Here is a 71,030-nt window from a genome sequence, read left to right as displayed (position 1 = left end):
TGTTACAGCTGAAGTCCGTTCCTTTGAGAAACCACCAGTCTTCTCCCTGCAGGGAAAGTCTCTGTCCCAGGACTTCAGAGACGGGGTGGGGACAATGAGCAGCTTCTTTCTGAGTGGCACTCTTGTTCTGTAAGGAATGAGCTAGGGCTGGAGAGATGGCTCAGTGGTTAAGAGCATTTCCTGCTCTTCCAAAGGTCCTGAGTTCAATTTCCGGCAACCACATGGTGGCTCACAACCATCTGTAATGAGGTCTGGTGCCCTCTTCTGGCCTGCAGGCATACACACAGACAGAATGTTGTATACATAATAAATAAATAAAAATAAATAAATAAATAAATAAATAAATAAATAAATAAATAAATAAATAAAAGAAATGAGCTAGTAGGTGAGCTGGAGAGTTTTCTCAGTGGTTACAGTACTTGATGTGCAATCATGGAGATGAGAATTCAGATCCCAGAGACCAACTAACAAGCTGAGACCCCTCAAATATCTGTAACTCCAGTCCAGAGGAATCTGGTACCCTGTTCTATCCTCTATGCACACACAGACACAAATAAAAATATGTTTTTTTAAAGAGTGACCGTTTATACATTCATGTGCATGCATGCATGCACACACATGTGCACAACACACACAGCACACACAATTAAAAATGAAGTGTAAAATACTTTTAAAAGGCTCTAGTGAACAAAGAAGGGAGCAGCAGCCTAACCCTGGCTTGCTACATCTCAAAGTTAGTCCAGGGAGACCTGGAATTGAAAGCAATCCTACTGCCTCAATCTCCTGAATGCTGAGATTACAGATGTGAGCCACCATGCCCAGCGTTTACTATGTTCCTTAATGGGGCTGGAGAGATGGTTCAGCGATTCAGAGCACTGGCTGCTCTTCCAGGAGACCTGACTTCAGTTCCCAGCATCCATGTCAGGTGGCTCACAACTGCTTGAAACCCCAGCTCCAGGGAATCTGACGGGGCCTTTGTGTGCTTGAAAACGCATAACAGACACACATGCACAAGTACATATAAATAAAAAGTTCTCTGGAGGCAGAGAGGGGCGGATCTCTGTGAGTTTGAAGTCAGTTTAGTCTATGTAGTGAGTTCTAAGGAGAGCCAAGGCCTAGCTCAAAAACATCGAAAAGCCAATAATGTCACAAACAAGCAAAAGTTCAAAGAGGAGAAGAAAGAGAGCTTAAAAAGACAGACAAAATGGTTCAGAGGGTAATCGTTCTTGCTGTGAGAGCCCTGATCACCTGGGTTCCGTTCCCAGAATCTGTGGAGGGCCGCAACCACATTCTCCATTGCTTCAAGGGACAAAGGTAGAGATTGACCTCTGTGACCTCAAGGTGTGGTGGTACACGCCTTTGGTCCCAATGCCTGGGAGGCAGAGACAGGCAGATCTCTGTGAGTTCAAGGTGTTGTAGCACACGCCTTTAATCCCAGCGCGTGCGCTTGGTAACTTTCTACTGCTGCGTCCCTGCCTACTTCCGAGGCATCATCTGGGATAATGGGCAGCGGACCAATCCCAGAGTGACACGTCCGAAGCGAGGACTGTTTCCTTTATAAGGGCTGGGTTCCCCTCATTCTTGGTCTCCGCCATGTAAGTTTATGCTCTCCCTCTCAAGATGCATTAAAGCTTTGCTGCAGAAGGATCCTAAGTGCCCCGCGTCGTTCTTGCGGGCGAGACGGTAGCGCGGGACAAGAATTCACACCTGAAAGTTGTCCTCTGACCTCCACAAACATACCAAGTCACATGTATGCTTATGCCCACATGCACACATCATACACACACACATAAAAAAATCAAGGGGATATCTTAGTCTCCATTTTGCTGATTTCTGCTCTGATTTTTATTGTTTCCTTTATTAACTTAAGGCTATAGAAGATTGTTAGCCAGTTTTTATTTGTCTTTCTCTGAAAGCTGTATTTGCTATGACTGTTTCCTCAATTCTTTCTTTGTTGCCTTCCTTAACCTCTTTTTTCAGAGTAGAGGGTGGTTTTGAGACAGGGTTTCTCTATGTAACAGCTTTGGCCATCCCCAAACTTGTTTTGTGACCAGGCTGGCCATGAACTCACAGAGATCCACCTCCAGGGGGAATATTTTAAAGAATATAAAAGGACTGTCTCCTTGAAAGGATTGCTAACTGCTTCAGAAGTTACTCTCAAATTTTACTGCTTGTTCTAGATACTAGAAAAAAAGAAGGAATGCACTCCAACTTATACTTCAAAGTCAAGGCATAGCACATACTTAAAACTTTAATCTGTAAGAATGGCCAAAATAAAAAACACTGATGACAACTTATGCTGGAGAGGTTGTGAGGAAAAGGGATCACTTCTGCATTGCTGGTGGGAATGTAACCTGGTACAGCCCCTTTGGATGTCAGTGTGGCGATTTCTCAGAAAATTAGGAAATAACCTTCCTCAAGACCCAGTAATACCACTTTTGGATATATATCCAAAGGATGCTCACAAGGACATGTGCTCAACTACATTCATAGCAGCTTTGTTTGTCATAGCCAGAACCTGGAAACAACCTAAATGTCCCTCAATCGAAGAATGGATAAGAAAATTGTGGTACATTTACACAGCAGAAAAAAATAACGACAGCTTGAATTTTGCAGAAAAATGGACAGAGCTAGAAAACATTATTTTGAGTGAGGTAACCCAGACCCAGAAAGACAATTGTCACATGTACTCACTCATAGGTGGTTTTTAAACATAAAACAAAGAAAACCAGCCTACAAATCACAACCCCAGAAAAATTAGACAACAATGAGGACACTAAGAGAGATTTACATAGATCTAATCTACATAGGAAGTAGAAAGTAGAAAAAGACAAGATCTCCTGAGTAAATTGGGAGCATGGGGACCTTGGAGGAGGGTTGAAATGGGGAGGGGAGAAGCAGGGAGGGGAACAGAGAAAAATGTAGAGCTCAATAAATATCAATTAAAAAATAAAAACTTTAATCTGGACATAACAATATCACCTGCAGTAACCCAGCACTTGGGACATGGAAGTTAGATGATCAGGAGTTCAAAGCTATCCTGATCTACATAAAACCTTGTCCCAAAAACCAAAATAAAGTACTGTTAGGGTCCACACCTTTAATCCTAGCACAAGTGGGGCTGTAGCTTTTGGGGCCTGTCCTGGAACTTTCTCTGTAGACCAAGCTGGCCCCAAACTCACAGAGATCCGCCTGCCTCTGCCTCCCGAGTACTGGGATTAAAGGTGTGCGCAACCAATGCCTAGCTGGTAGGTGGACTTCTATGCATTCAAGGTCAGTGTGGAGAGTTCCAGGACAGTAAGAGCTACTTAGTGAGATCCAGACCAGAAGAAGAAGGAGGAGGAGGAAGCGAAGGAGGAGGAGAAAGAGGAGGAGGAGGAGGAGGAGGAGGAAGAAGAGGAGGAAGAAGAAGAAGAAGAAGAAGAGAAAATCCACGAAAAATAGATATCCATATCTATTTCTTCATATCCAGAAAAATAGAAATAGAGTAAAAAGGTTTCATCAAAACAACAAAACAATTTCTGTTGGACAATGGTGCCGCATGTTTTTAATCCCAGTACTAAGGAGGCAGAGGCAGGAGGATCTCTGTGAGTTCAAGGCCAGCCTGGTCTACAGAGTGAGCTCCAGGACAGCTCAGAGTGGAGTGAAATGCAGAGGGATTTAGGAGTCACTGGGAAAGTCTGAGGCTACAGCTCAGTGCACAGCACTTGCTTAGCAGTCTCGAGGCTCAAATCCAATCCCCGGTGCTGAATAATTAAGTTACTGTAAGAGCACCCCAAAGGCAGCAGCTGCGCGGACACCCTGTTACCAAAGCCTGGCTGACCGACTGAAAATCTGGCACTTAACAGTGACTACTAAAGCGGTCACTCAAGTGAGAAAAAAGAACAACAAGGAAAAGCAGATAATATACACAAGGCAGGATAAAGAGACAGGGAAAGTTCCGGGTACATGGAAGGGAAAGGAGCCGCTCACTCCAGGATCTGGTTAACATTTCTTGCTGGCTGAGGGTCAAGAGCTTCAATAGAACTAACAAAGCCAGGGGAGATGGCCCGCTAAGACAACAGTTCTGATCCCTCAGGACTGCACAGCATGTGTCAAACAGGAAATGGCCCATGGCTGCTAAGCACCAGAGACTAAGCAGCCTTTGAGTTTATCAGCAATTTCTCACCTCCAAACCTGAACCAGGCACCTCACAAGCCACCTTAACATTTAGATTTACAGAACAAAGTTTTTTATAAACTATGTTTATTTGTGCGTGAGTGTGGGCGCGTGTGTGCGTGCGCGTGTGTAAGTGTGTGCGTGAATGTGTGGAGTGTGCATGTGGAGATCGGAGAGCAACTCCTGGGAGTCTGTTCTTCCTTCCATCATGTGGGTTCTGGAGACTGAATTCAGTTCATCAGTCATGGTGGTAAGAGCCCTTACTCATGGAGTCACTGCCCAGCTTCTCTGCACTGTTCTCGGAAACAGGGTCTTATGTATCCCACCCAGGCTGGTCTCCAACCTTCTACATAGCTGCCCTTGCACGTGTGACTCTTCTGCCTGTACTTCCCAAGTGCTGGGATTATAAGCATCTGCCACTATGTTCAATTTTATGAAGCTTTTTTTGTGCACGTTAGACACTGCCAACTGAGCTATGTCCCTAGCCCACAAAATAAAATTATTTAGGATACATGAGTGGTGTGGGAGAATTATCTGTATTCTGTCAATCATATTTTAATAAAACACTGATTGGCCAGGCAGGCAGTATAGGCGGGAAAGTCAGACAGGAAGTAGGGGTGGAGCAAAGAGACTGGGAGTATTCTGGGAAAACAGGAAGCTCCCTCCGCCACTCCTGCGCAGACCACCAATGCAGCAACATGTAAGCTGACAGCTGAAAAAGGTACCAAGCCATATGGCTAACATAGATGAGAATAATGGGTTAATATAAACTATAAGAGTTAACAAGAAACCTGAGCTAATGGGCCAATCAGTTTATAATCTTATGGAGTCCTGTGTGTGATTTTCCTGGGACTTGCCGGTTGTGGGGTACTGGGCGGGACAGAAACCATCATACTACACATGAGTAAACCAACACATTAAAAAATTATTTCTAGGGGACTGGAGAGATAACTTAGCAGTTAAGAGCACCGGCTGCTCTTCCAGAGGTCCTGAATTCAATTCCCAACAACCACAGGGTGGCTTACAACCATATGTAATGAGATCTGGTGACTTCTTCTGGTGTGCAGTCATACATGCAGGCAGAACACTGTATACATAATAAATAAATCTTTTAAAATATATTTCTAAACTGGACATATGCCTTTAATCTTAGAACTCAGGAGAGAGAGGCAGGTGGATCTCTCAGTTCAAGGCCAGCCCTGTCTATAGAGTGAGTTTCAGGACAGTCAGGGTTACAATGAGAAACACTGTCTCAAAAACCTAACTAATAGACAAACAAACAAACAAACCTGGATGTTCCCAAATTTAAGAAAAAAAAATTGAGTCAGGTGGTGGTGGTGGTACATGATTTAATCCCAACGCTCAGAAGGTAGGGGCAGGTGGATCTGTGTGAGTTTGAGGCCAGCCCTGTTTTACAAAGTGACTTCCAGAACAGCCAGAGCTGTTAAACAGAGAAACTCTGTCTCGAAAAACAAAAGAAGAAAGAAAAAACTTTTACTGAGAAAAGTAAATTTTACTTAAGAAAAAAGATTACTGGAAAGGAGAAAAAAAAGTGGGGACTTTTTGTCTTTTTTTTTTTCGGCTTTGTATTTTAATTCTGCTGGATGTCTCCACAATTTTATTCGTAGGACTGCAGAACCTGGCAAAGATGCTGCTGTTATTGATGCAGAGTGTGCTGCAATTATTGGTCTTTTTATACAAATAGAAACGTACACATACAGACACAGACTCACAAATATGATAGCAATCGTGGGAAAAGAATCCCCTTTTACTACATTGGGTTGGCACCGTACGGAAATGAAAGCCACAATGGTTTAGAAATGTTGGACATTTTTTTCTCCCTTTGTACAGAAGTATAGCACTGCACTGAATATGCGAGATCTTATCTGCGTTGGTTTCATTACAGAGACTAAGAACAGAAAACATACTGCCAACTCTTTCGAAGCCCTCTGTGCTCCTGTCCCAACCCCACCCCTCAAAATAGGAAATCTACCAGTATTTCTTCGTCCTTTTCAGTTCCTCGATGCCTAAATCATCGGAAAAATCCTTTATTTAAGAGAAACCAAATTCCAGTGTAGGGAGGTAAAAACTCCGTCACTAGGTAAGCAGGAGGCGTAAACCTTCGCCCCGCCCTCTGTAGGAGGCGGGAACCGAGCCAGGCTTTAGGCGATTGCTCGGTTTCATTTGCATACCCATAACGCACTGCAACTAATACAGATAATTTCGTGGAAATATACTTCTTATTCCTAGAAGTTTTAAAACTAAAAATATATATATTATTTAAGACAATCATAAAGAAATTTTCATAGGTTATGATGCTTTAACTATACCGTCACCATCAGTGAACTAGGAGGTCTTATTACTACAGAAATGTATCGCGCCTCTTAGTTCCTCATACTCTGGTTTCTCTTCAGATCGTATAAATCTTTCGCCTTTTACTAAAGATTTCCGTGGAGAGGAACAACTCTGAGTCTTAAACTAATTTTTTGAGGCCTTGTTTTTACAAGGCTCTACATTGCAGTCTGAAAAGTAGACTTCCTAGCTCACTTGCTTGTGCTGTGCCTGTTGCCTAGCTGTGTGCTAATGACGGCCGGGATGATATCTTGTTTTGTTGCTTTTCCATGTAACAACTCAAGCTGTGTTGGATAGAACTTCCACACTGCACACCACCCACAGGGTGGCTCACAACCTTCTCTTCACTGGGATCCGATGCCCAGATGTTAGGAAAAGTTGTGAATTGCGAGGCTGTCTTCATTCCCCAGAACCCCCATGATGGAAGACTATAAGTACCCCATCCAGCCCAACTCCAGAAAATGATCATATTGGGCGAATGTTTGGTTTCACAGACCAGCTTTTTTTTTTTCCTATTAAAATTTAGATACAATTGTTGGGTATTCTTTTTGCACAGCCTTTATATGAAGAAAGTTATATTTTAACATGTATACCAGGACCTGCAAGATGACTCAGCAAGTGAAGACGATTGCTACCAAGTCTGATGTCCCGTGTTTCATCCCCTGGGGATCCAACGTAGAAGAAAAAAAAACAAATTCCCCCAAAGTTGTCCTCTGACCTTCACAGTGTGCAGGACACACACACACACACACAAAGGACACATGGTCCAAGTACTGCATATTCAGAGCTCAGAGGAAGGATCTGGAGCTATGACCACCCCACTTTCTGCCCCAAGCGTTCCTGGCATCACTTTGAGATTTTGTTCTCAGTTGTCTTCAGATCGTGTGGGTCCACTCTGTCAGAGCCTGAAGAAGTTCGGAGGTGATAAGTGGATAGGAGGAGAAACGAGAGCTACTTTGACTTTAAGAGCAAACTTTTTTTTTTTTTTTTTTTTTTTTTTTTTTTCTGTCCTGCGCTCGGCCTCGCCTGCAAGAACCACGCGGGACACAGGATCCTTCTGCAGAAATAGCTTTAATCCTCTTGGGAGCTAGAGCATAAGCCACATGGCGGAGACCCAGATATGAAGGAAGCCATCCCTTATATATGAAACAGACCCTGCTTCGGACGTGTCACTCTTGGATTGGTCCGCTGCTCCCAGTCCTAGGTGATGCCTCGGGAGTAGTGGAAAGTTACCAACACGTGTGCGCTTTCTAGCTCACCTGGCAGTGCAGCGCCATCTATGGTGGAGAGTGTGGTTGCGGCCCTCTACATTTTGCGGTTTTTGTTCTTTGTTTTTGTTTTTAGACAGGATTTCACTGTGTAGCCCTTGTTCTTAGAACTCTCTTTGTAGTCAAGGCTAGTCTTGAACTCACAGAGATCCACCTGCCTCTACCTCCTGAGTGCTGGGACTAAAGGCGTGCACCACCACTGCCTGGCATTCCAGAGCAAACTATTACTACTCTTGTAGAATCTCTCAGCTAGCTGGCACAGTGGCACATACCTTTAACCCCAGGGCTGGGAGGGTCCAGGCCGATCTCTGTGCGTTCGAGGCCAGCATGATCTACATAATAAGTTCCAGGACAGTCACAGCTGTCTCAAAAAAGAAAAAGAGAGAGAGAGAGAGAAACAACAACAACAACAACCAACGAATCAGTAAATAAAACCTCTCAACCTAAGAATTAAATTGGCAGCCAGGAGTGAGGGTGAATTTCTCTGACTTCGAGGTCATCCTGGTCTACAGAGAGAGTTTCAGGGCTACACAGAGAAACCCTGTCTCAAAAAAAATATCAAAACCAAATTAATCAAACAAAAAAGAATTAAATTGGCATAGAAAAGAATAACTGAGCCAGAATTTGGTGGTATACACCTTTAATCCCAGCACTCAGGAGGCAGAGACAGGCGTTCTCATGAGTTCGAGGCCAGCCTAATCTACACCGTGAGTTCCAGGAGAGATGGCTTAGTAGTTAAGAGCACAGGCTACTCTCCCAGAGAATCTGGGTTTACCCGTGGTAACTCACAACCATCCGTAACTTCAGTTCCAAAGAATCCAACACCTTCTTCTGACATCCAAAGCTCCAGGTACACAATGCTGCACACACATACTTGCAGGCAAATCTTTTCTATAAAAAGATTAATAAGTGAAAAGTATACACATTTTACATACAAAAACACCCCACAGAAAAGTGGCTACTGAAATAGATGATCACGTGTTTGTGCACTGCTGAATACAGAGCAGGGACGGCGGGCTGGAGCCACTGGCTGGCTGTAGGGCTCTAAAGAATGGAGTCCACATTGCATAGAGCTCTGCCCTCGTTTCCTCCTTCCAGGTTTAATCCAGCGAGGCAGGTCAGCCATCTGGCTAAGGGACCACCTCTAGGGAGAAGAGTTCACTTTACAATTAGATTTGTTTGTTTTTTGTTTTGTTTTTCAAGAAAGAGTTTCTGTGTAGCTTGGAGCTTGTCCTAGCACTGACTGTAGACCAGGCTGGCCTCGAACTCACAGAGATCCGCCTGCCTCTGTCTCCTGAGTGTTGAGATTAAAGGTGTGCCCCCATCACTGTGCAGCCAGTTCCCCCACACACAAAGGTCTTAGGCTCAAAATAAATCTTTTTTCTAAAAAATATTTATTTATTTTGTGTACACGGTGTTCAGCTTCCTTGTATGCCTGCAGGCCAGAAGAGGGCATCAGATCTCATTACAGATGATTGTGAGCCACCACGTGGTTGCTGGGAATTGAACTCAGGACCTCCAGAAGATCAGCCAGTGCTCTTAACCTCTGAGCTATCTCTCCAGCCCTCAAAATAAATCTTGTGCCTCAATGTCATATTCTACTGCTCCTCAGACCTAACTGCAGAAGAGAGGAACTTGACCCCGTCTCCTCTTTCCTGTGAGAGAAAAACCCAACATTCCAAGTCCCTTTCTCAAGTAGAAAACTAAGCCAAAAACATGGCCGAGTAAACCCTGATCAACATAGTAACCATCTATTTAGATGTAATTAATTAAAACAATAAAATAAGAAGTCCAGGAGCTGAGGCTGGCAAGATAGGTCAGTGCATCTACTAAGAACATTTACAGAGGACCTGGATTCTGTTCCTGGCACCCACGTGGTGGCTCACAATAGTCTCTACCTGCAGTTCCAGAAGATCTGACACACACTTCTGGACTCTGCACACACGTGGTATACATGCACATAAACCCCGGGCAGTGGTGGTGTACAGCTTTAATCGGAGCACACAGGAAGCAGAGACAGGCAGATCTCTGTAAATTCAACACTAGCTTGGTTCGCAGAGTGAGTTCCAGGACAGCAAAGGCTACATAGAGAAACCCTGTCTCAAAAACAAACAAACAAAGCAACAAAAAACAAACAAAAACAAAAGAAAAAGTAAAACAACAAAAACAGATTTTTAAAAAATAATGCAGGACCTGAGTGTGCACGAAGTAGAGGAAGACCCATCTCACAACATTCCTTTCCCAGATGCACTAATGTTTCAAGGGCCCAACTGTCACATGGGAACAGTGGCTGTCAGTTTGTGCGTCTCTTTTCCGGCACAGCTATTCCAAACCAAGAGCTCCAACACCTGCCACCGGGAGGCGAGAACTGCTGACTCAGCTCATTGCCAGCAAGGCTTTCACCGTAAAGGAGAGGTGGCCAGCGCAGGGTGAGGGGGTGCATGCCTGTGATCACAGCATTTGAGAGAGTGAGACGAAAGGATGGAGTCTGAGGCCACCCTGAATCACATAGCAAGACTGTCTCCAAATACACGAAAAGAGCTGGTTTCCATTCAGAACAGAGTCAGGGTGAGCCAATCCCGGGAGCCACCGCAGTGAAGTTCAGGGTCAGAGGCCCACAAGATCTTATTATCCACAGTGGTGGCAAGGCCTGCAGAAAACCGGAACTAGCGTGTAAGCTGCAATTATATTACTTATTTATATATTTTGCTTTTTTTTTTTTTTTTAAATCAAGACGGCGGCTCACTATGTAGCTCTGGCTGTGCTGGAGTCCTCTACGTCTATCAGGCTGACCTTGAACTCACAGGGACCCGCCTGCCTCTGCCTCCCCGCACACCACTACACCTGGCTGCAAACTTCAATTTTAAAGCAAGCTTCGTCAGAGATTCTCAAACAACAGATAAGAAAGCAGAATATTCGCAAGTGAAGGGCTGAATTGGCTAACATCCACTACAACCATAAACAACTTGGATACTCACTGTGACCGTAAGAAGCAGAAAACCGGTACCTTGTTTATACCCCACCCCTCACTCTCAGTAAAGCGAGGAACCCGCATCCTGAATTTAGCGCCCCCACAGTTGATAGCTGTTTTCTTGTTGGAGTCTATTGCAATCATTAGGGCTGGGAATGTAGCTCGTTGGCAGAGCGCTTGCTTGGCATGTGTGAGGTTTTAAGTCCAATCCACAGAACTAAAAAAAAACTAAACAGAAAATAAAGAACAGTCTTAAAGTTAATAAAATGTAGACGCACAGAAACACAGACCGTAAAACCTGAGTCCTGGACTGAGTGTAGATCCGCTCGTAGCCAGTTCTCGCCGTCGCCCTCTGGCGGCCCGGCCCGGCACTGCGTGAAATGCCGCATCCGCCCTCGTCCACAGGGCGGGGTCCGCCACAAATTTGCATACCCATGGAACACTGCGCACAAGACAAAAAAACAAAACGCAAAATTAACGTATCGTTCTAAGAATGTCTTCGTGAAAGTCAGCTTTGATTTATAAAACAAAAATAATGGTCCTTTTTAGCGGCAATAGTTTTGCGTCAAGAAGACACCATCACTCTACTAGGAGTTGCTGTTGCCCGAGCTGTGAGTGACACGGAGTTGAAGCATACTCTGGTTTCTCTTCAGATCGTATAAATCTTTCGCCTTTTACTAAAGATTTCCGTGGAGAGGAACAACTCTGAGTCTTAAACTAATTTTTTGAGGCCTTGTTTTGGCAAGGCTACACAATGCGGTCTAAGAAAAGAGTGTTTACCTTTACCCCAGCAGCCTCTAAGCTTATATAGTGAGTGTGGTCACAAGGTGTCTACGATGTTTCAATATAGTGAGTGCGTAAGAACCTCTAGGAACCTTCTCGTGGTAGTAAGCCTTTAACAATGCTTGGCGCATTCCTTGTATGCAGCTTTTGTAACTATTTGTATAAACCTGTGCCAGAAACTTCACTACTAACTCCTTTCTAGAGCTGGGTGGGTGAGTTTAGGGTATTACAAAGCCAACAGTTACTTTCTGGTTTTGTTGGGGGCTAGCTTAGAACTCACTGAGCAGCAGTCCTCCTGCCTCAGCTTCCCAAGTGCTGGTATTACAGATGTGAGTCAACACACCCGGTAACAAGGTCCCAGAGTGGCCAACTTTGCACTTTGTGGTTGACGAACGGGTCAAGGTTGTTGTGGCAACCGAAAAATAGAGACTGTGGAGATGCCGCCGTTCTCAGCCAGCTTCGGGGCTAAATGTTATGTGACCTCTAGTCCTGCTTCAGGGACATGTCTAGGGCCTGATCGCCCCTTTGTTGGGTGAGTCAGATAATCTCTTAACCCCTGTTCCCCCAGGCTCTGACATTTCATGTTAAGGCCCTGGGCTCCAGGGAGTAGAGATAAGAGAGACAGAACCAAAGTGCACACAGTCTATAAAAACCGCCCCCGCCTTTAGTCACTACAAGGCTGTCCATCCCATGGGACCTGACTCAGACAGGCTTCCTGTGGGGATGAAGGAAGCAGCGGGGACAAAGCCATACTGCAAAGCCAAGCCAAGATCGACGGCTACATATGCTGTCACATGCTCATGCACATTCATAGAAACAGGCACACAATAATGTGTACTCAAGCATACTTACATACAGTCATACACCCATGTCACACACCACATGTACACTTGCATACATATGTTCCCATAAATAACATACAGTTACTTAGACACACATGCACTTGCCTGCATACCCTCACATACATATCTGGGAACTGCCGGGCATGTGTGGCTTGCTTGGCTACAGCCTCAGGAACGACAGCAGGCAAGCACTCTACCACTGAGTTATATTCGCTGCCATGGAGAACTTGCTATGTTGGGCATTAGCCTGGGCCCTGGAACACTATACGGCAATGGACCTGGGGGAAGCCAGGCAAGTGAAGGGTAGTGGAAGCAGACTCTGCCCAAGAGGCATAAGGGTCTTGTGGAAACAGAGGTGTGGGGGTCAGATCTTGAGGCAAACCCAGAATGTCCCAGCAAGGACTAGCAGGTGCATCTCAATTCGGAATGGGTAGACTCCCGCTCAAGCTTTGTGTCAGAGTCCCTGTGGCTCACACTGACTCCCACTGAAAGGAGCTAATTCCTGCTGCTCCATCTCTTCTCCCCTTCAGACTGGTAGTTTTTCCAGTGGGGAGAACCAGCCTTTGTCTGGCGATCCTGGGTCTCTAACTTAAGACAAGCTGCCGCCAGGGTATCAAGGAGGACGTAGCACAAGTAGCACAACTTCAGGGCTGTTGATGCCCCAAACATCTGACCGTGGTCAGTTGGGATCACTCTGCAAGATGGCAGACCTAGTACCATTTGAACACCTATGTCCTGGAAAACAAGCAAAGCAGGGCTATTGTGGAGTGAAGGGGAGTGCAGGTGTGACCAGCTGGAAAGGGAGGGAGAGCTTTCATTTGCCTTGGGGTTATGGCGAGTTAATAGTAAAGAATCACCAGGTTCTGCTCTTCAGAGATAGTCCGCAGAGACATACCCCATCTGAAAACTTCCACACATCCATTGCTAGAGTAAGCAAAGACGGAACCCACTGGACAGAAGTTGAGAACCTGTTATCTAGTGCCACTAGCAATGGTAGTCACATAGCCTTGAGAGGCCTCGAGGTCCTCACCGGTAGAGATGGTAAGGTGATAAGAACGTTCTTTCCTTTTCTTTTTTCTTTCATTTTTTTTGGGGGGGGGGAATGGGGTGGTTTGGTTTTTTTGAGACAGGGTTTCTCTGTATAACAGTTCTGGCTATCCTGGAACTTGCTCTGTAGACTATGCTGGCCTCAAACTCACAGCGATCCACCTGCCTCTGCCACCCAAGCATTAGGATTAAAGGTGTGTGCTATTGAGCCAAGCAAAACACATCTTGAAAAAAAAAATGGGTAAAATTATTATATCAAAGCCAAGTGTTATTAACTCTTCAGCAATTTTTTTTTTTAGATTTTTATGTATCTGAGTGTTTTGCCTGTCTGTGTACCACATGGATACACAGTGCCCTAAGCAATAGGCAGGGAGTTTATGAGCACATAAAGCAACTTGTTGATGAATGGCTTTAGACTTTCTTTTGAGATACAGTTTTACTATGCATTAAGTCTGACTTGATTCATCCTCGTGCCTCAGCCTCTGGAGTTTTCATGTGACGGTCTTTAGTTCTTCTAAGAAAGTTTTTTTTTTTTTCCCATTAAAACCGTTCTTTACTTCGCTGTGCCCTCTGCCGGGATGCCAAGTTTTCTTCCCCTGTCCAGAGAAGGGTCTCCTTATTCATCCTCAAAGGCACCATTGGTAGCCTCCATGTGTCTGGACTTCTTGTGCCTGGCCCACAGTTACCTAAGGGTGTCAGGGAGGCCATAACAGCACAGTATGTCTGTGGCAGGACAGCCTGGCTGACTCGAGGTGGGGTCATCTTCAGAGTCTGTATCTCTTCCCTGGGCCTGGGCCTGTCACCTTGGCCACAGTAAGACCTTCCTCAGTCATGCAGGCCACTGAAAATTTAGTGGTTCTCAGAGATACCATTTCCACTTAAATCCAGTGCTATGCAATGGGAAATCTCCCCAGATTTGGGGCTTCGGGAGGGAGGGTGGTCCCCAAGTGGACCCAATCAGTCACATTCCATCCCCACGTCCTTGCTCAGTTAGAGGGGAGAACTTGGGGTTCTTCTCTGGGCTGGGCAGCTGGGAGAGAAGCATGTTCACCTTTCCATCCAGCTAGCTGCAGCTGTCTGTCCTTAGTCTCTCTCTCCCTCATGGCTGCTTCTCTGGGTCCGTGTTGCCAGCCCTTCCAGGCTGGCCAGCTTATGAATCTTTTGCTTTTAAATGACAGGAAGGAAAGGAACCTTATTGGTAGTCAACAGTGGGAGGGTTGCTTCTGGCTCAGGGCTCCAAGGCCACTGGGTCCCTGCATGAACTCGGACTCGAGGAGGGCAAGAATAGTAGACAGGCACTGCACAGTCCCCCTAAGGATGAGGACCGACAGAAACCGGAAGTCTTCTCGGGATCTGTCTCTGAGATACAACTTCCTTCCTCTAGGTTCCGCCTCCTAAAGCCTCTTACTTCCCAGTTGCCCTCCACCTGTCCTTCAACACGTGGGCATTTGGAAAACAACACAGGTGCGAAATATAACAGTTTAACCAAGTTCTCTCGCTTGAGGGTGGGAGTGTATGGGTGGAAAAAGGGACAAATTGTGTAGTGAAGGTGTGCACACACCTGTGTGCATGTGTGTAGGGGTCAGGGGTCAGTCTCAGGTATTGTTCCTCAAGCCCTATCTGTTGCTGGGTCCTAACATCTTCCTGGGGGAAGGGGTAAGAAGGCACAGTGTCAACGTCTCTGACACTGGGAGTTAGGTAGAAGACTTACAGCAGACTCGTTTATTAAACAACGGGGTGGGGGGGGGAATCTTATAAACCCCCCAGCATCCAGACATTCTGATTCATTGACAGTTGATGTCTCTTACTCTTCCCTCATTGGGACGCTGACAGCGCTGATTCTAAGTGCTCAGAAAACACCGCTTGGTTGCTCCTTATTGGCTAGGCACGGTCAGGACCTCTGACAGCGCCAAGCAGACTAGGTTGGCTCCTTTAGGCCTGGCAGGCCTTTAACTTCCGACAGGTATTATTCCTCAAGCGCTATCTACTTTGGGGAAAAATTAATTTAGTTCATTATCATCACCATTATCTCTTGTGTGCATGAGAGTACGCCCATTCCTAGGGGCACACGCTGGAGAAGAAAGAACGGCCTTCCAATGTAGTTCTCTCCTTCCCTATGGGTTCTATGGGATAAATTCAGATAGAAAGTGCCTCTACACTCTGAGCCACCTCAACAGCCTTTTAGATTTTTCTTAATTTTATTATTTACTTTAAACTTGTTCTTGGGCTGGTGTGGAAGCCAGAGAATGCAGGACATTTCCCTCATTTGTCTGACGGTCGGAGTCGCTGTCAGACTCACTGGTGCATCCGGCACCTTCCAACATAGGAGGTGCTCACCTCGTTCCTTGGATAGTAGAGCAAATCCGGTGCTATCTTGAAAGTGGCCAGGATATGCTAATGTTGTTCTGCTCCTTGTATTGTAACTATGAGGTCACCTGGGGAAAAAGTGTTTTCAGTCTACATGACAAAATGGATGTGACTTAAGTCATTTCCCGTTACCTAGGAAACAGGATGCTAATGAAGTTTTTGTTACCTTCCCCTTCAGGTTACATTGATACAAAAACTGTTTGAAAAATAAACACAGGTGATTTCACCATTTGAAAGATCACTGAAACTCCTTCCCAGTACTGTCATGTGGATTGTGTTTTTAATATGCCCTCACCTCCACACTGGTATAAAAAATGATTTATGTCGGGGCTGGTCCACAACAGACTGGAGAGATGGCTCAGAGGTTAAGAGTACTGACTGCTCTTCCAGAGGTCCTGAGTTCAATTCCCAGCAGCCACATGGTGGCTCACAGTCATCTGTAATGAGATCTGGTGCCCTCTTCTGGCCTGCAGGCATACATGCAAACAGAATACTATAGATGTAATAAATAAATTTTTAAGAAAGGAAGTGTTGCTGGGAGGTGGTGGTGCACACTTTGACCCCAGCACTCGGGAGGCAGGCGAATCTCTGTGAGTTCGAGGTCAGCCTGTCTACAGAGCAAGTTCCAGGACAGGCTCCAAAGCTACACAGAGAAACCCTATATCAAAAAAATAAAAAAGTACTATCAAAGATTTTATTTATTGGGGGGGAGAGGGAGTGGGGGAATGGGAGGTTTTGGGGAGGAGAGGAGGAAGTTGAAATTTTTATAAACAAACAAATAAAAATAATAATAATAATAAAGATTTTATTTATTTATTATGTATATAGAGTTCTGCCTGCCCTGCATGTAACCTGCAGGCCAGAAGAGGGCACCAGATTTCATTACAGACAGTTGTGAGCCACCATGTGGTTTTGTGGCTGGGAAAAAAACTCAGGACCTCTGGAAGAGCAATCAGTGCTCTTAACTTCTGTGCTATCTCTCCAGCCCTAGGCTCGTGTATTTTTTTATGTATGTAATTATTTGTTTATGAGGTGGTCTCATTATTGGGTGGCCTGGAATTTGCTATGTGGATCATCTGCCCTTGAACTCACAGAGATCTGCCTGCATCTGCTTCCAAAATGCTGGGATTAAAGGCGTCCACCACCACGCTCAGCATTTATTTCACCATCCGTTTATTCATACACACACACAGAGAGGGGGAGAGAGAGAGAGAGAGAGAGAGAGAGAGAGAGAAAGAGAGAGAGAGAGAGACTCATTTGTTTGAAACTCACCAGACAGACTGGACTTAGTGGCAAGAGAGCTGTAGGGACCATCCATCAGTTTCTATATCTTCAGTATTGGAGTTATAAGCATGTACCAACCATGGGCAGCTTTAATTTTTTTATGTGGGTTCTGTTAAATGAAGTTAGATCTGTCTGCATTTTCATACACTAGTTCCCTAGTCCCAGAAGACGACTTTACAAGCAGGAAAGCAAAGCAAGAATATACAGAAGCAAAGCAAGGCAAAACCTGTGTAGTTCCTGCCTGTGACACTTGCCGCTGGTGCCACTGCTCCCACTGGGAAAGCAGGCATGGCCACGCTGCCCATCTCAGTGGCTACCGAAGACTGAGCATGTGCGTGAGCAGCCCATGACCCGCTAGTTCATCATCATGTCAACCCGAGTACGGCCTTGGCCGCCATAGCAACGCCAGCAGGGCCCTCTGGGGGACAGTGTCCCACTTCACAGGTGGTAAAGACTCCTGACTCAGAGGTCTGTACCTCTTGACTACCCCACCTACCTCTGCCAACTCTAGGCCAGGGGTGCCCAGCGAGATTTTCCAGCTGCAGGGGACAGCGTGAACACATGGCTCACATCCCTTTGTTGGTTTTCAGCAAATTAAAATTTATCTCTCAGGGAGGAAATGAGAGGTCAGATTTTTTTCTTCTTCTTAATGGGCCCTGATGAAGGGAATGAATTGAGGGGGGAAGGAATCAGAAATCCAATCCACCTCTGCTGGCTGAGAAAGGGAGTGGGGGCTCCCTGCACCCTCAGAAGGGCAGCTGGGCACAGTGAGTTTTATTATATAATTAACCTTGACCCTTCTGGGTTCAAAGAAAGAGGTTAGTTGGAAATAAATCAATAGTCTGGTCTGGTCACTTCAAAGGCTACAAAACCTGCGGGAAAATCCCATGTTTGTTCAGTGTGTGAACTGGAATAGGTGTGCAGTTCTTTTTGAAAGGTAGGAGGAGGATTTTAGGTCTAAATTAAAATTAATTGTGTATCCGCTTCCTCTAATCAGGCAATCAGGGCCTTTATTGTGTGTCTTGCAGGAAGAGGGGGAGGCCAGGAGAAAGCATTGTGACCTTTGTGTGACTGCTGGGCCGGATTCAAGAACAACCAAGCTTAGAGAGCTGTCGCAGGGTGCGGTTCTTTGTCATGTCTGAAATAGCTTTTTCTGTTTTACCGCCTGGTGTCGGGGGGTCAAACCCGGGGCCTCTTGCATGCCAGGCAAGCCCTTTCCCCTGAGCTGTATCCCAACTGGAATCCTTAGACTCCTCACCCAACAGCGACCATCACGACACAGAATGTTTATTGAGTGCCTACATTAAACCAGGTGCCAAGAATTTTCTAGTTGGGTCCTCATTTGATCTCTTCACAAAGCAGCCATTGAAGTCTGGTTATGATCGCCACTGGTTAAGGAACTACTCAGAGGGGCAAAGGTCAAGGCTGGAGCTGCACTGAGATTCTCAGAGTCTGTTTTCCTGCCCTGGAGGAATGAACAGGAGCTGAGGAGGGGGCAGGGAAGAGTCTTAAACCGCCAGCATCCCCAGGCTCTTTGTTCATTTCTCTTAAGAAGTTAGATGGTAGCGGGGCTGGGATCCAGGACTTCACACCTGCTGAGTGCCTGTTCTACCTGCTCTGCACTTTTAGGAGCAAGCTTATTTGTTTCTCTTTACTTTTAGATATCTATTTCTGTGTGTCTATGCCTCTGTTCATGTGTACATGCAGGTATGTGGGATGTTGCCCGTGTGCTGGGGTCTGTACCCTGGTCCTCAGGATTGCGTAGTGAGCACTCAGCCACTGAGCCATCTCTCCAGCCCTATTATTATTACTACTACTACTACTAGTACTTTTTTGGGGGGACATGAGGTCTTGCTATGTAGCCTAGGATTGGAATTACAGAGGTGCACTACCATTTCAGCATAGGTTTATCTTTTGTTTTGTTTTGAGAGACAGGATCTCACTGTGTAGTCCTGGATGGCCTTGAAGTCACTAAGCAGACCAGGCTGCCCTTAAACTCACAGAGACCCCTCTACCTATCCTCCCAAATGCTGAGACTAAAGGCATGTACAGCCTCAACCACTCTTGGCTTCATCTCTAGTTTTATTGCTGTCTTTCTTTCTTTTTCTCCCCCCCACCCCGAGACAGGAATTCTCTGTGTAGCTTTGGAGCCTGTCCTGGAACTCTCTCTCTCTGCAGATCAGACTGGCCTCGAACTCACAAGAGATCCGCCTGCCTCTGCCTCCCGAGTGCTGGGATTAAATGCGTGCACCACCACCACCCGGATGGACTGCTTTTGTTCGGCCTCTTCTCTCCCCCACATTTCCTACTTTTCCACAAGTTTTCACTGAGCATTTAGCACTACCTCAGTCAGGTCGTAAAGTCCCTCGGCCCTTGGGAAATTGAACCCTCAGATGGCCAAGCCCATTGTGCTACAGTGTTTCAGGGGCGAGGGGTCGGTATGAGAGAGCTAAGCAAGGTACAGAGAAAGCACAGAGCGCAGCAGTGGCTCTAGCTGGAGTGGATGGGGAAAGCTCTCCCCAGACCGAAGGCACAGTCTGCAGGAAGGTCTAGCGTTCTCACAGTGAAGCAGGCCAGGAGAAGCCAGGCCTTGTTTTTAGATAGCTGGACTCGGTGATGGGAATAGAACATTAGCCTCAGTCCTCATTAATAATAATGACAGTGTGCTCAGCCCTGGGGGCTTCTTGTTCACGCCTCCAGCAACCCATGAAGGAGGAAATTGGGACAGAGATGAGGGTGTGTCTGCCAGGTTGCTCAGCTGGACAGGGACAGAGCCAGGGTTATAAACCTTAGCCCAGACTCTTAACTACCCCTGCCTCTGGTGAGGAGACCTTGAATGACGGTCATAAAGCATCTGTTCTGGTCTGGGGCGGTGAGGTTGTGGGACGCTCCCTGCTCACTTTATGAATATTTAACTCTCCTTTGGACAGGAGGTGTGTCTGACAGCCCAGGATCTCCTCATTCTTAAAACAAACAGCACACAAGTAACATTATGCAGACTGAGCAAGTTATATTTATATGCTCAGAAACACACACACACACAAAGAAAAGGTGGCCACAAATTTGAGAAAGAGCAAAGGGCACATTTGGGAAAGGTTGGGGAGAGGAAAGAAAAGCGGCAAATGATGTAATTATATTGTGAACTCAAAAATTATAATAAACAAAACCAAAACAACTCCATTTCAGTTCATCTCTATTCCACCCCCCAATTTTCCTTCTGGAAATGCAGAAAAAGTCAGCGGCCTGCTAGGACAAGGACTCTGGCGGTCAAGCCCCGAACACTCTTGACTTCTCTGGGTCTTGGGTTTTTCATCTGGTTAAGGCACTTGCTTTCCCCCCTTCCCCCAATTTAGCTTTTTATTGATTCTTTTTTTTTCTGGTATTTTGAGACAGGGTTTCTCTGTAGCTTTGCAGCCTGTCCTGGAACTAGCTCTTGTAGACCAGGCTGGCCTCGAACTCCCAGAGATCCACCTGCCTCTGCCACCCAAGTTTTGGGATTAAAGGTATACACTACCACTGCCCGGCACTTTTTATTGATTCTTTGTGGATTTCACAGTATGCACCTTAATCTCATTCATCTCTCTACCCCTTCACATCTGCCTTCTGCCTTTGCAACCTCCTCCAAGATCAAACAAAACAAAATTTAAAGGAAAAGAAAGAAGGAAGGAAAGAAAAATCTCATTGTAGCAGCTGCAGTGTGACATAGTGAACCACACACTAAACCCTTTAGTCCACATGCCATTACTTACACGTGTTCATTAAAACAAGTCTGGTTCGAGGCCTCTGGTATCTGCTGTACTATCAATACTGGGTCCTCACCGGGGCTCCTCCTGGCTATCCTGTCGTTTGTCCTGTGTCACGGAGATCCTGCACCTTTGGACCTGCAGGACCAGTCCCTTCATGAGCTCCAGCAGATCACAGATGGGGTGGATGTTGGGGTGGGCCAACTCAAAGCCCTATTTCTGGACCTGGGTGGTTGCTGGGTTGATCAGACTGACAGCTCTCCTTCATCCTCACCAGCAGGGTGAGCTCTCCAGCACTGCCCCAGTGAGCTCACCCTGTGCAGTAAGCAGCAAGGGGCAAGGCCAGTTCTGCTCGCATGCCCTCTGCGCCCTCTAGCCCACGCCTGCACCACCAGAATCAGCTCTACCGTGTTGCCCAGGTGAGGAAGCACCTGCTTTTAAATCTGATGACTGAATTCAGTCCTTGAGAGATCAGACTTCCGTGAGTTGTCCTGTGACCTTCACATGTGGACAATGATGTACACATTGTCCTCCGTAATAAATAAACAAACGTAGTAAAATGTTAATGCAAAATAAAAAGAAGAAACTACAGATATCATCATTATCTTTGGGACACGAGTCTTCACTGAGGCCCCTTTCCTCCCTCAGAAGATTCCAGGCCACATCAAACCATGTGAAGAGCATCTGCTGGGGGAATCTGGCAGTCGTTACCTTTGATTATCTGAGCACCACACCCCATGAAGCAAGTGACATCCTCCTGACTGTCCGGTGACCTCCTGGTTCACTTCCACACCTCCAGCCTTTCTTTGCTAATCCCTAGCTTTCTATTTCTCAGCAAAGCCTTCCTCCATCCCGTACTTCAGCAATCCCGTGCCTTCTCTTTCCACGGCGCATTGCTGCTATACACCCAAGCCAGTCTTTTGATACTTGTGAGTTATTTGTATAGTAAGTTCATAGAGGCTGTCCTTGCGCCTCTCTTGCAGGGGGCAAGCGAAGCACATCTTGACTGCTACTGGTGTTTAAAAAGGCACACCTGATTCAATGCAATGCCCATCAGAATCCCAGCAAAATTCTTCAAAGACCTCGAAAGAACGGTACTCAACTTCATTTTGGAAAAGCAAAAAACCCAGGATAGCCAAAACAATCTTGTACAATAAAGGAACTTCTGGAGGCATCACAATCCCTGACTTTAAACTCTACTACAGAGCTACAGTACTGAAAACAGCCTGGTATTGGCATAAGAACAGACAGGAGAACCAATGGAACAGAATAGAAGACCCGGATATCAATCCACACATCTTCAAACACCATATCTTTGATAAAGAAGCAAAAAATATCAAGTGGTAAAAAGAAAGCATATTTAACAAGCGGTGCTGGCATAACTGGATATCAACATGTAGAAAAATAAAAATAGACCCATATCTATCACCATGCACAAAACTCAAGTCCAAATGAATCAAAGACCTCAACATAAAGCCAGCCACACTGAACCTTATAGAAGAAAAAGTGGGCAGTACACTTGAACACATTGGTACAGGGAACCACTTTCTAAATATAACCCCAGCAGCACAAACACTGAGAGAAACAATTAATAAATGGGACCTCCTGAAACTGAAAAGCTTCTGTAAAGCAAAGGACACAGTCAACAAGACAAAACAACAGCCTACAGAATGGGAAAAGATCTTCACTAACCCCACATAAGACAGAGGTCTGATCTCCAGAATATATAAAGAACTCAAGAAATTGGACACCAAAAGATCACATAATCCAATTTAAAAAATGGAGTACAGACCTAAACAGAGAACTCTCAACAGAGGAATCTAAAATGGCTGAAAGACACTTAAGGAAATGTTCAGCATCCTTAGTCATCAGAGAAATGCAAATCAAAACAACTCTGAGATTTCATCTTACACCTGTAAGAATGGCCAACATCAAAACCACTAATGACAACTTATGCTGGAGAGATTGTGAGGTAAAGGGAACACTCCTGCATTGCTGGTGAGAGTGCAAACTGGTACAACCCCTTTGGATGTCAGTGTGGTGATTTCTCAGAAAATTAGGAAACAGCCTTCCTCAAGACCCAGTAATACACTTTTGGGTATATATCCAAAGGATGCTCAATCGTGCCACAAGGACATGTGCTCAACTATGTTCATAGCAGCATTGTTTGTCATAGACAGAACCTGGGAACAACCTAAACGCCCCTCAACCGAAGAATGGATAAGGAAAATGTGGTACATTTACACAGTGGAGCAGAAAAAAAAAATAACTACAGCTTGAATTTTGTGGGAAAATGGATGGAGCTAGAAAACATTATTTTGAGTGAGGTAACCCAGACAAAGAAAGACAATTATCACATGGACTCACTCATATGTGGTTTTTAAACATAAAGCAAAGAAAGCCAACCTACAAACCACAACCCGAGAGAACTTAGATAACAATATGGACACTAAGATTTACATAGATCTAATCTTCATGGGAAGTAAAAAGTAGAAAAAGACAAAATCTCCTGAGTATATTGGGAGTATGGGGACCTTGGGGGAGGATTGAAGGGAGGAGGGGAGAGGCAGGGAGGGGAGCAGAGAAAAATGTAGAGCTTAATAAATATCAAAAAAAAAAAAAAAAAGAGGCACACCTGTCCCATTGACTGTAGTGTTCATTTATTCCACAAGGTGGCAGCAAATCCCTCTTGTCACGGCCCATTTCCATAAGTGCTTGGCTACCAGGCTGCCAGGGTGGGACCAGAGGCTCCGTTAGCTCCAGAAAACGCCAGGGAAGTCAGGTCAAGTATAGAATTCTTTTCCACCTGAGTTGCGGATTCCCTCCCCCCATGTAAGCCTCGTTTGGTTGGTTGGTTATATGTGACTGTACACATTATAGTCTACCTGTGGAGGTCAGAAGACAACTTGCAAGAATCAGTTCTCTCCTACCATGCCGGTCACAGGGTCATCAGGTTTGGTGGCAAGTGCCCTTACCTGATGAACCATTTCACCTGCCGCTTCTGTTTGTTTATGACTGGGTCTCTAGCCCGGGTTGGCCTCAAACTTCTTCTGTAGTTGAAGATGACCCAGAATTTCTGATCCTTCTGCCTCCACGCCCCAGATGCTGGTTTATAGGTGTGTAGCACCATGCCTGGTTTATGCAAGTCTGGGAATTGAATCCAGGGTTTCAGGCCAAACTACCAACAGAGCCTCATCTCCAGCTCTGTGTTATATGCCTATGTGTGTATACGAATGTGCAGGTATGTGGAGGGGGACTTGCCTTAATGCTTTTTGCCTGATTTTTTTTATTATTATTATTATTTTGAGACATCATCTCTCACTGAACCTACAGGGTTTGCTTTAATAAACAATGTAGCAGTCGTACTATTGTTTCTAACCTGGCCCTAAAGACACAATAGGACCGCTACATTGTTTATTGAAGCAAGTCGTGAAGGCTGGTCATACTGAGGGAAATAGATTCCACCAATGGGAAAAAGGTCAGGTGAGGGAAGCTGAGTAGAACAGAGATCGCTGCCCACTCCCAGGCATGTCCAAACCACAGCTCCTAAACAGATTAGAGGCCATGTTTAAACACATTACAGGGCACCAGGCAGTCAGAATGGGTCTCAAGCCCTGACTACTACCGTCTTCTACCTTGAGATGATAGAGGGGGTGGTTGGTGGGAGAGGAGAGGTACCAATGCAACTGAGGATGACCCTGCATTGATCATCCTGCCTCCGCCTCCTGGGTGCTGGGATTACAGCACACTACCATGCTTGGCTTATGTAGGGCTGGGGGTGTAACCCAGGGCCCTATGCTAGGCAAGCATTCTGCCAGCTGAACTACAGCCTCAGCTTCCCCCGCCTTCCTGAGTTATGACCTTACTAATGGGAATGATCACTGGCACAGCTACTTCACAAGGCCACGAGTAGACATGTAACCTGCCCACAGAGCACCCACTTGTGGGTGCCTCACACAGTTCTGAAGGTATCCTTGCCAGTATCCCAGGCCCTGATCCTATGAGGGCCCCTTCCCCAAAACGGGTCCTCATCCCCCAGCCCAGAATCTGACCCAGTATCAAAAACCTCCACAGTCACTTTGGCAACAGTATCTTTATTCAGTTAAAATGGACAGACTGTGACAAACCCAAGCCAGGCCAAAGAGGTGGTCAGTCCCGTCTCCCCACAGCCCCTCTGACCAAAGGAGAATAGGGCGGAGGGCACTGTCTCAGAGTGGGAGGAGCCCTGGAATCCACCTACCATTTGGGAGAAGGGACAAACTGCCCTTCCCAAGTTCACTTGGACAAGACTCTAGTTTTCTAATAAAACGCCACAAATTCTACCTTTCTCAGCTAATTATCTAAAGTTCAGGGTGGGCAGTCCCTAGAGGATTTGGGGTCTAGGATAGAACTTTATGTTCTAACCTCATTTTTAAGGAATATATTTATCCCCCCTTTTTCTCTTTAAAAAAAGTTTTCCTTCTGCTATTTAAAAAAATGTTTCTGAGTGTAACCAAAAATAGGTATTTCTTTCTTTCTTCTTTTTCACCTAAGTAGTTCAAAGAACAACACAACAGAAAAGAGAAATAAAACGTAAACACACCTCATACAAAAATAACTCCTGGCCACCCCTGCTGACTGGGTAGGTCAGGTTACCTGGGTCCCCTAATACAGAAAGCTGGGGTGCCTCTGTTGGGGTGTACCCACTCCAAGTAATGCAGTACATTCTAGGGACTGGGCCCCGTGTCTGGGCAGGACAGGAGACAGCCTCCAGGTTATGTCCTACCTTCCCCAGTCCCGGGCAGGGAGGGATTAGAGGGATCCCGGTGGCCAGCGGGTTGTCTGAGAAGATCAGAACAGGGGTGGACAGGCACGGGAGATGGGGGACAGGTTTGGTATGCCGGGAGGTGACCAGTTTGGGACAACAATTTACACTTCAAGGAACAACCTTCCTCTTGTTTTGGCTTGTTTCACATTTTCTCTCTGGCCAATTTCATCTCTATTTCTGTAAACCCCATGGTTACTTAGCCACAGACTCCTCTGTTGGGGCAGAGGTGGGCAAGGCTGGGGGAGAGGGAGGCGTAGGAGAGCCCAGTGACAACACAGGCCCACACCAAGGGCCTTGAGGCTTGAGGTAGACGGTTTCTTTCACACTTAGAGTTGGGATAGTGTTGTTTTTTGTTTTGTTTTGTTTTTTTCTTTGTTTTTTTTTTGTATTTTTTTCTCCTTTTTCTTTTACTCAGGGCAAGAATATGGGGTGGGAGGGGTACCCAAAAGGGAGCTTGAGGTAGGAGTGCATTCGGGCTCTGTGGGGCAGGGGGCTGAGGCTATTGCCCCGCTACTCCCAAGGACATTCATTCCGGCTGAGGTAGGTGCTGAGAGTCAAAACAGCTAAAATCCATCCTGAGAAAACAAGATTGGTTCGGGGCAAGGGCATCAGGGGCCACGCCACAGCAGGGACACATTGTTTGGAGCACAATTCACTTCCTCTCTCTCTTCTTTCCCTCTCTTTTTTGACTTTCAAATTTTGATTTTTAAAGGAAAACTTTGTTTTGTTAGAAGTCTGGTGGGTAGCAGGCATTGGTGAGGGGACATTAGCTCTAGCAGGGGAGATGCCTTCCTGTAGGACCCACTGGCTCCTGTGGTTTGAGAACCCTGCCCTTCAGTTAAACTAGAAGCACTGGCGAGCTCCTAGAACCATTCAAGTCCCATGGAGCAGGAAGAAACCTCGCCTTCAACCTGAGAATGGGGCACTGCCCCTCCGGAACACATCAAACGCTGGCTCACAGGGAAGCCGGGACTGCTGGAGGCTGGGCATCCTGTCCTTCACTGAGGAGGCCAATATCCTGGGGTTCTGGGGCAGGCCCAGGCCCTGCAAAGGGGGACTTGGCCTCTGCTGTCCTTCCTGCCACAAGGTTGAAGCCTTGAAGCTGCACCATGGAGATCTGAGTCTCCCCACACGGAGCAGGGGCTGCAGGATCCTGAGGAAGGAAGGGTTGGGTATGGATGTCAATATCAGAGCTAGAGGTAAGGGTCGGTCTCCATCCCACCCCGGGGCGTGGGCCAGCAGTTGTGTCTAAACTTTTCATTGTCCATTGTCATCAAAACGATCATGCTGAAGACCATTCAGCCAAGTCACACAAAAAATATAGATTCTTTCTTTCTGACTGGGCAGTGGTAGCGCATGCCTTTATTTCCAGAAGTTGGGAGGCAGAAGTAGGTAGATCTCTCTGAGTCTGGTTCTGGGCTGCACAAAGAAACCCTGTCTTGGAAAGAAAAAAAAAAATCCCCAAATCCTTTCTCTTTTCTCTTTGAGATAAAGTCTCATTCTGTAATCCTGGATGGCCTAAAACTAGCTCTTGTAGACCAGGATAGCCTAGAACTCACAGATCCACCTGCCTCTGCCTCCTGAGTTCTGGGATTAAAGATGTGGACCACCAAGGTTATAATCATAATTTAAAAAGAGAGAGAGAGAGAGAGAGAGTATCATGTAGCTCAGGTTGACTCTCTGTGTAGCCAAGGCTAATCCTGGAATTCTGATCCTCATGTACTGTTGGTATACACCACCATACCCAGTGCATCCTGGTTTTTTTTTTTTTTTTTTGATTGTTGCTTGGTTTTTGTCTGTTTGTTTTTTGTTTCTTCAAGACAGGTTTTCTCTGCATAACCCTGGCTGTCCTGGAACTCACTCTGAAGACCAGGCTGGTCTCTAGCTCACAGAGATCCACCTGCCTCAGCCTCCTGAGTGGTGGGATTAAAGGTGTGTGCTGCCAGGCCCAGCCACTGTTTTAAGTAAATTTACGATTGTGTTGGGCCACATTCATAGCTGTTCGTGCCAAATGCAGAAGCGTGTGGACTGCAGGCTGCAGGCCGGGTGTGCCTGGCCATGCCTAGGCTTCCCAGACTGACTCAGGAGACCCAGGGAGCAGCCCTGACGGGAATTAGGTGCCCCAGGAAGAGATGAAGTGAGGGGCAGCACAGGGGAGTCAGAGACTGAGGGAGTGGGTGGGGCACGGGCACTCACTGTGGGCCTGGAGCCTGGCTGCCCAGCTGGCCCAGCCGCGGGGAACAACTGCTCCAACTCCTTGGCATCCATATGCTTCTCATCGTGGCCGAGGTGGCCCCCCTCTCCTCGGCTCACGCCATTCAGGGACAGGATACCAGGGTCCCTCTGACTCCGGGGACCCTGGGGAGGGGAGAGCTGGTTTTCCACATCCTTACACAGGAGGACCCTAAGAGAGGAGACAAGTGTTGGGGGGTACTATTGGGGACAGAGGCTGAGGTGCCAGCTCTGTCTCCATCCCCTGCAGCAGTTCCTCCCCAGATTCAGGACCCACCTGCCCCTCTGGCCAAACAGGAGGAAGAGGATGCAGAAGACGATGCAGGTGACTCCGATGTGGATGCCGATGACAATGCCTGTGGTGGATGTATGGTTGGTGACATCTTCCTTCCGGCAGTCACATGGGGGACTCAAGGCTAGAGGGCAGGGCAGGTTGGGGCACAGCTTGCCTGGCCTGAAGCAAGACTCCCCAGCCTTCTTCCTCTGCTTGACCCCTTTAACCTTTCCTTCAGGACCCCAGCTCAATCTTTCAGCTCTTTCTCTAAGTTCTAAGTACCGGGTTCTGTGTCAGGTACCAAGACTTGTGCTGTTTATTTTGAGACAGGGTTTCCCGTAGCCCAGGCTGACTTCAGACTTGCTATGTAGCTGAGGATGGCCTTGAACTCCTCATCCTCCAGCTTCTACCTCCTGAGTGCTGTGATTACAGATGCTATGCCTGGTTCTACGGCACTGGGGATGGAACCCAGGGCTTTGTAGATGCTAGGCAAGCACTCTATCAGCTGAGCTGTATTCTCAGCCAGGACCAGCTGTACCTTGTTTTGTTTTTATGGACTGTTTCATCCTTGCCATAGTTTTACAAAGTAGGAACCATTAACCCTGTTTCATAATGGGAAATAAAATAAAATAAATGAATAAATAAATAAAATAAAGCTTGAAAGAAGTTAAGCCCAAGGTCACACATGCATGCAGCTGCAAAACCGCACAGTTAAGCTTTATGCTTGTGTCTAAGCTGTGTGCATGAGGGCTGCAAACAACGGCCTCCCTCCTACCTAGCCTTTTTGCCACCCATCCCCCCCTTTAGGTCAGGCTGCCTCCCATGTCCTATCCTTAGCCCTCACCTGTCCTCTCAGAGGCTCCCTTCAAAGACACGAAGCGGACGGTGGCGTTCCCGTCTCCATGCTGGTTGAAGGCGAGGAGTTTCACCTCATACACGGTGCTGGGGTCTGCAGGAAGCAGGGCTACTCAGCAACTTCCCCTTCCCAGCCAGGCAGCTTTGTTCTGGAAGGGAAGGGACACCACCCCTGGCACCCACCGTCATGCCTTGCCCAGCCCCTCACCCTGCAGGTCTCACCAAGCTGGCTGAGGTTGTAAGAGGAGACAGTCCCAGGGAGCATGATGGGGCCGGTGAAGGAGGCTGCGCTGACCGGGCGGTAGAACAGCTTGAAGCCCCCATTGTGTTGGACCAGCCGTGGCCAAGGCTTCCACAGCAGTTGCAGAGAGGAGCTGCCCAGCAACCGCACCGATAGCGGGGGTGGGAGGGGGGCTAGAGGGCCAAGATGTGAGCAGTCAGTTGGAGCTCTAGCTTTCCTCCTGTGACCTAGAACCCAAGGCCCTGACAGCCTTCTCTTAACCTGAGGCACAGGGCATGGCCTGACTCAGGCAGCGTCTGAATTAGAAAAGGCTGCTCCTTCCCCGGCACAGCTAGTCCCTGCTTAGCCTCAGGACCAGTACCAGGTGCTCCAATAGCTGGAGCATCTAGGGTTTCGCATCCCATTCTCCTTACCTTCACCCAGGGTGCTGGCCAGGGTGGGGACAGAGGCTAAACTGGCCCCCCTTGGTGTGTAGGCCTTGATGTAGAAGCTGTAGGCCGTGGAGGGTTCGAGATCTCTGACCAGGTGCTGGAAGGTGCTCTTGCTAACGGCTTCCTGATACTCCAGCTTGGGTGAGTCTGGGAGGCAAAGGAAGCCCCAGGGAGTGTTAAGGGATGGGAGGGCATCTTGGAAGCTTTGGTGAAATGAGGTGGTCAGGGAGCCGGGTGTAGAACGAAAGGAAGGTGTTGGGTCAGGTTATGTGTGGTTCGGGGGTTAGCTACAGTTAGGGTGGGTGACAGAGCTGTCCTGATGGCCACTACCCACCAGCAGCCTTCCTGATGTGCAAGACGTAGCCAATGATCTCCTTGGTGTGGGCTAGAGGCTCACTCCAAGACACTTGAACCTCAGTGGAGGACACAGAGACAGCGCGAACATTGCGTGGGGGGCCTGGCAACCCCTCAGCCCACAGCACGGTCAGCCTGGCGCTGGCTTGGGATGAACCAGCAATGTTCTCAGCCACACATTGGTAGATGGCCTCATCTTCAGGACCAACTCCAGAGATGCTCAGTGTGCTGCAGGAAGAGGGAGAGCCTCAGAGGTCGGCCACATCTCCCAGCTGAGAGATGGAAAGACTGAGCCCCGGCTTGTCTGAGCAAGATTTATTGGCACAAGGGTGGGAGGTCCAAGACATGAGCCCCACGTCCCAGAATCCCATCCCTGTATCCCTGGGATCCCATCCCATCTCCCCTGGCTAGAGGGACATGCTTATATTTGAACTGCTGACTTCAGACACTGTTTCTTCCTATGATAGTACCCCAACACAGCACACACATGTGCATGCACACATGTACACGCACACACACACACGCACACACATGCACACACATGTACATGCATGCATGTACACACATACATGTACATACATGCATGCACACACACATACATGTACACACACACACACACCTGTTGTTGTTCTTGAGCCTGACGTGACCTCCTGGCCCCAGCACTTGTCCATTCTTCAACCATGTGACATGAGGGGGTGGTTCACCTTGAGCTTGGCAGGTGAACATGGCCGTGGTTCCAGCCGGCCTGGAGATGGACTGGGGATGCTGGACAAACTCTGCTGGGGCTGAGTGGGCACAGAGAAGCATGGAGTCAAAGGGACAGCCACAAATGGAGGGGTGAGGAGGAAGGGTTAATGGGTCAGAGAAGAGGCCAGGAATGGCTCCCTCTCATCTTCCTTCACCCCAGCATCTAGGAATAGGATTCCATCTTAAGGACTATTTAAAAAAAGCCTGACATCTGTATCCGAAAGCAATCAAGCTGAGCTCCCTGCTCAGGAAATTGTTAAGTAAATAAATGTGCTAATAGGGCTGACTGCACCTCCAAGGCTGTAATGACAGGAGATGGATGAGCCCCCCTTCACCACCCAATCCCACTTCCCTCCAATCCCCAGCCTCAAGCCTCTATTAACACCCAAGAATGGAATACTCCATCACTTTCATGCGGACAGATTAACAGCACATAGCAAGCTAAACAAACGGCGTTTAAGTTCCTGATTCCCCACTTCCCATCTCCATTCCCGTGCCACGGAGGAGAGACAGCCAGGGAAAAGCCCTGGAAATGGGGACTGAGGCTGGCTGCGGGGTGGGGGGGCACATCCCGAGAGCTAGGTGGGAGCTGCCATCTGAGAGGGAGCTGGCAGGCACACTGGAGCGCACAGCAGGCAGGTGTGAGTGTGGAAGAGCCACATGTGTGAATGAAACGGCTCCCCTGGTGAGCCAGGGGAATGACCTGCTGATGTCAGAAGGTGGCAGTGCTTCCCAGGGTGAAGGGGTGGCACCAACATGTGCAGGGCACATAGGTTGTAAGTCAGAGAAAGCCACGCCCCTCTGGCGCTAGGACTGTGTTCTGGGGAAGACCTGTGTCTCTGACCTGGTCAGAGGGGGGAGGGGCGGGGCTAGGGTGAGGCTAAGCAGTGGCAATAATAGGAGGTCCTGATCTCTGGAACAGACCAGAGGTGCTGAGGGGTCCTGGGAAGCAGGGGTTTGGCTGCTCTGTACCTTGAACCACCAGTCGGCCCTGGGCTGTCCTCCTCACCCGAGTGCCAGGCCTGTTGGCCGCACAGACATAGACACCTGAGTGCTGGACGGTCACATCTGAGATGATGAGGTTTCCTGTGCCCAGCACCTGGATGCCCTCCACCCCAATGGGGCGACCATCTGCAATGGAAGTGGAGAGGAATGAGCGGCGACGGGAGTGTGGACAATGGGAAAGATGAGAACATTCCAGAAGCCTCACCCCTTTACTAGTCTTCCAGAAAAGCCCCAACCCATGGCTTTGGCGCCATCCCTCCACAGAAGTTCGGAAGTGGCAGAGAAATGCATGGCACTTGAGTCCAGCAGCGGGGCCAGCATCCTGACTCCAGCATGACTGCTTAGCTGCTTTTGCTGTTATTGTTTGTTTGGTTTTTACCCAGCCTCTCACTGCACAGCCTAGGGTGGCATCCTCCCGCTTCAGCACCTACGCGCTTCTAGTCCCTTCTCCTTGAATCCATAGAGGACTTGAATTTGATTGGCAGTTGTAAACTCCATGGCTGAATATCCATTCTAGTCCAGGCTGCCGAGGCACAGACAGGGCCCTGAATATAAAGGCTCTGAGAAGTCCCTTAGTAAAGAGCCTTGGTTAACTCTGTTTCCCACACTTGTTAGGCCCCTGAGCCATTCTTTCTCTCCTGCTAGGCCGTACTTTGGGAAATGACGGAGCAGATGGATCCTGGAGTGCCTAGCGGCTCCTGATGGTAGCCTACCCTTTCCAGTTTCTCCCTGGGACCCCAGCCCTCCCCCCACCCCAGGGATCAGATTAGCACAGCCAGAACACAAGGAGACAGCTCCCCATTCAGGCCCTGAAGTGGTGAAATCTACTCCATTATCCCACAGGGCCCCTCCTTCCCCCATCACTCAGCTGCTAGTGTGGCATAGTCTCCTGGTGAATGCGGGCCCCACCCCACCCCTCTGGAGGCTCCTTCCCCCAGTGACCTTTCGGCTTAGACTAGTGGCCCATCTGCACCCTTTCACGGCTTTCTTCTGTCGCCTGCGAGTTCTGGCTGGGGCGACCTGGGAGCAGGCAAGCCTGGGAGTGGGATGCTTGCTAAGATTTTGAAGGCTTAGGATTGCATAGCTGGGGGTGTGGCCTGGGCATGGAGGGTGGGGTGGGAGGGATTGGGTGCTAAGGGCTGCAGAGCTCTGGGGCTGGAGAGACACTGAGGGAGAACTGTCTCTACTCGGTAACCCAGGGAACTAAGCCAGCTCCGCAGGGAGGGAGAGAATGCGGGAGCAGCAGGCTGACCTCCAGAGGAGCTCAGCCCCTCCCCAGGCCACGGGGAGGAGACTGACCCTTGTGGAGAACAAACACAATTTTAAAGTCCCCCAGAGCTGGGTGATGAGACCATGACACCAGCCCTCCCAGGGGGTAGACTGGCCAGAGAGCTGGGGCTATGGGTAAAGCTCACCCAGGCGGCTCCAGGACACAATGGGGCGCGGGTTGCCCGTGGCGACACACTCCAGCACCGCAGTCTGGTGCACTGTCAGGGTGAGGTTCTCAGGCCCCACCAGGATGGTGGGCTCCTTGTAGACCCCAGAACCTGAGCCTGAGGGGAGAAGACCACATTTCCTTAACACAGTGGGAAGCTTTTCCACTTCCTCACTCCCACTCATGACCCTGGAGACACACACACCAGCCCCCAAACAAGTTCTGAAGACAAGGAGATGTTGGGGGAACATCAGGGTCCTGACAACCATCCTTCCCCCACCAGCTAGGCCTCCAGCACTGGGAGAACCCAGGGATCATTGGGAAGAGGAGAGGGCTAGAGAGCAGCCTCAACTGCCAACTGAGTGTGTCTGGGAGTAGACCAACTCGGGTGACAGACCTGGACCGAAGGAGCTCACCTGACACAGTAAGCCTGGCCCCGTGGCTGACCCGTACGCTGGCAATGTTTGAGGCCACACAGTGGAAGACACCGCTGTCTTCAGCCCGAAGTCCTGTTATCTGCAAGACCCCCTTGGGCAGTAATGTGTACCTGTTAGGGGAGGGCACAGAGACAACCTCAAACCATGGCGACATAAACCAAGATGTGGGCACTATAACCCAGCCATACGGCTGTGATCACAGACACTCAATGGGACCCTCCCCAGTGGATACACCCTCCTAATCTTGATAATAACCACACACGACCCTCACACACACTTTCTTAAGCCTAGAATCTGGGTCCAGTAAGCCATGTGGACCCCCAATTTTGACTGCAGCTTGCATAAGGAGCACTGTTCCAGGCTATAGGCTCTGTAGCACACACGAGGCTGCCCCAGTCTTCATCCAGATTCAGTACCTCCATCAGCCTCTCTGTCCTTCCCACCAGAGACTCACCTCTCATCGTCCGTGTCAATGGGGACTCTGTTCTTCTCCCACGTGATCAGGGGCTTGGGAAGCCCATGGATTTGGCACTGGAAGCGGGCTACACCACCCTCCTCACCCATGGTGGCCTGGGGGTGCACGTGGAAATCTGACATGGCTGGGGAAACAGAAGAGGGGGGCAGATAAGGTGCACTGTGGAGGTGCAGAGGAAGTGATGAGGGGTCACCCACTGAGGTGCAGTCTGTTTGAGGCTTAAGACACATACCAGCCCTCCCCTCAGCCTTCTCTACCATGGGGAGGCACACTCGGATCCCAGAGATGACATAATGTTTAAGAGACCTAGAGAGAAGACACTGAGACAAGACATTGTCGTATGCAAAGTTCACAACTGAGAACCATGCAATCTAGTTACCCAAAAAGGCAGAAAAAAGAAAACAAAAGAAAGAAAAAAATTCATAATATTTTAAATACATTTACAACATTGCTCTGGACTGAATTTATGGCCTCCCTTGGCTTGTAGGGTGAACATGCCTGGAAGACCAACTCCAGAATGAAGAAGCTTACTGGGCAGTGGTGCACGCCTTTAATCCCAACACTTGGGAGGCAGAGGCAGGCAGATCTCTGTGAGTTCGAGGCCAGCCAGATCTACATACAGAGTAAGTTCCAGAACAACCTGCTACACAGAGAAACCCTGTTTTTTTAAATAAAAACAAACAAACAAACAAAAAAACAAAAAAAAAACAGAATAGAGTGATAAAACTCCAAGGAGGTATGTGCGGGCTGTGGAGGCTTTTCCGGGAGGAAAGGGTCTCCTGGACCTCATTTGTGAAAGTCACCTAGAGAAAGCACTTCTCCCAAACTGGCTACTGTCTTTTTATCTTCCGTTACCTGAGTAGTATGTGCCACATTCTACAGAACTGGAAACTGAGGCCCAGAGAGTGAACTGGTTCATCACTGTAGGGACACTGTCAATAGTAGCTTGGCCAGTCTCTTCCCTACTAGGGCCCAGTGGCTTTCTATCCTTTCCTTCCCTGTCCTCTCCCCCCCCCCACATGCAGTTCTGCAGTTTCTACAAGCGCCCCAAGAGGGTAGTGTATCCATGCAAGGTGACAGGCCTCTCAGAAGACTGTCAAACCTACCAATCTACATTTCAATGTGTCATAAATATTCAAGGACCCCCTCCCCACCTTTTGGGGATCAGATTCACACTTAAACTCTGATCTACAGAGGGGGCCATGGTGCCCCCTTGTACCCCCAGCTGGTTAAGTGTTCCTCCCACCCTGCTCCCACCCTGGCTCAGGCCCCACACTGCAAACCTGGGGAAAGGCCCCTCCCATACAAGCTCCCAGCTTCAGCACCCGGACTGAGATTTCATTAAAATCCACTTTGCTTCAAGTGCAGGAAGGCGGTACACCATCTGTCCAAGCTGCGGCCCCTCCCCTCTGGCACTCCATCAATTGGGGCAGTGGCTCCCTCCCTCCCAGAAGGACCCCCCCCCCAGCAGCAGAGACTCTGGAGCTTGTTGCAGGCTGTCCCTGCTCTAGGCTCCCTGGCATGCCTGGACAGCCCTCCTCATGGTTCCTACGTCCTCTCTCAGGCTCCCTCAATCCACAGTCCTGCTCTGGACTCCACGGCAGCTCAGCAGCTTGCAAGGATGAGGACAAGCCTTTGTGCCTTCCTCGAGAGTCTCTAGGGGCTGGCTCCTTTGTGGCCATTCTCCATCTCATTTGCATGTGGTTCATTAAATATAAACATGCATAAAAATCCCCTGCCCAGCCTCCTCCTCGCTGATGGCCTCCTGGGAGTGTGGTGGATGGGTGTGCACAGCTTCTTGTACATGTGTTCCGGGCTGAGTGTTTGCTGGGAAGCCTGGCTCTGTCTCCTGTATCTGGCCTGACTGTCCCCGTCTGGACAACTGTAGGGGTTTGATCTGCCAGCTACTGTGGCCGGTATGTGTTTCTGGTGTTGTGTTGGTGATCAATCACGAGTGTCACCCTGTGGGTAAAGCTCTTGTGGACAGGACTTTGGAGCCTGGGTTGAGAGGGAAAGGCAAGCGGTCCAGCTGGGGCCCCCATCAGGCTGGATGAGAGGATCCCCAGGGAGCATCCAGAGGTCAGCCTGCCCTGCCTCAGGCCAAAGGCTGTCCTTGGCCAAAGGCCTGTAGGTCAACCCAGGGGCTCAGGAGTGGAGGTTGAAAAGTCTCTGGGGTCCTGTCTAGCTCAACCTCCAGGAAGATAAGGCTGGAGATAGACCTTGGGGGTGGGGGAATGAGTACCCAGGCTCCCTCACCCAGACCCTGCCTAAATAGGAGCTGGTGTCCTCTTCTCTCGCTGGAGAGGAGCTGTATCTCCCTAGGCCCCCATCCCCACAGATGCTTCCTCATTACTGAATCAAGTCTTTTGTGCCTTTAGGCCCCAGGCTGGACTCCCTGGAGGCCCTAGAACTGGTCAGAGGAGAGACAGAAGCTGCTGCTTTTCAGATCTGGGTGCTGGAATGGCAGAGTCTGGTCTTTATGGGGCAGGCCTCCCTCAAATCCCCAACCTTAGAAGGACACTATCAGCACAGAGAGACTGAGTATGAAGATGGTGGGAAGGGATACCAGTGCTGGAAGTGGGTGGCAAGGAATCAGTCCTCACCCCAGTAGAGTCACTGGACCCCTAGAGGTTCCCTGGGGCCCACCTAGCCCTCACTACCTTCATTGGAAGGGATGTGGTGGAGCCTGTGTGTTGTCTTACTGGCACACTTATTCTGAAAGGTTGCTTTGCCTGTACAAAAATGCTTGAAACCCATTTTGAACTGAATCCTTTTGTCTTATAAAAGGAGTACTGAAGCCCAGGCCTTCTGCAGAGGTGTTCCTTACTACCCTAGCCAGTTTTTCTCTCTCTCCAAGGCCAGGAACCCCTGCAGCAGACTGTACATTAAACCAGGCTCCTCCTCCTTTTTTCCTCTCCCTCTTATTCTTCTTCCTCCTCTTCTTCCTCTTCTTCTTAAAGATATTATTTTGGCTGGGTGGTGGTGGCACACGCCTTTAATCCCAGCACTTGGGGGCAGAGGCAACTGGATCACTGTGACTTTGAGGTCAGTCTGGTCTACAGAGGGAGTTCCAGAACAGCCATGGGCTACAAAGTGAAACCCTGTCTCAAGAAAACAAACAAAATATATATTATTTATTTATTCTAATTTTATGTGTATGGGTATTTTGCCTGCATCTATGTTCCTCAAATAGACCAGAAGAGGGAGTCAGATCCCCTGGAACTGGAGTTACAGAGAGTTATGAGCTGCCATGTGGGTGCTGGGAAGTGAACCTGGGTCCTCTGGAAGAGCCTCCGGTGCTCTCAACTGGACCATCTCTCCAGCCTGGTCAGCTTTTTCTTACTGGCTGGAGGGAAGGTCATGAGCACAGATAGAGTTGGCTCTTCAGCTTCACATGGGGAGTCCAGCAGGCTATCAAGTGTGCTCTTCTCACCAAGCCTCTTGCTTCCCTCACCTCTTCCTGGCCTTCACTTACTCTTTGGTCAGCCTGGGGCTTGCTGAGTGACCTAGTTTACGCACCATACATGGAAGGTATGTATGTTCCCTCAGGACCCTCAAATTCTGCACTAACTCCTACCACAGTCTCCAGGTCAGAGAGCTTACCCAGCTTAGCTGGAGTCCCAGAACTTTCAAGGCACTCATGGCTCTTAAATAGACTTTAGGTTCCTCTTGTATCAGGGCAAAACATATTTGGTTCATAAGTCTTGTGTATTGTTTGTTTGTTGTGGGATATTTGTACATGGTGTGAAGATACATTGCTGTGATTGGTTTAATAAAGAGCTGGATGGCCAATAGCCAGGCAGGAGGTATAGGCAGGACTTCCGGGCAGAGAGAGAGGAAGTAGGAGATGAATCTAGACCTGCAAGGGATGCCAGGAGACAGGGAGAAGAAATAGGAAGAGCAAGGTGGAAGAGAGATGATGCCACATGACAGAAAGCAGATTAATTAAATGGGTTAATTAAATTATAAGAGCTAGATAGGAACAAGCCTAAGCTATAGGCTGAGTTTTCATAATTAATAAAAAGTCTCCATGTCATTATTTGGGAGCTGGCTGGAGGGACAGAGAAAGACTTGTTACATCCAAACAGGCTTTTGGGCTCCTCTAGTGTCAGGGTAGAGCATATTTGGTTTACAAGTCATGTGTGTGTGTGTGTGTGTGTGTGTGTGTGTGTGTTGTTTGTTTGTTCTGTTTTGTTCTTTTTTTTTTAAGACAAAGTTTTGCTATGTAGCCCAGGTCGACCTCAAACTCAATGTAATCTTCTTTCTGAGGTCTCCCAGCTGTTGGTATGAGCTACCACACCCCCACAGAAACCTGTTCTTAGCCAGGTGTGGTAGCGTACATCTGTCATCCGGGTATTCAGGAGGCTGAGGCAGGATGATCATGAATTCAAGAACAGCTTGAGCTACACAGTGGGACTTTGAATCAAAAATGAAAATAAGGTCTCCTCACGTCTGGGCTTGAGACAGCACTTCTGGGTTCCTGGGTACTTTTATGTTATTATCTGTCTGGGGAAAGGGTTCCTGGGCACACATGGAACATTGGGCTGCCAGTGGGGCCTCTGAGTTCCCCGAAGAAGTCATCACAGAGGCCACGGTGTGGTTGATAACTGTGACCTGCATTAGCTACTACCCATTACCCAGTCCTGTGGCCCCACAGTTGGCGCGTTCACTTCTGCACTCTGGTCCTCTGAGGACAGTTCTGGGTTCTTCCCTTCGCTGGGTGACAGAAGAGGTAAGGAAGTAGGTGGGAGCCTGCCAGGTGTGAGGGCCAAAAGGAAGCAACAGGGGAAAGGAGATAGCAAGCACCCTATCCCTGTGCACTTGTGAAAGGGTCTTCCGGCTCCCCTGTGACCCAGTCACCATGGACACAGCAGGTTAAGGCAGAGGCAAGAGGGGCTGAAAGTAAGGTCAGCAATCCTAGGTTGGAAGGGAATAGAAATGACAGGAAATGGTCCTGGACACCCCTATAAATCACCCAGAGGGACAGGATCTCCTGAGAACCAGATCTACAGCAGCTCTGAGAGGGGAACTTATTACCTGGTCCAGGGCCTTTGCAGAGGTCAGGCCTGGATTTGATTAGCCAGGCTCCAGGGACATGGGGGGCAGTGAAAAGTCAAGACGGAGCACTGGAAATGAAGCTCAAGTCTCCCACCTTTGGCTGCAGACAGAGTACTATCTGATGTGTGATGATTAAAAAAAAGAGCTGTGGACATATTTGGAAAACTTAGACTCTGCCAGAGTTAGTAGCTGGAGGAGGAAGGAGGTTTCTGAGAGCTCACTGCCCCGTTCTCATCCACTCGTTCAAGAGGGGATCACTGTGAAGACTGATCCAAAGATTCTAAAGGCTAAACACACACGCACACGCACACACACACACACGTACACGTGTGCACATAAACACGCGCACACACACACCATCTCCCTACCCATCTATCACTGTCAAGGATTGGGATACACAACATCTGGAAACCCAGCTCCTCCTCAGACAACGTGAACACTAATAACATTTTGCTTACACCAAGCACATACGTGCACCCTAGACACTGCTACCCATTGCTTCAAACTTTCCCCCAGAACTGCATTCTTCAGTAAGTCATGTCTGGGTACCCATGAAGGATCAGTTCCAGAGCCCTCTGCAGATAGCACACATATGTGCATGCTCATGTTCCTTACATAAAATAGTGCACACACTATTTGCATATGTATATGAGTTCAAGGGCAGCCTGGTCTACAAAGTGAGTTCCAGGATGGTCAGGGCTACATAGAAAAACTCTGTCTTAAAAATCAAAAACAAACAAAAAACAAAGTATAAATTCTGTTCCTTGACTTACTGCCACTTTTCAAATGTTCCACAGCCATAGGTTGACTACAGGCTAGCGGGAAGCCATCACACACAGCCACAGGTTGGCCACTGGCTAGCGGGAGGCCATCACACACAGCCACAGGTTGGCCGCTGTCTATTGGGAAGCCAACACACACAACCATAGGTTGGCCACTGGCTAGCGGGAAGCCATCACACACAGCCACAGGTTGGCCGCTGGCTAGCAGGAAGCCATCACACACAGCCACAGGTTGGCCGCTGGCTAGCGGGAGGCCATCACACACAGCCACAGGTTGGCCGCTGTCTAGCGGGAGGCCATCACACACAGCCACAGGTTGGCCGCTGGCTAGCGGGAGGCCATCACACACAGCCACAGGTTGGCCGCTGTCTATTGGGAAGCCATCACACACAGCCACAGGTTGGCCGCTGGCTAGCGGGAGGCCATCACACACAGCCACAGGTTGGCCGCTGGCTAGCGGGAGGCCATCACACACAGCCACAGGTTGGCCGCTGGCTAGCGGGAGGCCATCACACACAGCCACAGGTTGGCCGCTGGCTAGCGGGAGGCCATCACACAGTTCTATGGCTAGTGCTCATCTCGAGGCTTCAGAGTTCCAACCGCTTCTCTGTTTCCCTTTCTCACTGCTGCGCCGTCGAAAAGGACCCCTGCTCTCTGACTTCACTCCTGTCCTGCCCCTCCCTCTCACAGCTTGCCCCCCTCTTGGCCATATGAACACAGAAACAGAGGACAAGAGCTACATTTGGTAGGCTGACCTGTGAGCCACAATGCTTCACATGGCAAGATTCTGTCCTGTCCCAAGTCAGGAAATATTTGCTAAGAACTTTTTAGCATAGTGGTACAGACATCACAGAAGACTCTAGAATCAGACAGAACTGAGTTTAAAGTTCAACACTACAGTTCAGCCCAACTTCAGCTCACTGTTAAGAACTCTGGGAGTTTGGGCAAGTGAGACGATCTCCTAGAACTTCTTTTTTTGTTGGCTTTTTGTTTTTTGTTTTGGGACAGGGTCTCACTTTGTAGCTCTGAATGACTTTGACCTCACTTCCCAGGGGTGGGAAATATTGGCCTCAAACTCAGAGATCCACCTGCCTCTGCCTCCCAAGTACTGGGAGGAGAGTTTTATGCCATTCCACCTGGTCCTCAGAACTTCCGTTTTGTTTTGCTTTGTTTTTTATTATTTATAAAACAGGTGTGCTCCCTTCACTGGGCCTCTGCTCCCTGCTGCTGGAGGGGAATCAGGAGAACGGAGCTCCGAGATAATGGAAGAGCAAGGCTGGAGGCAAATGACTGCCCAGGGTAGAGACTCTTTCCCTGGAGAGGACAAGGCAGATGCAGGCACCTAGAGTCCCCTGGAGATGGGGCTGAAGAGAATTTGCAAGAGGATGGAGAATGGGGAGGGAGTTCTTGGCAGTGGGGGACAACAGGGCATTAGCCAGAGTGTGGTCTCTTCTATCTGACTTCTGCTGGGAGGTTTCACAGAGGCAAGCTGTCAGTTGGAAGAGGCCGCTGTGTAATCGAGGCCTTGATTTCTCTAGTAAAATGTTTACGAAGCCCATAAACTCATGCCTTTATTGGCCAGGCTCATTCCCAGCGTTGGATGTGACTCTCTGAGGCATAGTTAAAACACCTGCTGAACTAGGCACCGAGGGCGACTCTGGCCTCAGTCCAGACCTGCTCAGCAGAACCAGCAGTGAAGCTTAGTGGAATCTGGATGCTGAAGGGCAAGGAGCTGTGTCCACCTCACACGTTCTTCATCCCAGGATACCTCTGTAAATGTCCCATTCCAGAAAGACAAGGGAAAGGAGGGCTGAGATGGTGAGAAACCCTGGGTCCTGGGGCAGCGGGGGTATTGCTCCTGTTGCCCTTACCCCAAGGGTGGGAAATACTGGCCTTTAAACACAGTTATCAGGCCCAGGCTCACCCCTAACACTGTTCACATTTCCCCATCATCCAGACCCCCCTTGACTTTAGCTCTGTCAAGGAGCAATACGCCCTGACCAGCTGTTGTCATCGAGATGGTCAGCACACAACTCAGTAGTCCTGGGGACTTTGCTGTGGGTGGAGCCGGGGCTCTGAATCCAAAAGTGCACTCGGAAGTGGGAAGGGCCGTGTGGATGTTGGAACTAGCAGAGGAGAGCAGATGGACCTACAGACAGCTTCCTAAGACTGTGGTTGGCTCAGAAGCCTGTTGGGCTTTGCTGGCCAGCTTTTGCCAGGTGACCCTGCTGAGAAACCTCTGCATCCCTTAATCAGCCTCCCTGAGCTCCTGACCCTTTCTTGGGCCCCTGAACCCCAGGCTCTCTTTCCCACCCTCTGGCTCCACCACCAATTCACCAATCTCCCCTACCCTGGCTCCAATTCCAACACAAAAGGCAACTTTGTCTTTCAAGTCCCCAGCCATAAATCCACAGCTCACCCCTCTGCAGCCGCCTCTGACAGATGGGGGCCTGGAAGGGGGAGCGGTGGTGTGGGATGGTGTGTGGAGGGGCTGCGTTCTCCTTAGGAACGTCTGTGTGTCCAACTACTGGCGGCTGGAAGACTGGGGGAACCTCCAAACTTTGATACCACGATAGGTCAAAGGCAGGATGGCAGGGGATCCCAGAGGCTGGGGCCAAGGAGAATAAAACGCCTCAAAGCCCTCCTTTCAATCACTTAACCAGGATGTTTAGAGGCTCCAGCTCTTCCCTGGACACCTTCTCCTCCACTTCCAGCCTCCCATGGAGGGAGTGAAGTACGCCTGGAGAGGGTGTGCTTGCCTATTAAGTATGTGTGCCTAATTGGGGGGTGTGTGTGTGACACGTGGTGGTGGCCTCTGGAGCACTGGGGTGGGGGGGAGGTAAAGAAGGAAATGTAGGGAAGCCCGCCCCTACCCCAACTCCTGCTCCCTGTGGTCCTTCTACCACAGCTGGGGTTTCAAAAGCATACCCAATTTCAAGTATTTTTGTCCTGTTCTCATGCCACATATCAGGTGAACCCATGTCCTAGGGTTTGGTTCAGGAAGTCCAGTCACACAATAGACCTGCTGAGCCCACCGTGAACATTCATTCCACACACACACACATACTGAAAGCAAGTGCCAACATCAGACTCGCTGGCATCCCAGGAACAAAGCTACCCCACCCCTGAGCTCTGTTCTTAGACACTGCCATCACCCTCTGAAAAGAACCTAGTAAAACCGTCAGGCTCTTAATGCTGTCACAAAAACATGGCTGCGAAGGCTGGAGAGATGGCTTAGCAGTAAGAGCACTGGCTACTCTTCCAAGAAGCCAAGTTTGATGTCCAGCACCCATACTGTGCCTCACAATAGCCTATAGTTGCAGGGGATCCAATGCCCCTCTTCTGGCCTCTGAGAGTACCAGACACACACATGGTACACAGGCAGATACATAGGCAAAACACCCACATGCGTGAAACTAAGATTTTAAAACATGGCCCTAAAAACAGGCCCTGAGAGCCAGGGGTACGCCTTTAATCCCAGTACTCAGGAGGCAGAGGCAAGTGGATCTGAGTTCAAGGCCAGCCTGGTCAACAGAGTGAGTTCCAGGACAGCCAGGGCTACACCGAGAAACCCTGTCTTCAAACAAACAAACAAACAAACAAAACACATATATGCACGAACACACACACACACAACCAGGCCTCTGTTTCTTACGTTGGCATAATAACCACATTAGGTAGGGTTTTCCAGCTTTTCTGGGGCTCAGAGAAGTTGAGAACTTGATCAAGGGCACACAGATAATCACTGGGATTAAGGCAGGTGCTTCTTCACAAGGTGGGCCGACTCCAGATTCCGAGCTCCTTCCCAGCAGCATAGCCGCCCTCACTAAGAAAGGACACATTCCCGTGCTGCTCACATAGAACTGGCAAGCCACAGGAAGGCACAGGGTGCCCTGCATCTTAGACCCCGCAGCCGTCACTCCTGACCACTTTAGAGCTACCCACATACAGCCAGCTTAACTGCCCCAGGGTTTGGGGGTTTTATAGAGTGTAACTAATGCAGAAAAGCACCCTGATAAGGTGGTGTTATCACCACACTAATGGCCCCTAAATTCTATTAACACAGGTAAATAAATAGCCAAGATGTGCTTGTCCCAGGTGGCTCTTTCCTAAGCAAGTCCAGTTCTTCCCACATCAGAAAATCTGAGGTACTGATCTTTCCAGAGTGGGAAGGCCCAGAATACCCCAGTAGGATATACAAATGGAGGAGTCTTTTTTTCCCTCAGGCTGGGAGGGCAAAGCATGATGAAATGCCAGGGGCCTCTACGGCAGGAGAGAGCGGCTCTACCTAATTCTTCAAATAACTGCTTCGGCAACCATGGCCAAGTCAAAGTCCTTCTCTGTGACTCAGTTTTCGTTCTGTTCTGTTTTGTTTTGCTTTTCCCTCAGTGCGACTGGGGAGTTAAGGCTGTGGAGTTACAAAGTGTTACCCAGATGTAACCTTCAAGGCACCAAGTGCAGCCTGTGGTGCAGGTCGGGGGTGGGAGTGGACCTAGGAATGAATCCCTGCCTTGGATTTGAAAATGCCCAGGTCCAGCGGAGCCTCTCTACGCAGACTGTGTGTCTCTGTTAGTGTCAGGGTCAACAATCTTCCTTATGTAAACCTGCCGGGTCCTACCATATCCTTAGCTTCCGTTGTTCTGGTCCGGACACCGGATCTCCCTCACCTCCCGGAAGGGCGTCTGGTTAGGGGGCCCAGGCTGGAGCTATTAAGTAAATTGCTTTCACATGACCACCAGGACAACTCAACAAAAACAGACACTTCCCCCAAATTTCCAGAGCCATATATTAGGATTTGTAGGGATCGGTGGAGCGGGGTTAGGTAATAGAGGCGAAGTGGATCAGGCTCGGCTCTGATCAGGCTGTGCAGCCTTTCAATTCCAACCTGGCTTTTGCTTGCCTGTAAAATGGAAGTGGAGGAGGATATAAAAGGTAATACCCAAGATCCAGACCTAAAACAGAAAAAGAGAGTATCTAGGATTCTAGAATGAGGCTTGCCTGTCCTGCACAGGCCCTGGGTTCAGCCCTAGCACCAGAGACAGATACTCTCAGTACTCATGTGGAAAATCAGGAAGACCAGAAGTTCACAGTCATTCTCGAATAGTGAGTTTGGGACCAGCCTGGGCTACATGAGACCTTGGGGGTCTTTTATTGTTTTCCTAAAGACTAGAGAGTCAGCTTAGTGGACCTGAGTTTGTTTCCTATCTTATAATCACATAACTATAGTTCAAGGAAGATCTGATGCCTCTGACCTCCATGAGCATCTGCATTCATGAACACACATACATGCAATTAAAAACTTAAAAATAGGGGCTGGAGAGATGGCTCAGAGGTTAAGAGCATTGCCTGCTCTTCCAAAGGTCCTGAGTTCAATTCCCAGCAACCACATGGTGGCTCACAACCATCTGTAATGGGGTCTGGTGTATGCCTTCTGGCCTGCAGGCATACACACAGACAGAATATTGTATACATAATAAATAAATAAATATTTTAAAAAAAAATAAATAAAAACTTAAAAATATTCTAGGACACTAGGCGATGATACCCCCTCCCCATTCCGCAAACGGCACTTCTGCATTACACATCTCAAAGCACACTGTTGTTTTCCGGAATCTCTGGTGCCTCAACACCAAACCCAGCAGAAGGAAACCTGTAGGCCCTCCACCTCAATAACTCTCTAGAGTCAGCCACATCTATCTTCAGGAGGAGGAGATCTGTAACCCCAGGAGGATCCTGGAGTTTCTTGGCTCTTATGGGACAGTGGCTGGAGGTCTCCTAACCCCTTAGGAACCCTCTGCAGAGGAGTTTAAAAGTTTTCCCATGAAGTCATAGGAATCCTCAGACCTACTCAAGTGGAGAGTCTCATCTTTCTGTATACTTTGTGAATAGCCTCACCGTGCCAGGAGGCCAGGTTATACCTCCCTCCCACGGCTAGCAGATCCCGACTCATCTTCCCTTCTCTTCTCTATTGCCCTGGCTTAGGGTCTCATCCCCTGCTGTAATAGCACACCCACCTCCACCCTTCTTCCTTTCAGTCTTCCGTCCCTCCACCCAAATGTCCCAAAGCCACAATGTTCTTAAAGCGTGGTTAGTGTCTCCCCATTGCTATTTTTCGGGGGACTCTACTTAGATTGACATTCATGGTCTTCTATATTAGGGGTTGGATCTCTCTATGCTCAAAAGACAACACATGCATTCACATAAGTTTTCCTTCCCTGAATAGTCTATTTTTTTTGTTTTGTTTTTTAAAAAGATTCATTCGTTTTATATGTATGCATATTTTGCCTGCACGAATAAGTGATCTCTGAGTCCAGAAGAGGGCACCAGATCCTCTGGAAATAAAACTGAGGCTAGTTACAAGGTACAGGGAACCCAACCCAGGTCCTCTGTAAGAACAAGGGCTCTTAAGCACTGAGCCACCTCCCCACCCCCTTAAAAGACATAGTCTCTCTATGTAGACCTATGTTTGAAGCTGGCCTCAAACTCAGAGATTCAACTGCTTGCCTCCGTCTCCTGAGTGCTGGTATAGAAGGGTATGTAGACCAGGGCACCAAGCTATACCATGGCTGCTTATGTTCACATTTTTTTTGTCTTTTCCTCTCTTTTTGGCCCAGAACTATTTTGCACCTTCCTCTGCAAACACTTCCCATCTTCCACTTCTCCCAAAGGAGACAGCATTGTCTACAGCTCCCACCCAGTCCTTATCAAACTGTATCAGAGCCAAGTGCCCACAAATCTTTCTGCCTCATCGCCTGTGGGCTGAGTCCCATGCAAATGGAGAAGAGACTAGCTTGCCTTCCTATTTGTAGGAACAGACACAAGGTAAATAGTAAGTCCTCATAAACTGCAGTCTACTCAAATGGTCTAGGTTGGCAGTTCCTTGTCATCTTGAGATAAGGCCTCCTGTATGCCAGGCTGGCCTGCAACTTGATGTAGCGGAGGTCAGCCTTGAACTTCCAATCCTTCTGCCTCCACCTCCCAGGTGCTGGGATTACAGACATGGACACAGAGTTTATGGAGTACTGGCTTCAAGCATGCTAGACAGGCACGCTACCAAGTCCCCAGGCCTTCCTTATCTTGTCTTCCACTCAAGCTCCCACTTTTGCACAATTTCCTCTACTTCAGCCTAAGCTTCTTCAGTGAAAACTAAAAAGCTGGACAGAGCTCGGTACTCAAACTTGGTTATGGATTCCAACAACGCAGAGTTCTGCCTAACAATGCAGACGGCAGTATCTCACTGCCAGAGATTCCTTGGTCTGGGGTGGATGAAGAGGACAAGAATCCGTTTCTACAAAAGCTCCAGGAGACGACTCACATACTTAACTGGTTGTGGGTACCTCTGGCCCTGTGCAGGTTCTTGAGAACAGCCACAAGGGCAGATTCTCAGCCCAGCCCCCATCTCTTCCTGGAGGCCGGCTGGTCCTAGTATTCCGACTCCAGCGCCCAAGGCAAGGCGCAGAGGGCAGCAGGCGGGCGGTGGGGGAGCCTTCAGAGCGCAGCCCCCCGGGGGCCCGATGGAGGCATTCGGAGGGCGGGCGGGAGAGGTCAGGGCCCGAGCCGGGGCCCTGAGAGTCTCGTTCGCTCAGCCGCAGAAGTAAGTGGGACCATCTGCTCCACTCCTCGGAGGTCATTGCTTTGTGTCAAGCTCCCCATCCCCCTCGCTCCCCTCACTCCTTTCTCCCCCCCTTTGCCCTTTGACTCCCAAGACTCAAAGGGAGAAAAGCACTTCAGGTCCTGATGAAAGTGGGAGTGTGATGGGGAGCGACACCAGCCTCCGCGGCACCACCGCACAGCCTCGGCCCAGGATCTCCGCAGCCCGAGCGCAAGAAGCACGATCTCGGTGCGCAGTGCAGGCGCAGGCAGCGGGCGCTCCCGCAGGAGCCAGGCCGGGTTCCCACAGCCCGTCGGGTCCGCCGGGCCCCTTTGAAGTGGCCGCAGCTGCACACCCCGCCCCGCGGCTAATCCGGGCCAACGCGGGCGTCCTCGCCGCCCCCCCCCCCGTCCTCCCTCCCCCCGCATAGCAATAGTGTCCGCGCTGAATGGCGCTGGCTAATTACCTCGCTCGCACCACCGCGGGTGAATGAGAGAATCCGACATTGTGCGCGGCGAATGGAGAAAATAAGACAGCCATTGTCCTCGCACGCCAAACGAGGGTTTGATGTCGCTGGGGCGAGCAAAGCACCATTTCCCGCCACCTCCTCCCTCCCAAGGGGTTCGAATTCCCCAGCTAGGCCTGGCCTCCTACTCTGGTAAGGGGAAACTGAGGCAGCAGTCGCTGTCCCCCTAGAGATGATGGACGAGACGGGAGCACCCCTCCTGCTCCGAACTACTCCTAGCTCGTCAGCCAGCCAGCCGTCTCCATTCGCCACAGTCACCTCTTCTGGTCTCCTGCTTCCACGCTTGACTCTGAAAGCCAGGAAAGGCCTGCGTTCACCAGGACCTAATTAGATTTCGTGAGAACACAGGAAACCGTTGGCGGGAGAGTGGGGGAAACTGCCCACTTTGGTGCCCACCTGTGGGTCACCAACTGCAAGCAACGGTAAAGTTTAGAGACTGGACAGAATGACTCAGAATAGCTTAGAAGTAATAGAAAAAACGGCAGGGGCAGTCTGGGAGGCCAGGAGGCAGGATTTGAATCAGAAGCACTGAAGCCGAAGTTTGGGCTTTGAAAGCAGAGTGGTGGGCTGATAGGGACCAACGCGAGTTCCAGCCACAGACAGGTGAAAACAGTCTGCTCGTCTGAAACCAATCAAGCCTGAGGCATTTCTTCATCTATTAGGATAGTTAGCTCAGCTAAGAAATCAATCAGAACTAAAGGAAACTGATACAGATGGGCAACCTGATGGTCCTGCTGTGTAGGTTGCTTCATGCCTCACTGGGCTTCTGTCTTTCCTTCATCCCCACCACAAAAGACAAGGGGCTTGGGGTAACACAGACAGCACACCCTTCCATATGAGGAGTGTCTTCCCTCTCTGCCCGGGGTTACAGGTGTGTGCCACCATGCCTAGTTTAAGTGAGCATCATCTTTTTGACACATACCAAAAAATGTTCTCTGCATCTGCAGGATTTTCTAACGCCCGCATCATTACAACATCATAAGGCCTTTGCAGGCAGCCACAGCAAACTCCTTAGTTGGAGAAATAGCATCAAAGAATGAAAGGAGAGCTAGGGATGTAGCTCAGATAGTAGCACACACACATAAAGCCCAGAGTTCGATCCCCAATACCGCATAATCCTAGCACCCAGGAGGCAGGGGCACCAGAAGTTCAAGGTTATCCTCTGCTATGTAGTGAGCTCCAGGTCAGCCTGGGCTGTATGAGACCCTGTTTCAGAAGAGAACGGAACGACACTGGAGGGAATGAGCGGGCAGCCACCAAGCTGTTCCTTGCTGTAATGTGTTTAACGTTACCAAGTACTGGCTGTAATCACATGTGAAAAGCAAGCTTTCAAAATTTAAGTCCAGCCCATTGTTCTCCTTACCGAATTCCGAAACAAGGTTTAGTGGAGCCCTGGTCCTCGCCCTAGATTTGATCACGATGTTTTCTTCCATAACTCTAAGTAAATCTTTGCTGCGGACTTTTATTTCTCCTGCCCAAGGCTGTACGGGACCTTTTAAGCCTGCTTGGCTTCACAACACCTGCTGCTGTGAACTACTTACATTTGAAAGATCTGCCTAGTTAGTCAATTTAGAGAACACCAGAGCAAAACAAAGAGATAAAAGCGGAGTCGCTGTGTATGGGGTAGAGGCAGGAGGTCTGGGGCCCCGCCCCCAGCCCAGACCCACTCCCTCCTCCCTCTTCTTCCACCTCTAGTTCTGGAGCCCCTTCTGCAGAACCACAAGACTCTAAGAAATGATGCTTAATGTTTGTTCTTCTACAGAGAAAAAGGTTTTATCCAAGGAGACAGCTGCTAGTAACAGGATCCAAGATCATTTTTAATCTAATACAGTCCACTACCTTCACTTTGTGTGTGTACTTGTGAATGCATGTGTGCACATGTGTTCATGTGTGCACACGCATGCTAGAGCTTGAATGTCAGGTGTTTTCCTCAAGCATTCTTTGTTTTATTTTATTTTTTAGATTTTTATTTATGCGTGTGTGCATGCACGCACACACGTCATTGAAGGCTAGAAGAGTGTGTCAGATTCCCTAGAACTAGAGTTACAAGCAACCTGGCCACTGGAAGTGGGTGCGGGGACCTGAACTGGGGTCTCCTGGAAGAGGAGCAAGGACTCTTAATGGTTGATCCCACCACCTTCATTTTTGAGATAGGTTCCCTGGCTTACCTGGAGCTCATCAATTTGGCTAGACTGAATAATTACCCAGAAAGCCCCAGGGTGCGCCTGTCTCTGCCTACCCAGCTCTGGAACTACAGGCATGCGCTGCTGTGCCAGACTTTTATATGGGTGCTAGGGATCAGAACTCAGGTCCTTATGCATGTACGGCAATCACATTACCAAGCAAACCATCCCCCAGCCTACTGCCTTTATTTTATAAGACTTGAATGCTGAATCAAACAGAAATAACATATGTGCACACACATGGTGTCTTTGTAGTTTGACCAGATTTCAGCATCAATGCTGAATGCTTAAACCTCAGATACATTATAATTTAGAAGATAGTTCATGATTCAAAAACAAAAGGAGCCTCCAACTCAAATTTGACTCTATACTTTCAGCTTGAGCTGATTTCACCCATCTTCTCAACCCAAATAAGTAACTTCTGAGAACAGCACTCCACAGGTAAGTTTTCTGAAATAAAGATGAGGAGGATACTGACAAGTGTGGCTCCTCCTTCCCTCCACCATTTCCACAGCAACATCCACCCCATAGCTGGCGTCCATGCTTTTATGGTTGTAATGCTTTCGGGTGACTGGAAGGCAGGCATGTATGTGAGTTGTTCTTCCAAAGAGAAGGCACAGAGGCTGGAGAAAAGGGAGACTTTCAGCATAGAGTCTGGCCTGTTACCGCTTTTTGGGTTGAGGTCGGTAGTCTGGCATCCTGGAAATGCCTCTCACTTTCCCAGGAGATAGTCCACTCTGAGACGACTGTCCCTCTCTTAGTGGAGAGGGCTGAGGTCTGAATTCACTAGGCCAAGCCCTTCTCACAGGACACTTGCTAATGACACCTGTGACCTTGGAGGGAAGGCCCTTTGGTGACCTGAACAGAACAATGATGGTGAGGTAGGAGTGGATGCTTGTTAAGACCATAAGTGACTAGAATGGGTGCTAAAGGGCATTTCAGAGGAAGAAATCAAGCCAGGCGGTAGTGGTGCGCACCTTTAATCCCAGCACTCAGAGGCAGAGACAGGCGGATCTCTGTGAGCTCGAGGCCAATCTGGTCTATAGAGTGAATTCAAGGACAGACTTCAAAGCTACATAGAGAAACATGTCTTGGAAAAAAAGAAAGGAAGGAAGGAAGAAAGGAAGGAAGAAAAATAAAAGAAAACTCTTTTTCATCTTTGAGCTAAGAGCAGCCAGGTACAGTCACTGTGGACTCCAGATGTAGGGACTGAGAAGTTCACTGAAAGTGTGTTAACGGAGCAGCTACTCCTGGGGCCCTAGATAAGCTCAGTTTCATTCGCCCACCCCATCCTATCTGTGGAACTCCAGAAGGCAAGCAAATGACGGCAGGCAGGGATCCTATCTTCTCATGCTGGACTCCTAATTCCATCCTCAGGGACCAACTCCAGGCCGTGCTCCGAGGCTACAAGAAGGAAGGATCCCATCTGCGTTCTCTCCTCTGTCTGGTCTACAGACCAGAGCGAGAGCTGAGCCATACACACCTGTCCCAGAAGGACTGAGCCTGCTTAAGGCCCCAAAGAGCAAAGCGGTTCACACAACCCAGTGACTCCTCCTCAGAATGACCGGATAAAAGCAGCAGCTTGTGGTGCTTGGTGGTACACGCTTCCAGTCCAGCACTTGGGACTGTCTCAGCGGCAATTGGGCTGGGGCTATAGCTCAGTCCGGTAGACTGCTTACCAGCATGTAGGAAGTCCTGGGTCTGATTCCCCAGCTCTATATAAACCAGGTATGGTGACACACGACACACGTCTATAATCCCAGCACTCTGGGATCAGAAGGTCATGATTGTCATTAACTGCATAGTGAGTTCAAGGCCAGCCTGGGATATATGAGACCCTCTCTCAAAAAATTAAAACAAAATAATACATTCAATTAAAAAAAAGCAGCATCATTTTATCTCAAAAAGTCTTAATCCCAGAAACATCACACCGGGGTGCTTGGTGTGATCTTAATTTTGGCACAGCTTGATGGGAAAATGATTGACTTGTCAGAAGCAAAGTAGGGAACAGGAATATCAATCAGGAACGATGCTGGGCTAATTCTATCTAATACCACATTGGTGATCCGAAGCAACAGGAACAGCCTATCCTACGCAACCTGCAGGTGATACTACATTAGACAGGGCTTTCTCTAGGGTGATAGAGGAGTGTGACATAATTATCAGGGATCTCAAGAAAATCGGGGAGAAGAGAATTGTTGCGGAAAAAGTGTGACATTCTATATAAGACGAGATGTAAGAGACACGCCAAAAAAATACCCCAAAAGAAAAGGAAAAAATAAGCCAGAATTGAAGATGGCAGAAAAAGATCTAGGAATTGTTTATCACTGGGTTACAATTCTCTAAGGTCCTATTCCACTCTGGCTCTGAAATTAAAACTCAAATCCCATTTGACCAATCAGCACATGGGAAAGAGCGTCTGGTCCCTTGCTATCTTCTGTCACAGCTCTAAATTCAGGACTTGGGACAAGGTTCTCCATTTCCAGGGCAGTGGTGTGAGAAGCAGACTAGTCAGGAGGATGGAAGAGGGGAGGGCCGGGGCCGTGTGAGCTTGCAACTCCATAAGAGTTATCCTTCCCTTTCTGATGCAGTCTGGGCAGAAATACTGTCAGGTTGATGTGCCCCCACCATGTTTAAGTCTGCTTTCCTGCAGTCTCTGAGACCTTTGCTTCTTCCCTCCCAATTTCAAATTGCAGATAAATTGTCTAGCTCTGCCCCTTGGTCAGAATTCCTTGGCCAAGCCTCTTGGGAAGAACAGAGCGGGGAGCCCAAGGCTTAAATAGCTCAGGTATTTTTTTTCTCCGCAGTTCTAGATTCCCAAACTGCATGGCGGGCAAGTTTTCAGAGTTCACCAGGTAAAGATGTCCCTGCTCAAAATGGTCACAGCAGACTGCAGAAAGAGGGTCCTGGATATCCAAAACCAAGGAAGCAGGGAAACACACACAACGACACAGGCATACATTCTCACACTTGCATGGATGCTAGTGGCTGGAGAGGTGACTTGGCAGCAAGGGACTAATAAACTACAGAGGAGAGAGGATGTAGGTTGGGAGGGGCATAAGGGGCTGCACAAGACCAACAGAGACACAGTGCTGAGCAATGCATTTATGAAACTCCAAATTAAGTGACTTCAGGCTGAGTGTACACGGGGCAGAATCAGAAGTAACAGTGGGCACCATGGCTGTCAACTGAGTCCCAAAAGATACAATGATTGATCTGTTTTGGGGCCTCTCGGCCACGTCTACCCTTCACTAAGGATCTCTGCTCTGTGCCCTTCCAACAAACACCTTTTACTCTTCCCTACTGAGCAGGCTGCTACATGAGGGCCAAGAGGGCAAAGGGACCACCATGGACTTCTCTCTGGATTAGTGGGAGGAGGTGTTCTTCTTTCCTGCACCGCAGGCCAGGAGAGAGCCTAACCTTGGGCAGAAGTGGGCAGAAAACTCCAGAAAGCATTAGGCCACCGAGCCCTGGGGACGGTTGTTACCGCCTTGGCCAGGGGACAGCACAAGGACAATCAGCAGTCAGCAGCCTTAGCTCCTTCCTCCGGGCTGATTATGGTTCTTCCCTGACACCCTCCTTCCCCTCCCCCTCCTGCCAGGACCCCTGGGGAGAAGGAGCCATCACAAACCAAGCCAGTTCCTCTCCTGTGATTTGTTCTGAATTTTCAAACAAAGAGTAATTATGACAGCTGTGGAGCAATCAGCATCATTATGCGTGAGGAACAAGAAAGTGAAAGGGAGCCTAGGGACCCTGTTGGGGGGGGAGGGGAATTTGTCTTCCCTCCTCAAGAATAGGCAACTCCCTCCTCTACCTCCAGCAACCCCAACAAACGCCCCAACTTCCTTCGCTAGTGCATTTCTCACTCTGCCCCTCCAGGAAGGTGAGCAGAGCCCAAGCCTTTCTGGGAGGCCCTAGCCGTGGCTCTGGGTAGGAGGGAAAGAGGGACCTCCTAGACCAGGGTTCTAAACTGGTCTCCTCCCCACCCCCATGCGGCGGCTTGGGTATCTGGTGTGTTCCAGTGAGCAACGCAGTGGGCTAACCTGGGCTTGAATTTCAGCTTCCCTACTTCCTGTGACCCTTGAGGAAGTTAATCAATTATTCCAGACCCCCATTTTCTCATCTGCAAAACAGCACTAGAAATGGAACTGTTGTGGAAATTAAGTAAACAAGCCCAGGAGAGTTCATCACAGAACATCACCCCCCCCCCCGCCCCGTGATCATGACTGCATCTTTTAGTGTTATTATTAGCTCGTTCACTGAGTGCCAGCTCATGGTAAGTCCCCTATATCCAGTGTGCTTTGGGAACTCATTAAGACCTCCGCAATCTGCCACGGGTGTGTCAGCATCCTCCTCAGAACTCCAACCGTGACAAAAGCAAAATAGAGTCATACACATTCGACTAGGAGGGGCACAGGGGACGATTCCCCACCCTCTTTCTGAAGTAGGGGGCAATAAGGTTCTTTGGCAAAGGCCAGAATTCAGGGAGGTGACAAGCCAGATTTCCGAGATATCTGACATGGAAGTGACTGGGCCAAAGTCTGAAGAATAGAATAGAGAGATAGGGTTGGGACACCTAGGTACAGGCTGCGCTGGTTCAGGCAGGGAGGGGTGGGGACCTGGGTACAGGCTGCCCTGGTTCAGGCAGGAAGAGGTGTTGCAGGGGCGGGGGAGGAGGGCAGAAGGAACCTAGGTGCAGACTGCCCTAGTTCAGGCAAGGAGAAGAGTTTGCTGCCCAGGCAGAAGGACTGAGAGGTGCTTGGGCAGATCTTGCCCTTGAGACCCCAGTTTTTTGTTTTAAAAAAATGTTTTTTAAATTTTCTGTGTTTGCAAGTGCATCTGTATGAGTGTATGCCACCTGTGTGCAGGTGGCCTCCAGAGGCCAGAGAACACTGGATCCCCTGGATGTGGAATTACAGACGGGTGTGAGCCGCTGGATGTGGGTGCTGGGATCCGAACTCAGGTTCTCTGCAAGAGCAGCAAATGTTCTTTACCTCTGGGTCATCTTTCCAACCCTGAAGACTCAGCTTTTAAGTCTATAAAACCAAGTGTGGCGGTGCACATTTTTAAGCCTAGCCCCAAGAAGACTGCCTTGAGGGCAAGGCCAGCCTGGGCTACGCAGGAAGAAAAAAAAAAGGAAAAAGAAAGAAAGAAAAAGGAAAAAGGAGCTAGATTTGAGTAAAGTTTAGTTTCTTCTGGTTTCTCTTGGAGACTGGGTAGGCGACTCAGGTTCCACTGGGCTGAACATTTTAGGATCTTTTTCTGCAGCACGCCATTTGGGCAAGAGCTACAACTTGGGTCTCTCTCATGGTGGTCTGCCCCTTGTCTGCCCCTCCTCTCCGTTTAGGTGGTCTGGTCTCCATCTGCCCACCCCAAGTCCCCAGGGCCTCTTGATAGTCTCCACTCCTCACATTCCAGTGGCCTTGGGGGCAGCAGCGGGACCAGAAAGTCCAGTTTCTGCCCATTATCAATCGCTAGCATCTCTCTGCAACCCAACACCAGCATTCCAGACAGCAGCCTAGGGCTGCCCCAGCTCACAGTCAGGGTCAGTGTCCAGCTAAGAGGCGGCTAGCTTCTCAGATTCCTCTGGAGAGGCCCTTGCTTGTGGGGGAAGCCCGCGGAGTCCTTCTTTTGGGGTCCTCTTTGAGCCTCCCTTTCTTTGGCTCTCTACAGAGACCATCTACTCCCAGAGCAGAGGGTTCCCTGGGAGCAGAGCAGGTTAGGGAAATCACTATGGAGGAAAGCAGGAGACAGGGCAGACCAGTAAATGGAGAAAAGGAACCAGCGAGGAGGAGATAGGGAGAACAGAGCAGAAGAAACTGGTCCTGTGGTTAAAGGCAAACACACTAAAAGCTGCCTCCGAGGAAGGCAGAGATGTGTACGTATGGAAGTTCCAGGCGGCACAACAGAGCCAGAAGAGGGTGGGTGCTTGCAAGTCTCTACCCCAAACTCTCTCCTCTGTCTGAACCAGGATAAACAATGCCTAGGTTCAATTCACCTGCCCCTCCAGCCCTTCTTCAGGCTTTTCCCCATCTTCTTCACATGGGACATCAGGTCCAGGAGCCCCTCCTTGTGAAGTGCACAGGCATCCCCTTCCTGCTCTTTGAGAGCAGTAAATATCAGAGTTTTATCAAGTCTTGGGACATGGCAGCAAGCTCAGAAATGAGGGAGAGATTGTGGGGAGGGGGGTCAGTACAGATGTCAGGCAGATTTGGGGACCCACAGAATGAATGAAAACTAGAAATTAGATACCTGGGGAGCTACAGCCATGTTCACTGCCTTATAGTCTAAGACCTCACTCTCCAAGCCCTGACCCGTGGTTCACCTGCTTCCTTCGCACTTCAGTCCTTCAGGACAGGAAACTATCAACCCTTTACGGGGTCTGCGCCAGCTCGGTGGCCCAGCCAGGCTATGCTGCTCACATGAGGAGGATGGAGAGATGAACCTGCCCCCCCCTCACACATGGCTACAGCTAGAGAAATTTAGGGTGTCACAGATTAGCTGTACACAGGGCAGATATTTTTGATGGAATTAGTACAGTTTCAACAAGACAGGAGGGAGCTATTGGGTTTGCCATTCTGGGTACCTTTCTGTTCCATTCATTTTTATTAAACTAGTGTAAAATAACCTTTAAGCTACTGTGCAAAAGTCTCTCTTCAAGACACACACACAAACACACACACGCGTGCGTACACACACACACACGCACACCAGCCTGCAGGGGCTCTGGAGAGGAAAGAGAAAGGCGATACAAGTAGGCCAGGAGTGAAAAAGTCCTTTCTCCCTAGGGGTGGGAAGGGGACAGAGGGCTAGGGGGGGTTGGGGGCCTGTTCATTTGCAGGCTGCAAATGCCTCTCCTATTCACGGGCCCACATTCCCAGCCCAGGCGCCTGGCCACTGACAATGCGGGGACAGGAACAGAGAAGATTTGCACATTGTGTTTAAGGGGCCAGCTGGCTGCCTGCGACAGTGGAGCCAAGGTGTGGGAACCAGAGGCACTCAACTTCCACACTCAAGTCCCGCGGGTGGGGTGAGGGGCAGCCCTGAGCCCTGCACAGAGCTGGAGGTCTCCCTCCCATCAGGCCAAAGTGCCTGGGGTAGCAGGGCCCATCCGGCCAGAGAGGAAAGTTCCAGGCTGGAGATCCAGGACCCTACCGGGAGAATTAGGCAATCACACCCAATCTGGTGGGGCAGACAGAGCTTCAGTTCCTCTAGAGAAGAGCAGACACCCATGATCCTGCCCCGTATGAACACAGTGTACTTTCAGGCCTGTTCTCCAAGCACGTGGTCTCTGTTCTTTGGAGCTGTGTTATCAGTCTGTCAATTTAAGAAATGGGGAGAGAGAGAGAGAGAGAGAGAGAGAGAGAGAGAGAGAGAGAGAGAGAGAGGAGAGAGAGAAAGGAGGGACACGTACTTTGGGTACAGAAGGCCACATGTTCATTTAGTTTTTACTAAGCTCCTCAGGCAGGGGATGGGAGAAGCCCTCCAGCTAGCTGGAGAGACAGATGGAGTGTGTAGCTATAAACCAGTTACTTAACAATGCAAGCAGCCATCACCCAGGGGAAGGACTGTAATCTGAATGCCACAGACCACAATTGTTCCCACCCTAGGAGAAGGAAGAGAAATGACTGTAAACTAGATGGCTAGGGAGGAACTGGTATGGGAAGAAGGACAAGAATAGACTGGGGAGAGTTCCAGCAAAGGCAGAACTGTGAGGACCTTACAGCAGCGATGGGACTGGGTCACACTCTCAGGGACTTGTTTGTTCAGGCACACAGGACTCCTGGGTCCCCAAAGGGCCTCTCCACTCTCCTTCCCTTTCTATCACCCCTCAAAGCGGCTCAAGAGTGCCAAACAATGGTACACATGTGGGCTTAGGAGACACTCTAGTCAGTAAAGTGCTTGCCTTGCAAGCATGAGAACCTGACTTCAATCCCCAGAACCTGCGTATAGAAAAACAAAAAACAAAATGAGACACCAGGTGGATATGGGTAGATCCCCGGCACTCCCTGGCTAACAGTCTGCCCTACTTTGAGAGCCAAGGTATTGAGAAACTCTGTCTTAATAAAGCAAGGTGTGTTGGGTGTAGTGGTGCATGCCTTTAATCCCGGCACTAGGGAAGCAGAGGCAGGTGGGTCTCTGTGAGTTCAAGTCCAATTTGGTTTATACACTGAGTTCCAGACCAGTCAAGGACATGCAGTGAGACTCTGTCTTAAAAAACAAAAACAAGGGGCTGGAGAAATAGCTCAGCGGTTAAGAGCACTGACTGCTCTTCCAGAGGGCCCGGGTTCAATTCCCAGCACCCACATGGCAGCTCACAACTGTCTAAAAATCCATTTCCAGGGGACCTGACACCTTCACACCAATACACATAAAATAAAAGATAAATAAATCATAAAGTTTAAAAAAAAACAAACAAGAACAAAGTAGATGGCACCTGCAGAATGACACCCAAGAACGCCCTTTGGTTTCTACACTCACACACACACATGCGCACACACACTCACACACACACTCCACTTGTGAGGCATGACTGGCAGGTAAAGGGGCTGGCCCTCACCCATCTGTCTCGTCATGATGGGATGAACTTCAGCAGGAAACACTTCTACATGTGGACAGTCACCCACCAGTTGACACTTTGGCTGCAGTGCCTGCTTCCTGCCCTGACAGTAACCAGATGTGTGTTTGAAAAGCAGTTAGCGAGCCAGGCGGTGGTGGCACATGCCTTTTATCCCAGCTCTCGGGAGGCAGAGGCAGGCAGATCTCTGTGAGTTCAAGGCCAGCCTGGTCTACAAAGTGAGTTCCACCACGTGTAGCCCCCAGTAGCTCCTGCCCAAACTTCTCCTGGTCCCACCCAAACCTAGCACCAGATCCACACAACCAACCACCAATGGTGTGGAAAGGGGACCCAGAGCTGCCTCACCTGCTCTCTCTTGTACATGCCGAGAAAGATTCCGTTCTCTGAAGCAGGAACTGCAGCTCCGAAGAGAGCAAGGAACTAGAGTTGGCCTTCCTCCTTAGCATACCCACTGTTTTACCCAGGGGTCTGATCTCTGATCTCTGATCTTGTTTGTTTTGTTTTTGTGTTTTAAGACAGGGTCTTACTGTGTGTCCTTCCTAGGAATCACACCACAGCCAAGACTGGAGTCACAGTTCGGAATAGTAATCGTTCACATTGTGGTTCCTTATCAATAGTCAAAAGCACTGCCTATGGCCTGTGCTGAACTCTCTGTGCACATAATCCTAAGAAATCTGGGGCTCTAAGATGTTAAGTGACGTGTCCAAGGTCCCAAAGGCAGGGGAGAGTGGGGGCCAAGGCCCAAGGTCACCCCGCCCAGGTCTGTTTGCTGTACCAGCCCATATCTGAACTCACTGTTGGGACTGCCCAGCCTGCTTGATAAATATGCAGGTGGCATTAGTGGACAATGCCTACCCCTACCCAGGATGCTCACTGTGCTTTTCCTAGATGTCAAGCCCTTTATTCCATTACCTCATAGAGTGTTCCCAAAGCCAGATACACTGAGTGGATCACAGCCTGTGGCCAGATGGGGAGGCAGTGACTCAAGAGGGTTAAGTAACACTGTGCAGAGCTTCTGATCGATAAGGAACAGAGCTGGTTCAAACCCACCCGGCCTCTGCCCCTGAAGCCTTGGCTCTAGGACTTCACTAGGCCACCCTAAGTTTTCCAAACTCTAGATTATATGACGTGAGCCTGGGTGGCCATGCGGAGGCAGCTGTGGGTCAGCATGACATTACCTGGGTTCTCATTAGATGCAGAAATCTGGGCCTAGTCTAGACGTTTAGATTCAAAACCGCATCTTATCAAGATCTCCCCAGCCTGGGGAGTTGTCAGGTTGGGTTCCGTTTGGGAAATCCTTGAACTTGATCATAGGGCGTTTCTCTTCCATTCCCCCAGGAGCCTGGGACCAAGAATCAAGAGGCAGGGCTGAGAGGTTCTACTGGAAGACAGAGAGCTTGTTGTGGACCCCTTCCCTATCTCTACCACTTGAACCTAGGCCATCCCCCTCCTTTTAAAACATTTTGATTTTATGTGTATGGGTGTTTCGCCTGCATGTGTGTCTGTGCACCATTACGTCTGTGCCTGGTGCCCAAGGAAGCCAGAAGAAAGCATTAGATTTTCTGGGACTGGAGTTACTGATGGTTGTAAGGTGCCACATGAGTGGTGGGAATTGCACCTGGGTCCTCTGAAAGAACAACAGGTTATCTTAACCATTGAGTCATCTCTTCAGCCCTAAAAATCATCCCTTTTTGAAGTAAACCAGCTACAAAAATCCCATTCAACGAAAGGGAGTCAATGAATGCATGTGTCCCCAAGAGGGATTGCAGGGAGTCTCTGGTAGGTAGGCTGGGAAGGGTCACACAGAGCATGGAGCCCACAGACTCCTGGCCTGGAAAATTTCCATGAAGCTTTTTTTAGATGAATGCCAACAAGTGAGAAAACCCAGGCGGGAAGTGGAATCAGGAAGTTGGCTTTAGCTGAAGATTATGCTTAAAGCTTTTTGTCTGTGAAGATGACTTTAAACAAACACGGGTTCCTGAGTGACCCCTGTTTGTCAGGCAGTTTAGGATGCACTGGTCCTCATGACTCTCCTTCGAGGAAAGACGATGCATGTGTTGAGGGCCAGGAGATGGCCAAGGGAACAGGAACTCCACATTAGCACGTCTGTTTTCAAGTCTCACGCTATTAGCCTGTGAGACAGCAAGGCAGAGTCCAAGAATCCCAAGACCATGCATAGATCTTAGGATCCCGAGCTGCTGTATCCCAAACTGAAGTTCCAAGGATAAGTCAGACTGCAGCACAGCCCACCTTCGGAAGAATGTGGTTTAAGGAGCCAGCATGGGACTGATATATGTTACAGTTGTGTACCTTGGTCTTCTTGTGGGACTCCTAATAGTGGGAGCAGTTGCTGTCTCTGTCTCTTTTGCGTTTGGGGGGATCCTACTCCTCATACTGGGCTGCCCTGTCCAGCATTAATACAAGAAGAGATGCCTAGTCTCATGGCAACTTGATATGCCATGTTTGGTTGATATCCAGCTGCCCACGTGTGAGGACCTGAGTTCAGATCTCCTGAACCAATGTAAAAAAGCTGGGCCTATAACCCCAGGGCTAGGGAGTGGAAGCAGCAGGATCTTGGGGCATGCTGGCCAGTTGGTTTAGCTAAATCGGTGAGCTTTGAGTTCAATGAGAAACACTATTTTAAAAAGTAGAGTTGATAGTAATTAAGGACACCTGACATCAATTTCTGTCCTCCATACATATATGTACATTCCCTCAGATGTGCACACACATGAACATGTACACAATACAACACACAGACAAAGACACTGAGAGATAGAATCCTTACTTAATATGTTTAAGACTCTGGGTTTGACTTCCAGCATGAAAAAAAAAAAAAAGAAAAAAAGGAAACACATCTACCATTTTCCCCTCACACCTCTTCTCTCTCCTTCTGAGGTTTTACCTCCCAGGATCCTTTGCTGGTGATGCAAAGACCCAACAGGCCTCTATCTCTTTGCACTAAAGCAGGCCATGGCAGTATAGAAGGACTCATCACCATAGTCCTTACCATTAAAGGTCACCCCAGAGCCGAAGGGGATGCTCACTGGCAAGGTCTTCCACGTTCCTACCCCTAGTGTGTCTGTCGTGGATCTGACATGCCACCTGGAGAAAGCTGCCAGGTACAATGACATCCAGAAGGTGGGGAAGCAGACTTTTGAGTGTTCACAAAAGGCATCCTGGGCCACCCTGAGGACCAGGTTGTCTCTTAAGTCTTCAACCGTGCTGCCCACCTTCCGCCTTTGATGCTGGAGCTGGCACTGTTCTCATTTCCTGCTATGGCAGCAACAGGGTGGTGGATGATTTACATGGCCTCCAAGGAGTAAGAAACTTTGGACAATTCACCCCAGAAAGAACAGAGAGAAAGAAAGAGGCCCTCGCTGCTGAGGAGTCCCTCTCCCAACTCAGTCCTGAAACACATACTCAAGTATCTATCTCCCCTCACAGTTTCCATTCCAGACCCACAGAAGAAGGGGGAGGAGCTTAGGGAGCATTAGTCTCTTGAACGCCATCAATAAGTTCACTGTACTTGCCGAAATAAATAAAATAAAACAGAACAGACCAGGGAGGTAAGCAGTGTTTTCCTGGGCAGTTCCTCTCAGTCTCCTTCTTCCTCCTTTTCCTCATTCTTCCTCACTCAAGCCCAGACTCCAGGTCTTCCTCTGGATCCCAACCCCTACTCACACACCGGCCGTCTGCTCAGAGGCTGCACCAGTCTCTCTTGCCTGGTGGAGAGGGCCAGGGCCAGGGGTGGCTGAGCCAAAAGTGATTCCCATCTCCAAGTCCAGGGCTGCTTCCCAGCAAGCTCCATATGGGGGCCTGGATCAGCCTTCCTCAGAACAAAGGGGCATCTCCAGCCCAGCACGAGGGCTCCTGCCTGGAACAATTCATCACTCACCAGCCCCTTCACAGTCACAGTTGCAAACGTCCCCTGAGCCAGGAAGGAACTTGTCAGCGTTCACAGGAAAGGAGGCAGCATGCCATAGGAGTTAAGTGGGAGGGTAGAGAGTTCAGGTTGCCCAGGCTGCAGCCTGGCTCTTCTGCCTCCCAGAATGTCACTACTGAACCCATCCTCCTCCAGGCCCAAATTTCTCATCTCTAAAAGGGGGATGTTAGTGAATGTTTCCCTCAGTCGCTGTGAGGAATCAATGGAATAAGTCACATAAGGAATTTTGGGTGCTCAGCGTCCAGCCAGTACTGAATAAATGCTGGCTAGCATTTGACTAAAGTCAAAGCCGTGTTTTTAAGCTGCTTCCCTGGAGTACAGAAATTTAGGATGGAGAACACTGTCCACTGGCCTCTCAACCCCTGCCATTTCTCAAGAGGAGTGTCTTTTCTTCCTCCTTCTTTCCTTTCTTTCTCTTCCTCTTCCAATAACCCCCCTCATTGTCTGAGACAAGGTTTCTCTGTATAAGAGCCCTGACTGTCCTGAAACTCATTTTGTAGGTTAGATTGGCCTGCCTCTGCCTCCCGAGTGCTGGGATTAAAGGTGTGCACCACCACCACTTGGCTAATCTCTTCTCTTTTTAACAATTATTTATTGTGTGCGTGTGTATGTCCAAGTGGAGCGTGTGTGTGTGTGTGTGTGTGTGTGTGTGTGTTCGCGCGCGCGTGTGTGCGCGCGTGCGCGCGCGCGCGTGCACCAGAGATCAACCTTAGGCATCTTCCTCAGCAATGCTGTCCACCTTGTTTTTTTTGAGGCAAGGTTTCTCATTTTCACCTAAGGCTTGCCAACTCAACTGAGCTGGCTGGGCAATGAGCTTCAGGGCTCCTCCTTGTGGTGATATTTTGTTTGTGCTATAACAAATAAAGCTTGCCTGACATCATAGTGGGGAGGTAGCCACTAGTTAGCCATAGAGGCCAGGCAGTAGTGGCACACACTTTTAATCCCAGCACTCAGGAGACAGAGGCAGACAGATTTCTGTGAGTTCAAGACCACCCTGGGCTACACAAGAACAACCCAATCTAAACGAGAATCAGAGCCAGGCGGTGGTGGCTCACACCTTTAATCCCAATATTTAGGAGTCACATGCCTTTAATCCCAGCACCAGGGAGGTGGAGACAGGAAAGGATATGGCTGGGCGGAGAGAGGGACATAAAGCAGGAAGGAGTATAAGGCAGGTGGAGACAGGAGCTCACAGCATTCAGTCTGAGCACTCGGTAGAGGTAAGAACTGGTGGCTGGCTGCTCTGCTTCGCTGATCTTTCAGCATTTACCCCATATCTGACCGGGAGGTTTTATTATTAAAACCACTTAGTGTCCGTACTACACCTCCTAACTTCCCTTCCCCAGCTAGAACTGCAGGCTGCTGCTTCCACACCTGGCTCCTGACAAGGGTTCCAGGGACCAGACTCAGTCCCTCTTGCTTGTGTGGCAAATGCCTTGCCGACTTGGCTGCTTCCCCAGCACCACTTACCACATATTTTTGTTGTTGTTTTTGTTCTTAAAGAAAATTGTTGACAGGTTTGCGAACCCTATTACTGGCATAGTGAAGTCTTACCCTACTCAAAATGTTTCAAAACTTAATCTATAGCTAAAAATTTATTCATGTTATTAAAATGACTCTTTAAAAATCTAGGTGCCCCACAGAATGAGGCAGATTATTCTATGTTTATACACCAGAACGTACTCAATGGACCAGGATGCTCCTGGTACGAGACACAACTGAATGAAGACATGGATGAGGCCCCGCCACCAGCCTATGAGTCTTCGACTACAGTCCTGTCAGTTTACATTCGAGTCACTAAAAAGAGCACATAACATAACTGTCATTCCACGCAAAGACACCCCGTGCCACCAGTCAACTGATCCAAGCTAGAAAATTTGTTCTTCTGAGCTTCACAAAATGGGCCTCCCCCCACCACACACACACTGCTCTCGTGACATAGACTGACACTGGTCACCAGGCTGGTTTATGTCAAGGGAAAAAAGCGACATCTACTTACTTGCAGCCTGGATACGAGCCTTCCGACTGACCAGCAGCCCAAAGCGGTTCTGAGCCACACATTCATAGTCTCCCTCGTCTGAAGGGCCACCTCCCTGGTCCAGCCTGAAGTGGTGGATCAGCAAGGACCCATTGGCCAGTAAGGTAGAGTGGGTGCCCTCAGGCAGCTCGGCTCCGTTCTTCCTCCAGGAGACCTGCACTGGAGGGGTCCCCTCCACTCTGCAGCCCAGCACTATGGGCTGTCCAGGGACTGCAATATCATCATTTGGCTCCACAGCAAATGCCAGTTCAGCGGAGTGGCCCAGACCTGCGTCAGGGAAAGGGAAATGAAAGGAGAGGAGATGTTAGCATGGAATGCACATATAGCCAGGAAGAATTCCATACACAGAGATTTCAAATTTTATGGTTCTATTACCCATCACATCCCTGTGATGTATCTTTGGGCTTAATAGAAATCCCTATTATACACAGAACTTTTATGTTTACAAAACGCCATCCTGTGCAATGTTTTACTTAATTCCAACTACTGCAGAAAAGTGAATGCCATTTGTATCCCTCTTTCTTTCACAGATAAAAAAATTGGAACCTCAAGATGTCAGGTGACTTGCCCAGGGACTCACAATTGGTCGTTGCAAATCTGAGTCTTGGAGGACTGGAGAGATGGCTCGGTGGCTAAAAGCACTGGCTTCTCTTCCAGAGGGCTCGCGTTCATTTTCCTGCACCCACATGGGGACACAACAACCATCTGCATCCAGCCCTGGGGATCTAATGCCCTCTTCTGGCCTCCATGTCACCCAGGCATAGAAGAGATGCACAGACATGCATACAAGCAAAACACCCATACACACAAACTAAACTAAAAAAAAATAGAGTCTCAGCTGGGCCCCAGTAGCACATGTCTTTAATCCCAGTACCCACCATTAATCCTAGCACTCAGGAGGCAGAGGCAGATGGATCTCTGAGTCTGAGGCCAGACTGGTCTACAGAGTGAGCTCCAGGACCGGCAGGGCTACACAGAGACTCCCTGCCCCCACCCCCCAAATAAAACCGAATCAGAGTCTCCAAAGCAAAACTGCTCCTAACACTCTGCTGCTGCTTGGGCCACCGCCCAGCACAGGCACCGAACCCGCACAGACTTTCCGATGTATCCTGGCGCCCCTCATCAACTATTTAAATGTGACATAATTAAAAAGGAGCGCTGAGGAAAATTAAGATCGCTAAAGCAATGCAAAGGGCTGGGAATGTTGGTAGAGCGTTTGCCTAGCATACAAAAATTGTCTGTCGTTCCCCAGCACCAAAATCCAACATGGTGGTTGCCTGGAATCCCAGAGCTGGTAAGGTGGAGGCACGTGGCACATCCATTAAGCAGGGAGGCATTCTGGCCATCCACATACAAGGGTGACAAAGATTCCCCCTTACTGTGAATTAAAAAAAAAAAAAAGGAAAAGAAAAAAATTAAGCCTGGTGTGGTGCATACCCTTAGTTCCAACACTCAGGAGGCAGAGGCCAGTAGATCTCTGAGTTGGAAGCCAGCCAGGTCTACAGAGTGAGTTGGGAGTCCCAGGTCACCCAGAGCTATACAGGGAAACCCTGTCTCAAAAAACCAAACCAAATCAAACCTAAACACTGGAGCAAGATCGCAATAAATCAGGTTTCCATTTGCTGGCAAAACTATCAGAGACCTGGTCCAGGGCCTGGTTGGGAGCAGTATTCAGGGTACAGGTTAGTCTATGTGTGACCTGTACTGTTTCCCTTACCCCAGGCTCTGGGTGTTGGTCCTTTGGCCTTTGTTATAAGGAGAGATCAGAAATAATAAACATGAATTTAGATTTCCTAAATTTAGCAGAAAGTGTGTATGTGTGTGTGTCTATAATTTTCACTCCCAGGTAACATCACTGCTCTAGCAGGATAAAAATGAGAAGAGTGTGTGTGTGTGTGTGTGTGTGTGTGTGTGTGTATGTGTGTGTGTGTGTGTGTGTGTGATGGTGACTAGGAGTGAATCAGGGCCCAGGCAAAAGGAATAAGCACTCATATCCCACGGGTGACAGCCAATCTCTCCTGCAAGCAATTTACCAGATCAGCTATGACTTCACTGCAAGAGGAATAAGCAAGCCCTCCTTGTCTAAAAGCGTGGGCATAGAGCCCCCTCCTCACATTTCCAGGCCTTGTGATCCTGGACCTGGGTTCTCTCTAACAGATTCAAGCCCTTCCCTGCTGAGCGAGACCTAGTCTTGGGGCGGGGTAGGGGTGCCTAGGCATTGCCTCCTTTCTAGGATAAGGACACTTTAAGACGTTTGATGCTCACACTCTTTAAATCCCTCGCATCCTCCACACACCCTAAGTTTGAGCCGCCTCCGCCTCCAAGCCAACCCCGCTGAAGCCATAGGGGATAAAGTTTCTTCTGGGTACAGATGCAATATTTTGCTTTTGGGGAGGGAGAGACTAGTTCAAATGTGTGTCTGCGACGAACTTGAGAAAGAGAAGGACCTAGATTCACACCCTTCTGGGGTGATATGAATCTTTTACAGGCACCTAGGAAGCGACGGGTGGCCCCGCAAACCCAGGGAAGGACTTCTAGAGAGCTCCCTCGGGGAAGGGCGGGGCCCTGGGCAGTGAGGCTGGCAGGCGCTTGCCCTGGTCGACATCACCTCTCCGGCGGCTCTCCGGGCTCTTGGTAGGGTCACCTTCCCTGTCCACCGGGAATCTTTCTTTCCTCTTCCTCGTTTACTCCCGGACCTAGTCCCAGTTCTAAACACTGTTTAGTGTGTTTGTGGGGTGGGAGTGGGTAGGAGATGATGCCTTCTCAGTCCCATGCAGGCGCGCCCCCAACCCCGGACCCGGATCTGCCGCTTCCGGCTTCAGTTGCCTGGGGCTACTCAGGGTACTCCAACCCAGCTCTGCACACCCGAGCACTCCCTCCTCAGTTGGGACTCGTCCGTTCATTTTCCTCCGGCTGGTTTCCTTCAGTCCCCAAAGCCAGCCTGTCTCCCCAACTCACGCTTTGCCGCGCTCTAAGCTCCTCCAACCAGAATCAGGGTCCAGCCCTGGACTTAGCCCAAGGCCCACGGAACCGACCCCCCGACTCCTCTTCCGAGACTCTGCGCCCCCCGCCGTCCTCCGCCCAACAACCCTCCCAACCACAGGTAGCCTTGCCAGAGTGACTCCCCGTGCCCGCAGCGCGCTGTCCCGCCTGGTCTCGCCAGCACGCGCTCCTAGCGCAGGTCCGCGCGGTGTCCCGGGGTCCGCCCCTTTCGCCTGGGTTCTGAGCCCCAGCTCACCCCGACTTGGTGCGGGCAGCGGCAACAGTAGCAGCAGCGGCAGCAACGACAACAGGAGCCGGGGCCGGCGCAGCTCGGGAGGGCGGCGCGAGGACGCGGTGCGCGGCGCAGCCATGGGGCTCTCGGTCCGCTGGGCTCGGCGACGCGCGGCGCTACCCGGGGTGGGGGCCTCTCGCAGGCTCACAGAGTCCCGCGGGGCCGGCGCCGAGGCCGGGGCCGGGGCTCGGGTCGGGGCCGAGCCCGGGCGGCGGGAGGCTGGGGCCGCATGCTGGCCTTAGCGGGGAGCGGGGATCAGGGAGAGCGCCGCTTGCGCCATCTTGCACCCACCGCGGCGATCTGTCAGCCGCGCCCGGGGTGCGCGCTCCGCTCTCCGCCCGCGCCCGCACCGCCCTCCTCCTCTGCCCGCGGCCCCCCTCTTCTCCCCTCCCCCAGCCCCCTCTCCCCGGAGGCCGGGTCTGGGGAACAAAAGAGCCGGCGAGCGCTTTAAGCTGCCGGACATTCCCGGCTGCGCGGCGGACGCGCCCCCTGCGCTTTGAACTGCAGCGGGAGTAGCCGGCGCCGATCCGGACTGCAGCCGGGTATTCGCTCCTCGTGGCGGGTCCGGACTTCAGGATCTGGGAAAGTGAACACTTATAAGAGAGGGTCCGGGCTGCGGAAAAACACGTACAGTTGAGGGGTTTGCTCTCATCCACTTTCTCTGAGGTGCCCTGTTCCACAATGTCCAACTCTGTTTTTAAAACAATTTTCTTCAAACTGCTCAAAGTTGTTAGAAATTTGATATTCCGTAGATTCCCAGTCCTTCTGTCCAAGGGAACGGGTCGTGTCACTACAAGACTGGACTCTCTAGATTGAGGAGTTAGGACACTCCGGAAGATGATCTGGGAAGAGCAACCCCAACACGACATTAAGAGCCCCATAGAAACCCGAGACCCCGCCCGGTTCTGCCGGCTGATCAGCCCAGTCATTCTCACTGAGTTGGTCTGAAACCTGAAGACAACAGTATCTCCCCTCAACTTTGCAGATGTTTAAAAGTCAAGGTCCAGCAAATGACCTAGTAGCTGGGTAAGCACCCTGGAAGTTACAATCGTCAGGATCATCTCTGTGCCTTATCTGATGTTTCACACATGGGGATGCAACTATTAAGAAAGTTACCCTACAGAGATCTTGAATCTTGGCCTTTTACTACTCTATGCGACCACCCATTGGGTCCAACTTGGTGGGTGAGTCCATTCAAAGTAAATCCTGGAGGCTAGAGATTTAAAGGTGGCAGCGTGTGCCTCACGAAGGTTCTCTGACACGACTGGAGTGGTCGAGGTGTATCATTCTCTCTCTCCTCTGCTAGCCCAGCCTGGCCTGAGTTCACTTCGACTCTCGGAGGCTGACCTTGGACTCTTTAATACCCTTGCCTCCACAGTGCTAGGATTAGGAGCATGTGCCACCATACTGTGGTATAGGTGGGTAAAGCGGTGCAGGCTTGGGGCCAATGAGATGGTTCAGGAGGGAAGGGCACCAGTGGCCAAGCCTGACCGAACCAGCTGAGTTCCATCCCTGGCACCTACATGGTTGAAGGAAAAACTGACACCCACAGCAAACTGTCCCTCTGACAGCCGGCCACGCTTTGCTCTGTGGCACATGTACAGACCACACACACACACACACACACACACACACACACACACACACACACGGTAAATAAATAAAATATACTAAAATTTTCATATTCAGAAAAACGTTCAGAAGAGCCAGGCATAGTGGTGCACATCTTTAATCCCAGTACTTGGGGGCCAGAGGCAGGTAGATCTCTGTGAGTTCAAGGCGAGTCTGGTCTAGCAAGTTCCAAGATAGCCAGAGCTACATACTGAAACCCTGGCAAAAAACAAAAACAAACAAACAAAAAACCTTCAGATGTCTAGAAATCAGATGCCTGCACACTGACAAATCATCTGCATTAACATAAGGCTAAAATGATAGTCTGGAGTCATGTGAGCAGTGGAGAGATTCAAGAGCAGGGACACAGGTCTGCCATTACCACAAAAGGATTCACTGAGGAAGGGCCGGGGTGAGGCCTCCACAGACAACAGGGAAGGTAGTATTGGAGGAGGGGCCTCTCTGGGGCCTAAAGTCAGGGAATGCCCTCCTGCAGGCCTTGAATCATCAACCACCCCTTCTTGGCATGTTCAGGACTCCAGAGAGGTCAAATTGGTGTCCTGAATTGCTGTCATTTTAAATTCATCTTGACAAGTGTTTAATTTTTCTTTATCACAACCCTTGGTCTGAGAGTGATATGCAAATAATGGCTATTCTGCTGCATGCAAAATGTGCAGTATCTCTCTGTGTGATCTGTCAATTAACTCTGAGCCTGGCCCACCAGTCACTTTGGGGGTGGTCCCAGGCATGACAGCCTCTGCTGGCTCATGATTCCTTCCAGTGTGTGTGTGTGGGGGAGCCACTTTAGAGCCTTCTTAAAGATTTCAGCAAGGGGCAGCTGTCACAATTTGTGAGACCGTGTATACCTTTGAGTTTTGTGAAGATGAGTATGCAGGGGTGAGCTGGAGTGCATTACTAGCAGGTGCATCCCAGGAGAGTTAGGAATGGGGCTCAACACATCTGTGGGCCACAATGTAGGCCACACTCTTCCAACCTCTCCCTGCACAGGCATGCATGTGGTGCACATGTGTACACGCGGGCAAACGCTCATGACACATGCTAGGTGTGCTCATTCCCAACTACACAATGACTTGTTTTAACTTGAAATTTGAAAAAAAAATCATGTTTGTATGTATGTATGTATCTATAAGAGCATATGCTTGTGTGTGTCTGTGTATGTGTTTCCTAAGTGCCCACTGAGTGGGAAAGAGGCTCCAGATTTTTTTTCTTGGACCCATCTTCCCTCTAAAAATTTACCATTTCCCATCCTGGCAGGAAATAAACTTCCTAGGCCAGGAAGACTGAGGAAACCCTAGTCATTTGGTTCCATGAAGA

At 49.3% G+C, this 71,030-nt stretch overlaps 1 protein-coding gene and 2 non-coding genes across 3 annotated transcripts; 2 read left to right on the top strand and 1 right to left on the bottom strand.

The window, feature by feature from the left end:
- The first annotated feature begins 6,552 nt into the window (after positions 1–6,552).
- Positions 6,553–6,668, top strand: LOC125393784 (U5 spliceosomal RNA). The gene has a single exon (XR_007229943.1). It is a non-coding gene; the product is annotated as a U5 spliceosomal RNA (small nuclear RNA).
- A 4,714-nt stretch (positions 6,669–11,382) lies between these two features.
- LOC148122212 (U5 spliceosomal RNA) lies at positions 11,383–11,498 on the top strand. The gene has a single exon (XR_015737776.1). It is a non-coding gene; the product is annotated as a U5 spliceosomal RNA (small nuclear RNA).
- Positions 11,499–24,893: 13,395 nt separating this feature from the next.
- Igdcc3 (immunoglobulin superfamily DCC subclass member 3) lies at positions 24,894–68,198 on the bottom strand. Its single transcript, XM_085689236.2, has 14 exons — positions 68,049–68,198; positions 64,772–65,077; positions 34,088–34,232; positions 33,613–33,743; positions 33,177–33,314; positions 31,729–31,887; positions 30,629–30,794; positions 29,990–30,237; positions 29,638–29,802; positions 29,206–29,397; positions 28,973–29,077; positions 28,132–28,270; positions 27,819–28,026; positions 24,894–26,775 (listed from the first exon to the last, which is right to left on the bottom strand). The coding sequence occupies exons 1-14, from the start codon at positions 68,161–68,163 to the stop codon at positions 26,578–26,580; spliced, it is 2,415 nt and encodes an 804-aa protein (XP_085545362.1). The 5' UTR covers positions 68,164–68,198; the 3' UTR covers positions 24,894–26,577.
- Positions 68,199–71,030: the final 2,832 nt, after the last annotated feature.

This window comes from Myodes glareolus, chromosome 4, assembly GCF_982192425.1.
Source record: "Myodes glareolus chromosome 4, mMyoGla1.1, whole genome shotgun sequence".
NCBI lineage: Eukaryota > Metazoa > Chordata > Mammalia > Rodentia > Cricetidae > Myodes > Myodes glareolus.
Note: the sequence above shows the minus strand (reverse complement) of the source record. Positions and strands in the feature narration are given on the sequence as shown.

Bases quoted from the DNA above. Each gene is read 5' to 3' on its own strand.
- Igdcc3 (XM_085689236.2), bottom strand. From the start codon at position 68,163: ATGGCTGCGCCGCGCACCGCGTCCTCGCGCCGCCCTCCCGAGCTGCGC. The intron at 30,795-31,728 runs GTACAGAGCAGC...GTGCCCACTCAG, and splicing joins GGGCCGACTGGTGGTTCAAG to CCCCAGCAGAGTTTGTCCAG. The intron at 30,238-30,628 runs GTGTGTGTGTGT...CTCTTCCTGCAG, and splicing joins AGGCTCAAGAACAACAACAG to CACACTGAGCATCTCTGGAG.